This window comes from Quercus lobata, chromosome 6 (assembly GCF_001633185.2).
Source record: "Quercus lobata isolate SW786 chromosome 6, ValleyOak3.0 Primary Assembly, whole genome shotgun sequence".
Lineage (NCBI taxonomy): Eukaryota > Viridiplantae > Streptophyta > Magnoliopsida > Fagales > Fagaceae > Quercus > Quercus lobata.
In genome coordinates this window covers 10,132,417-10,195,374 of record NC_044909.1, presented here as the reverse complement: position 1 = coordinate 10,195,374, position 62,958 = coordinate 10,132,417, and the positions used below count along the sequence as shown (strand labels likewise).

The 62,958-nt window shown below is 34.2% G+C and overlaps 5 protein-coding genes across 7 annotated transcripts; 2 read left to right on the top strand and 3 right to left on the bottom strand.

The window, feature by feature from the left end:
* Window positions 1-5,348: 5,348 nt before the first annotated feature.
* LOC115994113 (epoxide hydrolase A-like) lies at window positions 5,349-9,013 on the top strand. Its single transcript, XM_031118144.1, has 3 exons — window positions 5,349-5,846; window positions 7,563-7,804; window positions 8,484-9,013. Exons 1-3 carry the CDS (start codon window positions 5,376-5,378, stop codon window positions 8,728-8,730), a joined length of 960 nt encoding a protein of 319 aa, XP_030974004.1. The 5' UTR covers window positions 5,349-5,375; the 3' UTR covers window positions 8,731-9,013.
* Window positions 9,014-12,935: 3,922 nt separating this feature from the next.
* Window positions 12,936-18,124, bottom strand: LOC115951015 (probable acylpyruvase FAHD1, mitochondrial). Its single transcript, XM_031068324.1, has 6 exons — window positions 17,748-18,124; window positions 16,513-16,565; window positions 15,648-15,710; window positions 15,088-15,138; window positions 14,865-14,982; window positions 12,936-13,392 (listed from the first exon to the last, which is right to left on the bottom strand). The coding sequence occupies exons 1-6, from the start codon at window positions 18,019-18,021 to the stop codon at window positions 13,277-13,279; spliced, it is 675 nt and encodes a 224-aa protein (XP_030924184.1). The 5' UTR covers window positions 18,022-18,124; the 3' UTR covers window positions 12,936-13,276.
* A 4,931-nt stretch (window positions 18,125-23,055) lies between these two features.
* LOC115994153 (protein GAMETE EXPRESSED 2) lies at window positions 23,056-32,707 on the bottom strand. Of its 3 annotated transcripts, XM_031118211.1 has the most exons (17): window positions 32,551-32,707; window positions 32,153-32,473; window positions 31,493-31,831; window positions 30,658-30,984; window positions 30,191-30,397; window positions 30,008-30,093; window positions 29,791-29,932; window positions 29,182-29,490; window positions 28,789-28,913; window positions 28,041-28,258; window positions 27,712-27,939; window positions 27,228-27,457; window positions 26,156-26,394; window positions 25,083-25,239; window positions 24,305-24,468; window positions 23,902-23,996; window positions 23,056-23,352 (listed from the first exon to the last, which is right to left on the bottom strand). In XM_031118211.1, exons 1-17 carry the CDS (start codon window positions 32,636-32,638, stop codon window positions 23,220-23,222), a joined length of 3,408 nt encoding a protein of 1,135 aa, XP_030974071.1. In that variant the 5' UTR covers window positions 32,639-32,707; the 3' UTR covers window positions 23,056-23,219. The 3 variants fall into 3 exon arrangements, with proteins under 3 accessions (XP_030974071.1, XP_030974073.1, XP_030974072.1); XM_031118213.1 differs by lacking the exons at window positions 32,153-32,473; window positions 32,551-32,707 and having other exon boundaries at window positions 31,503-31,551; XM_031118212.1 differs by lacking the exons at window positions 23,056-23,352; window positions 23,902-23,996; window positions 24,305-24,468 and having other exon boundaries at window positions 25,118-25,239; window positions 26,259-26,394.
* A 3,697-nt stretch (window positions 32,708-36,404) lies between these two features.
* LOC115949807 lies at window positions 36,405-37,433 on the top strand. Its single transcript, XM_031067083.1, has one exon. It carries the CDS (start codon window positions 36,405-36,407, stop codon window positions 37,431-37,433), a length of 1,029 nt encoding a protein of 342 aa, XP_030922943.1.
* Window positions 37,434-41,079: 3,646 nt separating this feature from the next.
* Window positions 41,080-47,965, bottom strand: LOC115995302 (lipoamide acyltransferase component of branched-chain alpha-keto acid dehydrogenase complex, mitochondrial). Its single transcript, XM_031119817.1, has 8 exons — window positions 47,573-47,965; window positions 46,864-47,013; window positions 46,125-46,250; window positions 45,410-45,807; window positions 44,717-44,964; window positions 43,757-43,845; window positions 42,729-42,956; window positions 41,080-41,712 (listed from the first exon to the last, which is right to left on the bottom strand). The coding sequence occupies exons 1-8, from the start codon at window positions 47,732-47,734 to the stop codon at window positions 41,599-41,601; spliced, it is 1,515 nt and encodes a 504-aa protein (XP_030975677.1). The 5' UTR covers window positions 47,735-47,965; the 3' UTR covers window positions 41,080-41,598.
* Between the last annotated feature and the right edge of the window lie 14,993 nt (window positions 47,966-62,958).

The following is a 62,958-nucleotide window of genomic DNA, read 5'->3' as shown; positions in this document are numbered from 1 at the left end:
TATTGTGGACATAGCACTTCAGTAATTATCCTCCTCTATTATATAACCACATGTGTGGTTAAAATCCTTACTACAAAAGCAAGTGTATAGCGGTGTAGGCTAATCCCACTTTACCGTGTACTTTTATCTTATTTTCATTTTATTTGATTTGACTTTTCTCATATGTTTATTTGTTCTTAAAATATTAAAATAATCAATATATCATAACATTATAAATGTATATGATTTATATATATATATATATATTATCATTTAAATTATATATAAAATAATATAACACATATTTGGTTGTAGTTATTAGATTTTTTTTTATATATTGAAATTTGAATGATTTTTATCTTTTATTTAGCAATCTTTAAATTATTAGTATTTTTTTAATTTCAGTTATTATATTTAATGGGTAATAATTTGATTTGAAAATTTTAGGTTCATGGACAAGTTTAGAAGACGGTAATTCAAAAATAATACACCTTTGGCTTTTGATTAATAAATTATATGTACATTACTATTAGTATGGATATAATTACTACATACATAGAGAAAAAAAAGTAATTGTCTAATTTTATGTTTAGCTAGCTCCACCACTACGTATGTGCTTCATCATGAAGTTGTAATTTGTTGATATTTCCCAAGCCCTCATTGTAGCTATCTTCCGACATTCATTTTTCATCATTGACCACTACTATAGTTGGAACTTTCTCCATTGAACTCAATCCATCATTCATCCAATCTAGTCATTTATAGTCACTATAAATGTATCATTCAAGACATCTTCACAAGTTTATATTCATTCATCCAATCTAGTCATTTATAGTCACTATAAATGTATCATACAAGACATCTTCACAAGTTTATATTATTCCAAAATCAAGTTCGTATCAAGCCTTCTATCTTAAGTTAAAAGGAAGATTGTCTAAGATATTAGCTTTGTGTGTTAGTGTAACTAGTATGTAACCCATGTGAATGATGAATTGTAATGGTACTATTGTTGTTAGTTTGGGTTATCAAACATATAGGACATAGTTCGACCAGTCCTTGCAATTTTTATGATATTAGTTATGTCAAGTTTCTCATTACATTGCCATTACATATATAAAATCACTATTGGATATTATATATACAATATCAACTCACAATTATTGTATGTGAAATTGTACTAAATATAACACAAAATAAAATAATAAATTGGTCAAATAGTATCTCCTAAATTGAATGGAAATAGGTGCATGATATTGTTCAGCTTAATTATAATTTGTTACGTTCAATATCTTCACATATAAAATATCTTAATGGAAACATTATAAAAAATATGCTCATTAATTCAAAGAAAGAATAACAAAAAAAAATCTAAACAATTTAATTAGTATGGAAAGTTAACAAAAGCAAAATCCAACTTTGATTCTAATTTAATTTTCTCTAAACTTGGGTTTAAAAAAAGCAATATATATATATATATATATATTACCTAATTAATAATTGATAGTACATTGTCATGGTATATTTCTTAAATGACTTATAAATTTACAAATATATATATATATATATTTATATATTTATATATAAAATCATTCAAACTCTCTCTTCCTTTAATTTTATATATAAAGTTAGATATATGATTATATTTTTTTATGGTTTATTTATATTGGATTCCTCGTTTTTTACACTAAATTAACTCATTTGGCACAAAAATTAAAATATTTAGATGAGATTAGATATGTGGCGCAAAATTAAATCCTAATTGAAATCCAATTTTTGTAATAAATTTACTCACTTAACACAAAAATTTAAAAACTTAGATAAAATAGGACATGTGGCGTAAAATTAGACTCTAATTTAATTCTTATTTAAAATCTAATTGAATTTTCTCTTAGTTTTACCTATTAATATATACTGGTATATAACTCCGTGCTTACGCACAAGAATTGTCAATTGTAATAGTACTATTGATATTAGTTTGGGTTATTAAACATATAGAACATTAGTTTGACCAGAACTTTTAAAAGTACTAAAATGATTTTCCTTGGAATTTTCATGATATTGGTTACGTTAAGTTTCTTACTACACTGCACAGTTACATTTATGAATAATCACAATTAAATATAAAATTTTGATAGAATATACACATTGATTTCAAATTTTCATTAGAGAATAAACTTTAATTATCATAGAAAGAGCCAAATTATGTGCCCTTTTGTTTTTTATAATACATAAAAAGATAAAGTAGGTTTTTGATGTGTTAAAATGACATATTTTTACAACACCTGATGCTGATCTCTAAGAGGAATCCCTTAATGGCAATGCTTCATTCATGATATTTAAAGCCATATTGTTCAAACTATAAAAGAAATATGCAATAAAAACAATTTTTTTTTTTTTTTTAAGGTTTCTCTTTAAAAAAAAAAACTCATTTTTCCCAGTTGCCAAGGGGCCTTGATAAGTCAAAATAGCATTGGGGCTGAAGCCTTAAAAGATTAAATTTTATAAGAATGTGATTGATAACATTATATTTTTATACACTATCTTTAACAATCAAAGAAGAGAAAAAAGATAACAAACACACAACCAAATTGCATCAACCCAAAGTTGAGTTCTAAAGAACACAAAAATTCATTAACCTAATAAAGTAGAGATACAAAAAAATAAAAAATCCACCCCAAAAAAAAATGTAAAAATGTGAGAGAGAGAGAGAGAGTAATAACTTTTTTTGTGTGGGTAAATATGTATAGAATCATGGATGGAGCCATGGTTGGACTTGGGGGGGCAATGGCCCCCCAATTTTTTTAAAAAAAAATATTATAATATATATGGGTACTAATTTTAGCAATTTTGTTTTAGAAAATTACACTTTTGATCCCTTAAAAATATTATTGATTCTTTTAAGAGTATTGTTATAGTCATAAATTTTTCTATAAAATTTTTACAAACGGTTAAGATAGCAAATTCTTATTGGTTCGCATTTGAACTCACCACTTACATTATTAGCAATTTGTAAAAAAGTTTGTAGTTCAAACATTTTCCACATTTTAAAGACCATTAAAAAATGCTTAGAAGTCTAAAATCTAAAAAAGTAATATACAAGCCCAAAAAAATTAATACAACAACAAAAATTATCAACAATAAACTAAAAAAAAAATTAAGCCTTGTCAACCAATTTTACTTAAAACAAACAATTTGACCCTTTAAAAAATTTTAAACAACTATCAGCTAAGCGACTAAGTAGCAACAAAGTTGAAGACCGAAGTCACTGCACACAACCAACAGCAAAGCTGCCCCCCCTAACTTTAAGTTCTACCTCTGTCCCTGTATAGAATAAAAGTGTATAGCAAATTTATATTAAGAAGATGGAGACAAGAAGAGCTCAAATAAAAGGAAGAGAAAGGGGTAAAAGAATAGTGAAATTGTTGGAAATAGGTGAATAACATGGCCGCTAACATGACTCAATTGACAATAACTTCGCCATTTTTTCTATCTTTTTTTTATGATTGTCATTTTAAAAAAAAACTTTAGGATAGTTGGTTGATGCATATTAGAAATTATATTAGTAATGAGTACACATGAAATTGATGTTATTCTAATCATAACTTATATATTTAATTAATTCATTCATTATCATTTTTAACCAAAAGCCGTGTAGCTCAATAGACATTTTTTTTAATATTTTCAATTGAAACATTTAGGATTTAAGCCCCCTCAATTGTAATTATTAAATTTATAAATAATTAAATAAACTTATCATATTTTCAAGTTATGAGAAAAATCATAAATATATATATATATATATTTATTTATTGTGTCCATATCTTTTTCAATAAATTATTATACTCTCCCTTGGTCCTTTCTCCCCTAGTGCCCTCTCTTATTGGACTCCCTAAAATTAGTACATTACTTATTGCTCTCTCCAGAGTATTCGATATTTGCAATTGTCATTTTCTGTGACCACAGCTTCCAAAGGATTTGGCATCAGTCATTATCTTTGATAGTAAACCATATATATATGGTTTGAAGAAGAAAATGTTTAAAATATTCTGTTTTGCCCTTATTTTTTGTTTATTTTAAATATAATATGTACATTGTATATGGCAACAAGGTCTTATAACTCAAATAATATAAAATTTAAATTGATGAAAAAAAATTTAAGATCATAATAAAAACATGATGAAAAAAAAAAAAAAAACCGGTTTAATTTTGATTTTGTTTTTTTATTTATGGGATTTAGTTTTATTTTTTGGTTTAGCATATATCAGAATTGAACCAATTTTGTAGATTTCCAAACACCCTTTAATTTAAAAATAATATGTATAAATTTCTATCTAGTATCTAAATGTTATTTTCCTTATAAAAAAAATATCTACATGTTATTATGTTATTGGAATTATTCACACTGTTTCAACTTTTTAACTGGTGTTATTCATACAATTTCTACAAACAAATGGGTTTTAAAATTTCTTAATTCGATGAATGACAAATTCTTCAATTTAAAACTATTCATTTTATTGTTATAATTGTCTTATCTCTGGTTATATTTCAAGACATTTTAAATTTTTTTTTAATCCTCTATGATTTTTCTCCCTTAAATATGGATTGAGTATACTTTTCTTCTTCAATGATGGGTAAGTTTTTTTTTTTTTTTAATCAATACTTTCCAAATTTTGCAAGAGGAAATTAAATTATTTCACGTAACAAACAAACGGTACTTTCTCTATTCTCTTTTTGGAGAAAATGGGCTTTTCCCTTATATTTTAAAATATCTAGCACAATATCCTTGTTTTGAAACTATATAACGATATGTCTTTGTTTTAAAACTCGATTTTCTTAAAATCAAGTTTCAATATAGAACTCGAGTTCCTTAAATGCTATGAACTCGAGTACTATTCAAGGAACTCGAGTTCCATAATTTTTTTTTTTTTTTTTAAATTTGATTGCCTATAACTCGATTTGTAGAAAATCGAGTTTTACATTGAAACTTGATTTTGAGAAAAATCGAGTTTCAAAATAGGGACTTACTTCTATATAGTTTCAAAACAGGAACATATCGCTAGATATTTTTAGATATTTTAAATATCACTAGATATTTTTAGAAATTTTAAAAAATATGGCAAGATATTTTAAAAAATATCACTAAATATTTTTAGATATTTTAAAAATAAGGACATATCGCTAAATATTTTTATATATTTAAAAAAATAAGGACAAAGCCCATTTTCTTCCCTATATGAGCTGGTATATCCTATAGGCGGCACCTCATAAGGAGGCGGGACCAACACACTGTGGGGCCCACCTCTTTGTGAGGTACCCGGCATATACAAAATCTATATATAGGCTTTACAGTCAGGTAATTACAATCACAAACAAAGCAGAGAGAGAGAGAGAGAGAGATGGAGGGCATACAGCATAGAACAGTGAATGTGAATGGCATATATATGCACATAGCTGAGAAAGGCCAAGGCCCAGTGATTCTTTTCCTTCATGGTTTCCCTCAGCTTTGGTACACATGGAGGCACCAGATCATAGCCTTAGCCTCACAAGGCTATCGAGCAGTGGCTCCTGACCTCCGTGGCTTTGGTGACACGGATGCACCACCTTCTATCACTAGCTACACCTGCTTTCATGTGGTGGGAGACCTTATTGCCCTACTAGATGCTGTGGCACCTGATCAAGATAAGGTCTTTGTGGTTGGCCATGACTGGGGTGCTCGCATTGCTTGGTTTCTATGCCTGTTTAGACCCGACCGTGTCAAGGCTTTGTTTAACATAAGCGTGGTTTTCGAACCCAGGAACCCTAAAAGCAAACCCCTTGACTACTTGAGAGCTATTTATGGAAATGACTATTACAAGTGCAGATTTCAGGTTCTTATTTCTTTCCAGTCATCTTTGTTAGTTTTATCTCTGTGTGGGTTCTTGGTAATTTTCTTAATTGCCCATAGTGGAAATGTTATCTGGGTTTGACTATAGTAACTTAGGCCCCATTTAGTAAAGCATCTTATCAACATATTTTTAGTTTTTAAACAATATTACACTTATTTTTACAAATTTTTTTACTCACACTAATTTCAAAATAATGCAAACAACGTTACTCAAACTCTAAATGGCCATTCTCTAATTAACTCGATCAATAATTATGTTATGCATTGGATGTATTATTTTTCTCATAATATATGATTGGTATGACATTATATCCATGACATATAGAGAGTGATACTTGTAATCTATATTTTTTTAGTTTATTTGGTTTTTGGTCGGTGGGTTTGCGTATTTTGCTTGAATTTAATGGTAAAAGAAGAGCTTTCAAAGAAAAAAAAAATGGTAAAAGAAGAGAATTTTAGGTGGGTTTTTTGTTTTCTTTTTTCCTGCTACATGGTTCTTTTGGTTTATTAAATACTTTCTCTTCAGCATTCCTGTTGATTGTCATTTAGGCACAATGATGCTTCATTTATCTTGAATTGCACTTTTTCCCCAAAACTTGGTAGTAATTTTCTTTTATCCGTTTGAAAATGTATGTATGAAGAAAAGTAAATCTCGTTGGCTCTGTTTGTTTCCAGTGAAAGTACTGTACAAACTCCTTTACAGCTCTGTTTATTCTTCAGTAGATAATATAGTCTGAAGCTTACTCTTATCAGCTAGTTTCACGAATAAATCTAATTTTTCAGTTTTTGAATGTGCTTTGGTAACTGGTTATGCAGTTAGTCATGATCTTGTATATAGATCTTAAAATGTCCAAAGATCTTCAATCGCAGTTCTTTCCTTCCACCTCAAGATGTCACATGATCGAATTCCCAGTTATCTTGTACTTTTTGTCATATATTTTTACTCCCATTTTTATTTACAAGAGCTTCTATACAATAATAAGTTTGTTTAGCGAGTAAGATAATGTTGATCTGCATCAATTGGAAAACTTTCTAGGGAATGCTCATTCAACATTAAGTCTTGCGTGAAGGAGACCAAGCAATAGTAGACACTTTAGCTTTGGATATTTTAATAGTTCTTTGTCTTATGCCTGTTCAATGACTGAGGTCACTGGGGTTAATTAGTATTTTAATCAGGTTGATTATTAGTTCATATAAAACTATACCCTTATATACAGAGCACGTTTCTACAAATGACAAATGCTAATGACCATCTCCTAGAATCTTGATCCCATGAGGGTATCTCTTTGATGAAATTTTTAGTCAATTCTGATGTACTAATTGCATTTTGAAATGATGTTATAAAAATTGACCTAGCATACAAAACAAAAATATATGTAAATCTTCTTGTCCCATTGGAGACATCTTATATAAATCTCTTGTTGGATGTCTGAATCTTTATGCATAAATATTTTCTCTTTAAAATCATTGGTGGGACGCCCAATTTTACATCATACAGGAAAATTTGTGTTTTTCTAGCGACTTTGTTTGGTTTACCTTATTTTCATTAAAAAAGGGATTGGAAGCACAGCTTTTTAAAGCATCACTTTAAAAAAAATTCAAGATACAGGTGTACTTTTTTCAATAAACAAGTTAAACAAAATAAGCTGATGAAAATAAGCTAATCTAATGGACATGTTGTTTTATTATTATATTGCAGGAACCTGGAGATATAGAAGCTGAGTTTGCCCAGCTTGGTACTGCAACAGTTCTCAAGGAATTCCTAACATTGCGCAATCCAGGTCCACTCATTTTACCTAAAGGTAAAGGGTTTGGACATCCACCAGGTGCTCCAATTGTCTTGCCCTCTTGGTTGTCAGAGGAAGACATTAACTATTATGCCAGCAAATTTGAGAAGACAGGCTTCACTGGTGGTGTGAACTACTACCGAGATTTGGACCTGTATGCTATCTTCAAACTTTGGCTGAACTTTCTTTCTAAATCATGCTGATATATAAATAATTTGACAGTAGCTAGCCTGATAATCCTTTAAAGTTGGTGAGAATAGACTTCATACTCATCCTTAATGACCTTGTTTGTGTCAATTCCTATCACTCTCAAGTCTCAACCAATGTTTTTGTAGCCACAAGATGCTTTGGTTAAAACAATGAGCTTCAATTGTTTAGGTATTCAATTCGAATTTCTCATTGTTATCAACAAAAGCAATGTTAGCACATAAAATATTACATAATTTTTTTGACAACTTGTCGGCAAGCAGCGACTGTTTGGAATACGGGGTTATTATTACTATCATATTTTTTATTTACCAATCAACTCTTGTCACCTTTGCAAGTTTGTGAAATAGGTTGTGTACATAGATTTATTTTGTCAACAAAGACCCCTTGCACTCTCTACATCTAGTCCAGAAAAATCATGGGTTTTAAGCTTTTACTTAAAAAGAAAACATTTTTTTGCTTACAAGTTACAAATCTATACATATTGGCATATTGCACATTCAGGGTAGAGAAAAAGGAAAATGCAATGCATCTTATTGTTTTCTCTTATATGCTCATTATTAAAGGCTTTCACCATTGTTTGGTTTCACATGCTCATTACTGCTTCCTTGTTCTTTTCGTCGCAGAAATTGGGAACTCACTGCCCCCTGGACTGGGGCCCAAATAAAAGTGCCAGTTAAGTTCATTGCGGGTGACCTTGACCTGTCCTATAACACTGTAGGCACCAAGGATTACGTACATAAGGGTGGGTTCAAGAGAGATGTCCCACTCCTGGAGGAGGTAATTGAATTGGAAGGTGTTGGTCACTTTCTCCCTGAGGAAAAGGCTGATGTGATCAACAAACACATTTATGACTTCTTTCAGAAGTTCTGATTAGCGTTTTGACCCCCTTCATGTTGTGTCTATGAGCATCTTGTGTTTTTTCTCCTCCCCTGGCTGGAATTGTGTGGCTATGCGCCTGAGTGTCCTTATCTTGTGATCATTCGCTGCTAAGTGGAGTGTGACATGTCCTTCAATTTGCAATTTCTATATTTCAATGTAAACGTGTGTGTTTTGATGTTTTCCCTTGAACTATTTCAGCCCTACTTACATGCATATCAAAGCTTTGGTTTGCTTGATGTTGGAACAGTTAATAAACTATACCTCTTTTATTATTTACTAGTCACAAATCTACGCAAATGTGATAATTATTTTATAAGAATCTATTGTAAAATAGGTTAGATAGTGAATGTGTTATTTAAAAGTTGTGGGAGCATTTTTTGCCTTTGGAACAAGTGTTGCACTTGTAATCTCTGGCTTTTTTGCTGTCCCACATCGAAGTATTTAACATTTTTATAAGTTTTAATTATGTAATGGAATATATAATTTTTTTTTTTTTTTTTGCATTTAACAATAACACATAATGATATATATATATATATATATATATATATATGAAAAACGTAATTTACTAAAAAGATTTAAATTGCATAATTATAATATTATTTATATAAATGGAGAAGATGTTATTAAAAGGATTTTTTTTTTTTAAATACCATAACTAGTTAACTAATTTGAATATATCCAAGAATATTAAAAAAAAAAAAAAGTAAACTCCCATTTTATGAAACACATGTAACACATTACATTAAGTTTGAATTATTATATTATTTTAGAATTGTAGAATTTTTTTTCCAAATATAAGCATAGTGTCTATATTATTGAAACTTGAATTTCAAGGGAATCTTTTGAATATTTATCATTTTTATTGTTTTAGGGTTTACACTTCTAATTTCTAATACCTATTTTGTTTGTATTTTTTAGCGCAAAACTAAAGAATTTGGCACAAATAAAATAGAATTTCATAATTTTTAACTCAAAAATTAAGAAGAAAAAAAGAATTTTTGTACCCAAAACTGAAAAAATGAAATCTATAAAAAGAATTAATTTAAGGCCCATTAGTCCAAAATGGACCAAATGAATCTAAGTGGACTGAATGGAACGAATTGGACTAAAATGAATCTAATGTATCTAAGTGGATTGGAGTGGACCGAATTGGATTGAAATAGACCGAATGGATCGAAGTGAACCAAAATGCTACGCTTATATGGCTAAAAATGAATATAGCAACAATAAATATTATACTTCAACTTTTTTTAGACATTATACAAATGAATATAGAAAATTATCACAATCCTATTGGCAACTTATACAATATTCTGTGTAAAAAATTAGTAATGGTAAGCATCTTCCAACATTATTGATGCTTTCAAAATTATATTCCAATGTGTATTAATGGCAAGCTCTAAGAACTTTGACAAAGTTTAGATCTAAACATATTTAAAGCTATCTTTTCCAATCCATTAGAGCATCTCCAACAGTCTCTCCAAATTTTTGCCTGTTTGGAGAGTGAACAGTGCATTTTACCTTTTGTCTACTTACTTTTTCAAATACACTTTCCAACAGACTCTCTATCCTTTTTTCCATCTCATTTAAATATTACTTCATCATTCATTCTTTATTCTTTTTTTTATCATCATTTATTCTTCCTATATTCATTCCCAACAAATATTTTTCAAAGAAAAAAGTTATATCCACAATATTTTTTGCAATACTTTCACAAGAATCACATCAAAATCTTATGTGGAAAGTTGTTACTAGTTTTAATTTGAACCCACCACTGAAATTATTTTTTTACTCACAATATTAGCTAATAACTATTTATTACTACTTTATCAAAAAAAAAAATCTATTACTTAAAATTTATTGTGAAAATATTATGGTAACATTTCTTAATTGCCACTTTTTATTTTTTATATTATTTTTCCAAACTTAATTACATCCATACGTTTTTTTTTTTTTTTTTTTGGTTTTTTCTCCACCACACACCTATCCCACTCCCATCTCTATCTACCCTTCTTTTTCTTTTTCTAGTTCATTCCGGATAGGGGTGTGCAGAAAACCCACCGACCCGCCAAACCAGACCCGACCCATCGGGTTGGGTCGGTTTTTAAGGCTTGGTGGGTTGGGTTGGGTTATAAAAAAAAATTTATAGTGGGTCGGGTTGGGTTTGGGTCATAAAATTACAAACCTGCCAAACCCGACCCGACCCACCATATTTAAAATATATTTTATATTTAATAAATTTTAAAAAAAAATCAATTGTAGGGCACTTATATATATTTAATAATTTAAAAAAAAAAAAAAAAAAACCAGCTATAGAGCAACATTTCCTCAGTTTCTCCTACTAATACTAATTTAATATATATAAAAAAATATATTATATAATTAATAATTTTTTTTAAATATCCAATTCTTCTTATCCTATATAAAAGCCAATTAGTTCATATAAATCCTAATAAATTACTATTGTTATTTAGTCATTAGTGTTGAGCCTTTAAGGAGTTACATTGATACTAATCTTTAAGTTTTTTTAATATATTAATATTTATATTTTTTTTTACTCAATCTAATAATAATAATAAAAAAAATTTGTCAAACCCATGGGTTCAACCCGACCCAACCCGACCCACGTGGGTTGGGTTGGGTTGGGTTAAATTTTTTTTGACCCACCATGGTGGGTTGGGTCAAAAAATCCCCTCAACCCGACCCAACCCGACCCATGCACACCCCTAATTCCGGATCTCACTTTCACTCTCTCCAACTCTCTCATTCTTTCTCTAGCTCTCTCTCTTCTTCTTTTTTTTTTTTTTTTTTTTTTTCTACTTGATTCTAGAACACTCTCTACAGTGATAAGAAATAGAGAAATTAAGAATAAGTGATTGCTTGCTCCACCGTTGATCGAAGGACACAGGCAGGCGTTGTCTCTTTTTTGCTCCATCGTGGGTTGCTTGCTTGCTCCACCGTGGGTCAGATGGCTTCTTTCTTTTTTTTTTTTTTTTGCTTTTATTGTTATGATTTGATTAATTTTAAGATTGTGTTTTTGAGTTTGTATTTTGATTATGCTTGAGTTTAGAGATGTTTAAGAGAAAAATTATTTGGTTTATGAGATGTTTCAGATGGCTCCATCGTTGTCTCTTTTTTCTTTTTTCTTTTTCTTTTTTTTTTCTGATTTCATTTGGTTTATGAGAAAAATTATTTTCGTGTTTGGATTGTATTTTGCGTTTTGTAGCCATTGAGATAAAGAAGAGAGACGGAGTGAAGAAGAAAGAGAAAGGAAGGAAAGAGAAAAAAGTAATTTTTTTAATTCAACATTGTATAAGAGGAAAAAGTATTATCTTAAGGGGAAATATTCTTTGCATAAGCTACAGTAGCTCTTTAGGCCTGGAGAACTACTGTAGCAAATCTATAAAAAAAAATAGAGATAGAGAGGCTGTTGGAGGGCTTTTTTGGTGTGTTTGCTCTCCAAATTAGGCTTTAAAGAGCCTATTGGAGATGCTGTAGCAAATTATAAGACAAACCTTATACAACTATTCATGTCTATTATTTAAACAAGTCACATAACTTATTAAAAAATTCATGTTCCTAAAACCACACATGAATAGTCTCTTTAATTACCGTGTAACAAATTAGAATATGATACTAAGATAGTTCCAAACATGTATATAGCCAAACTTTTCCCATCTGCCAAGGTTGTTGATTTGGACCCAGGCCAAGGTACATATCAAAGCTAACAGTTTCGGCCGCATAGGCATAAGTGTTTGGAATAAATAATTTGCTTGTTTACTGAAAGTGGGCACAATATAATTCTACTAAAATAGAATTGAGGTTTTAAATATAGTTTTCAGAACCGTACCGGACCGGACTGGGAGGTCGGACTGTGAAAACCGAAAAGCGGGATGAAAACCGATTTTTTAAGCATAAAGAACTGGATTTTTTGTTAATTTCGTGAATTGCTGAAACCAGGATTGGACCGCACGAACCGGTAAGAACCAGACAGTCCAACCCCTTAGCAATTTTTTACATATTTGTTTATATATAGTTTTTAAAACTTTTAAAATCTATATATAAACAAATATGTTAAGTACCCATAAAAATAATTTCCCGACCATCCACTACGTCAATTGTAAGAGTGGGGTAATAGTCAGTATTCTATCTCATGAAAATGCTCTCCATAATAAATCTTCACTTTTTTTTTCTTATTTTATAATTGGATAGTTACAAATGGGAAAGTGGAGATTTAAACCCTCGACATCTCCGTTGAAAACACCAAAAGGTGCCAACTAAGTTACAAAGCTCTTAACCATTTATTCATTTAAACTTGTTTGTTCTTTTGAAACTGGAATAAAATTAGTGTTTCTTACATGGAATTCCCTGTGAACACCTCCTTTTAACACCTCCAAAAAGGAGGGGGGAAAGCCTTCATCTGAGCAGAAACCACACTAACTAATAGCTGCTGGGACTTGCAAAAGTTTTCATGCAAACGGAGACCATTCTAACAATTGAGTCCACCCTCACACCAAGTCTGGAGGGACTAAATTTAAGAACTCTTTGGCTTTGGCCGTTTTCCAACACTGAAGTAAACCTCCACAAGGTCAGTTATGCCAGCAGTAATCTTTTGACCTGCTTTCACAGGGCCAACACCTGGGGGAGTACCTGCACAAACAGTTTAAATAACACGGGGCGTCATTATCTTTATTCTTGTCTTACAAAGGTTGATAACTGTGGACGATTATAGCTACTAGGCTTTAAACATGATCAGTTGGTTTGTTTGTTTGCTGGCATTTGTTGGTGCTTTACTGAAAATTTTCATTCACATGAAAATAAAATATAAAAAGAGAAGATTAGCAACAATAATGTATGGCATCATTTTAGTAAACCAGCTATAATATTCTAATGCATTACTGGCTAACAAGTTACAAAAACAAACAGCTATCCCAAGGCAGGAGTTTGTTAACAAACAAATGCTGCTTTTTAAGGAATAAAACATTATGGACATGGGACCAACTCAATGAGAATTATTGCATTTTTTCCTTCATAAGTTAGAATAGAAACACCAAAAAGACAAGTTACTCTTTGAAAAATTTCAAAGGTGGTTGTCATCCAAATGAGAAACTAAAGATGAAATGCATTCTGTTTTAATGTAGAACTTGTATAAAATTGTCATACAGATGAGTCACTCACTAGTATTACTTCGCAAAGAACACACGCAAGAAGAAAAAAACCCAAAACAAAACAAAATCATTTCACATGGTTTCTAAATGGACTTCTCCAGTATCAATAAACTACAATGAGGTTACTCTGAATTTCAAAATTAAGCCCTTCCAAGAATGATACAATATAGAAGCCCTATTTCTTTGGTAGGCCATTTGACAAGAAACACAGTGATCACTTACTGAGCCAGCTTAAGCATCCCAACTAAAACTAATGATTGAACACATAGTATATGTACTACAGAAGTCAGCAATGGACCTCATGTGTAGAAAGTTAGAACCACAGGCATGACCTTTAGCATATAAAGATCTCCAAGTTCCCTTAGAAAGGGTTAAGAATCTTAGCAATAACTTACCTAATTGAGTAATCTAGTGTGGACTACTGCCCCACATATAGATGATATATTATGCCCATAGGCACACTTAAGGCTTTAGAAGAAATTAAAACTCCAGTATGAATGGGGACAAGCTGTCACTAATCTTGCTTATAAGACTTTTGTCTATCTGTCAATATCCCAATTACATTTAGGAAAACGAATTTTCACAATGCTTAATTATTTATATTTCAGAGGCGAGTCGCTTGAGATGGTTTGGTTGTGTTCAAAGGAGAGCGATGAAAGAATGGGTAAGAAAGAGTGAGTTGAATCAGTTAATCCAAGTTGAGGGAACGGAAAAAGGTAGTAGAAGGCCAAAAATAACCTTAGTAGAAGTAATAAAAAAGTACATGTTAATTTGGGAAGTAACAAAGAGTATGACTTCAGATAGAATCGAATTGAGAAAAGAATACATGTGTCTGATCCTAACTAATTTGTTGAGGATCCATAGACGATTCCAAAAAAATTTGGGACTAAGGCTTTGTTGTTGTTAAGTATTTACACTTCAGTAATTGTACCGGAAACAATAAATAGGCAGTACCTGTTAGAATGACATCTCCTTCCAGAAGTGTCATGATTGAACTTATGTGGCTAATGAGAAACGGGATCTTAAATATCATATCCTTGGTTGAGCCTTTCTGTCGCATTTCTCCATCCACCTGTGGTGAAGCAAATCCAGTCAACCTCACTCAATTTGGAATGACCATACTATGAACAAGCATTCTGTAAGTATATAGAAAACTTTAAGCACAGAGGTTTCGAACCTTTAACCACAGTTCTAAGTTGTCAGGATCTGGCACCGATTCCTTGGGAAGCTGCATAAATGTTTTGGAGAATCAAATAAGAACCACATAAAATTTCAGTGTGATTGATCAGACAAGTACCAAGAGCTTTCAAGTATGCCTCAAGACAAAGTTGAAAAGGAAAATAAATGCCTAAACTGATGAATTAACAGGTAAGTAGCTGCTATTATTTAAAGCTATTTCTTTCCTTTGATTTTTGATCTAGAAGAAATGGTGGAGATTATACATGGTAAAACCAAAACTACTATGAATACAGAGAAGCAGGGTTGATGGTAGAGATTTCTATTTGCCGACAGAAATGCCCCCTTATTCTTCCTCAACTACTTACAAAGAAATCATAAAATTTACGAAAAGTATTTCATAGATTTCCCCCTTCCACTCCCAATCCATATTTGTTAGTATCAGTAACTTCTCATATGTGTGTGCTGAGTGCACCTGTTTGATCTGAAATGAATTTATAATTCAATATAGACAATTTTAGCAGAATGAGAAGCATGGAAAAGGTACAGTTAATTTCTTACAACGGAACCAATTGGTGTGAAGGTGTCCTGCCCTTTAGCTACTGTCCATGGAAGACCTGCAGACTGGCATATATAGCACGAAAAAGAAACCACATTAACAAAAAACATACCAGTGACAAACTTGTATCTGAATGCAAGAGAGAATTGAATACATGGTAAAACTGTATGAGTTAACCCAGTAATAAAAATACAATGTTAGACATCAAATTCACCATATTCTCAATTTCTTAAGCACACACACTCCACCTATGACAAATTTACATTTTTAATCAGCAGAATCAGTAAATATATATATGGGAAATGTTAACAAGCACTGCTTGGTGCTTGTTAAATGCAAAAAAGACAAAAAAAATTTGTCAGAAAAAGTTAAAAAAGACACCAACTAGTACCTACAAAACTGAAAAAATGACACAAACTGCAAAAAAAGACAGAAATTTTTTCAGAAAAAAGTAAAAAAAATTGTGGTTAACGGGCACCTAACGGTGCCCATTAACACAACCCTATATATATATATATATATATATATGAAAACTTGCCAAAATTTCTTCAAAGTTTACATTCACAATACATTACTTCTTAAATAACATGCTTCAAGCAAAACATCACTCCAGCAATCATGGTCACTACATGCATATGAAAAATGAGACAACTTTCTTATTCTTAAACATACGAAAAGGGAGACAATGTAATAAGGCAGCATGGATTAGGAAATTACCAAGTTTTGTTACAAAAAACAACACATAAGAGAATTACTAACACTAAAAACAACACAGAAGAATGTTAAAAAATGTAAAGGGATAAAGACATTTTCAATTAAATATCTCATTGTACATGAAAAATTAAGATTTAAAAGAGAGAAACATACCTTCGCAGAAGTTTGAATTTCCCTGGCAGTCATATCCAGTGCCAGAGCATAACCTAAGACACCAAAACACATTTCAATAAATATCATAGTAAATATATAAAGTATAATGGTTCATCAAGAAGGCTACTTTGAAGAACTTTTGAAAAAATCGGGATCTAACAACTCAATTTAATGAGTACTTAAAGGTCATCGGAAATCAGATGTCTTTGTTGCCTCTTAATTCATCATCTAGTAGGGGATCATTGAAGGATATGGAAGACATCACCCCGGTTTATCATAAAAAGTATCCAAATTTTATGAGCTCTTGAAACACTCTAGTTCAAATGTTTGTTCCAAATTAAGCACCCCATGACAGTGGCAATTTTGACCAAAAGCTAGAAGTGAAACAATTTCTAAGGGAAATATACACACAGTCTAAAGGGACACCCACATCGTATTATATTGATTACGAATGGAAGAAACAGGCTAATTTGCTCTGAATTAAATGACACTTCCGTAGCCCACACAGGAATGAGTAGATGGCAACGCCATGACACTTCCACAGGACCACATCTTATATATATTGAATTAGATATAATTTGCACACAATCTCTTTATAGTAAAGAAGTGTAAAGAAGTAGACACTAATGAACTTCCGCTATCGACGTAGGTCATTAGACATAACTATGTTAAATTCGCTGCATTCTCTCTCTCTCTCTCTCTCCCCCATTAACAGTTCTAACACAGTATCAGACTTATGTCTCAGCAATTCTAAAACACACATATAGAAGAACGTTAATATATGTAAGGGAATTTCATGAAAATGTATAGAAAATGAAAGACTTAAATGCAATGTTGGTCCTAAAGTTTAGTCCACAAGCAATTTTAATCCCTGAAGTTTAAAGCGATCATTTTTAGTCCTGTAAATGATGTGATCAAACTATAAACCGATATGTCATCACACCTATAGGTACAAAAAACAATCACTTTTAAGTTTGTTAGGGAATAAAATCAATCATTTAAAGGAAAATTGATAATTTAAGTTTGTTACAGGGACTAAAAAGTGTTAGACCGTGAGCTGTGCCACTCCACCTCAACACCAATTGGTAACGAGAAAGACAATAATCAGACACACTCAATTCTTTTAGGCTAAACGAAACAAATCAAGGGAAAAAATAGAAAGAGAAATTATAGAATGAAAAACCCAATTCGAAAAATGAAGTTTAATGAGAGTTTGTTGATGAAATTATACGAACCGGCAACGTAGTCCATGGCAGAGGCTTCGGGAACATCGCGAGCTTTCTTGCCAATAACAACAGCGAGCTCCACCTCATGATGCAGAGACTCCAAAGGGTGTGGGATTTCGATTGTTCCTCCAACACCCAAGTAAGAGGAGGTGGGTTTGAGAAACAAGACAGGCTCTTTTGGGACAGCGTTGCCCAGTTCTTTTGCATGAGCAACGTAGTTTCTTCCGACAGCTACGATCTTAGTCCCTGCGCTAAATAGCTTCTGAAGTGCCATTGATCCCATTGTTCCTTTTTTTTGTCCTTTGTTTTGTTCAGAAATCTCCTTTCTTTAGACTTTAGTTTAGCGTTAGATACCAACGGACGCACTCTGATCCGATCCCCTTATGTAGACTAATGGGCACACCAATTTTTGTTTTTAACTCACACAGTATTTTTTTAACAAATTATATATTATTAGCAATTATTAATGGATAAAAAAGTAACGTCAATGTTGACAAATTAAGATTTTTCCCAATAACTGCTTGCCACCGAAAGATTTTTATTATACATTTATCACAACACTTTTTTTAAGTAATGCGATGGATATAGTAGTATTTTTTTTGGGAGTAATATTACATGCACAAACTATTTTACAATATTTTTACAAAATATTGATGTAGCCAACCTTTTATTGATTTTCATTTAAGCCCACCATTAATATCATTTTTTCATTTACCAATAATCACTTACCACATCAATAGTTTGTAAAAAATTTTATAAAATAATTTGTATATCTAGCATTATTCTTCTTTTAGTAGGAAGTTATTAATAATGGAATCATGAGTCAACCCTCCATCACATTCACAACTTATCAATAAAATCTCTAAGAGTGCAATATGTTGTGAACATATTTGTATCATGTAATTATGTATGAGAATTTCTATCGGGTTTTGATTCTCAAAAAAAAAAAAAAATTATTATTATTATTATTATTATTATGTGTGAGAACTTTTGCAAATAGGTACTCCCAAAGAGTGCTCCCTTTTGCTTATAGACATCCCTCTTTTACCAAAAAAAAAAGTATATATTGTGTGCATAGATCTTATCTTGGCTACTCCATTGGCCTCCGGAGTTAGGGATTTATTTTAAGGTAATTTTGTTGTTCAAATCTTAAAATAACCTTCCTATTTTATATCAAAAAATAATAATAATAACCTTCCTATTTTAAGGTAATTAGTGACAAACTTATTCTTGAAAAAATGTAATATCAGTTGACTAATTTGAATATATTTAAATTTTTTTTTTTAAGTGCACTCTAATTTCATGAAATAAATTATTATATAAACTAGCATGTAACTCAGGCAAACGTATAAGTACATTTAAAATCAAACAAAATTTTTATTATAAAAATATAAACAATTAGTCAATTTTTTTTTTTTTAAATAGCATGTAACACACGAATACGTATGAATACATTTAAAGTTAAGCATAATTTTTTTCATAAAAATATAAATTATTAGTTAAATTATTTTTTTTTAAAGTAAACATAATTAGTCAAATTTAAAATTCTTTCATAAATTTAATACTATTTTTGATAAATTTTTCTCTAATTTTTAATAAGATAGAACGTGCAGTGATCTTTGTTGTGTGGTGATTTTATTGAGTATATGTGATTTTTTTTTTTTTTTTTAGTTCATTAATATTAGATTCTTAGTATTTTGCACTCATTAACTCACTTGACACAAAGATTAAAAAACTTAAATAGACACATAGCACAAACTTAAGTGGATAACTATAATATGGTCCTTATATAAATTTAGACACATGGTGCGAAATTAGATTCTTTTTTTGAGAGAGTTTCAACCTATAGCGTCCACTCCTGATGATAGCTCTTTATCATTAGACCAAGTTTTTGGTGTAGGCGGGGATTGAATCACAGTTCTCTTATACAACCATCAGAGACTTTACCAGTTGAGCTTACTAGAACCCACGGTGCGAAATTAGATTCTAGTTTCAAATTCTAATTGATCTTTCTCTGAACTTTGTCTGTTAATATATATATATATATATATATATAGATTTAGAATTGTACCTTTTTTTATCTTCCTTTCCAAATATAAGTATATGCATATATTATTAAAACTTGAATTTTAAGATAATCTTTTGAATATTTATCATTTTATCTCTAATTTCTAATACTTATTTTTGGTATTTTTTTAGACCAAAAATTAAGGAAGAATGAGCTTTGGAACTCAAAATTGAAAAGGCAACATACAGAAATAATCAACTTAAGGTCCAATTAGACCAAAGTGGACCGAGTAGGCCAAATTGGACCAAATGGAAGGAGGTGGACCGAATTTGGCCTAATTGGACCAAAATGGAGCATAGTAAATAGTAACAATAAATGTTAAGCTTAGTTTTTAGATATTATATATAGATTTGTAAAAATTATATGTACTAAAATTTGTACTAACTATAGTATCACTGAAAAAAAAATTAAGAATTTGTTTATTGTGTTATTGATGTGAAACTAACCAATTATGTCACTTTGTAAATTTTTTATTTAATAACAAAAATGTTCTTTTTACTATTAAAAATTTAAATGAAAACATTCATAAGATGCATCATTTAAAATAACTTATTGTTTGATTAATATTAATTTAAAAAAATTCTTAAATAACTTAAATAATTATTTAATTATTAGTATTATTTTTATTATTATTATTATTTGGACGCAAACACAACCCATTCTTAGTCCTAAAATTCCTTATTTTCTTAAAAGCATTTTGGTTTGCAAGAATGGAAAATAATTAAGAGGGTTTGCAAAGTACAGAGGATGCAAGCTGGAACTGCCACAATCAACATTTGGGTATAGCTTGTGTGAGAACTTTTGTAAATAGGTACTCCCAAAGAGTGCTCCCTTTTGCTTATAGACATCCCTCTTTTACCAAAAAAAAGAATATATTGTGTGCATAGATCTTATCTTGGCTACTCCATTGGCCTCCGGAGTTAGGGATTTATTTTAAGGTAATTTTGTTGTTCAAATCTTAAAATAACCTTCCTATTTTAAGGTAATTAGTGAAAAACTTACCCGTGAAAAAATGTAATATCAGTTAACTAATTTGAATATATTTAAAAATATTTTTTTAAAGTACACTCTAATTCCATGAAATAAATTATTATATAAACTAGTATGTAACTCAAGCAAACGTATAAGTACATTTAAAATCAAACAAAATTTTTATTATAAAAATATAAACAATTAGTTAAATTATTTTAAAACACACAAATACGTATGAATACATTTAAAGTTAAGCATAATTTTATCATAAAAATATAAATTATTAGTTAAATTATTTTTTTTTTTTAAAAGTAAACGTAATTAGTCAAATTTTAAATTCTTACCTAAATTTAATACTACTTTTGATAATTTTTTTTCTCTAATTTTTAATAAGATAAAACATGTGGTGATCTTTGTTGTGTGGTGATTTTATTAAGTATATATGATTGGTTTTTTTTTTTTTTTTTTTTATATAGTTCATTAATATTAGATTCTTAGTATTTTGCACTCATTAACTCACTTGGTACAAAGATTAAAAAACTTAAATAGACACATAGCACAAACTTAAGTAGATAACTATAATGTGATCCTTACATAAATTTAGACACATAGTCAAAATTAGATTCTAGTTTCAAATTCTAATTGAACTTTCTTTGAACTTTGTCTATTAATATATATATATATATATATATATATATATATACACATAGATTTAGAATTGTACCCTTTTTTTTCTTCCTTTCCAAATATAAGTATAATGCATATATTATTAAAAATTTTAAACTTGAATTTTAAGATAATCTTTTGAATATTTATCATTTTATCTCTAATTTCTAATGCTTATTTTTGGTATTTTTTAGACCAAAAATTAAGGAAGAATGAACTATCGAACTCAAAATTGAAAAGGCAACGTACAGAAATAATCAACTTAAGGTCCAATTAGACCAAAGTGGACCGAGTGGGCTAAATTGGACCAAATGGAAGGAGGTGGACTGAATTTGGCCTAATTGGACCAAAATGGAGCATAGTAAATGGTAACAATAAATGTTAAGCTTAGTTTTTAGATATTATATATAGATTTGTAAAAATTATACGTAGTAAAATTTGTACTAACTATAGTATCACTGAAAAAAAAAATTAAGAATTTATTTATTGTGTTATTGATGTGAAACTAACCAATTATGTCACTTTGTAAATTTTTTAGTTAATAACGAAAATGTTCTGTAGTTGCACGATTTTCCTGGCCCAAATTCTATTGATCAGGCCTTGGCCCAAAACGCAACCCACAATGAATATTTGTAGAGGATGGGTTAAAGAACTTAGCCTCAGTGAGCCTATTCGGTCTGATACATGGACAATATTGTTGCAGAAAAATAAGAACACAAGAATGGATCTCTCACGTTTGATTCTATTTCTTTTAGTTTCTGATACAGTTTTTCCGTCCTCTTCTTTGAGGGACTCCACTACATTATATAGTTCTCCTCCTCTCATCTCAACCTTACACTTGTTGATCATCTAAGCATTTACTTGAGCACCTGTCCCATCAGCCGCCCTCATCACTCTCTTTGTGAGTTGCGGAGGCCAAGGTGGTACTGTTCAGGGGTCCTTTCCTCATTAATGCGGCCAAGTGGGTGGTTGGGGCGCATTTAATGTGGTGGTAGCTTCCCATGAGAGATTTTGGATTTTATTCATTTTATATGTTGGGAGGATGAACTGAGTTGGCTGGGGAGAGTTCCTCGTCTGGACTTCATGACGTCCGAGGAGGAGTTACTCCTCGGACAGGTTACCTTGCCGTTATTGGGATTGAATAATGCTTCACATGTGGCTTCTCTTCGGACAGGACGCTCCTCGATCGGGCCTGAATTTGGAATAGCCCATTATTTTTGGGCCGGGCCCCACATGTTCTTTTTACTATCAAAAATTTAAATGAAAACATTCATAAGATGCATCAAAATAACTTATTGTTTGATTAATATTAATTTTAAAAAATTCTTAAATAACTTAAATAATTATTTAATTATTAGTATTATTTTTATTATTATTATTATTTTTTGGACGCAAACACAACCCATTCTTAGTCCTAAAATTCCTTATTTTCTTAAAAGCATTATCGTTTGCAAGAATGGAAAATAATTGAGAGGGTTTGCAAAGTACAGAGGATGCAAGCTGGAACTGCCACAATCAACATTTGGGTATAGCTTGTGTCATAGGCATATGACATAAATCAAAGCTGTTTGAAACTTTGAAACACATTCATTACAACATTTTCTTTCCATTTTAAGAACTTCCAGGGACTTGACACAATCGGTAAGTAAGCTTAATCTAGCAATATAGAAACAAAGAGCAGATAAATGAGAATTGAAAAGTACATTAAAAACAAGAAATATACAAAGTCATTTGAAAAGGTTATACAAAGTCATAGTTTAAATTTTTACAACATATCAAGCTGTTTCACTTTGTCCCTTTTCAATGGCAAGTGGCATGAAAGAAGTCTGCTGACTTTGATCCCCAAACGATTTAGAAGAGCCAAATGCTTCGTTGCTAGATTCTCCTTTCCCAAATAGACGGCTGGAGCTGAAAAGTTGCACACAGCAATAATGTTTTTTTAATAAAGCTGAAATAAAGAAAAAGAAGAAACTCACAGACATTCATCTAAAACTATCCATAATTTGCACACAGATATTACCACCAAAGCTGAATAAAAGAATAAACTCAGAAACATCCTTCAATCCAATCCATTCATCCTAAGTTCCTAACATCTCATTCAGTTGGTTATTTTGGACAATACTTAATCTCAGCCAAAAGGCTGAGAAAGGACAACATAGTAGAAAAGGAAATCTATTCAAAGTTCCAGTGTAGGACTTGGAAGTAATATGTTTCGTAATCTTTACAATTCCTTTCACAATATTCATTTTTACAAAAGGATTAAATACTGTTGAAAACACTTATAAAAAAAAATTAAATACTGTTGAAAATGAAATATAACCAGTTTCCCTGCTCAGAAAGTTCATATAATGAATTTGAAGAGTTTATCAAATTTTGCCTAGCCTTTCTGTTCCCCCTATTTCCAAAATATCAATCATATGGGTATGGCAATCACATTTTTAAACTTGAAATAGTTACCGCTTGCGAAAGTTGGACAATTGGCTGCCAAGCAAGAAGGGACTTGAACACCACCCAGTGTAGTAAACTGCATCCTCAGATAGAGTTGTACTTGGCTGCACATAAATAAGCAAAATATGACAAATATAATTGACTTTCGGTACAAGTTATGACCCAATGATATGAGATATTTAATTTATCATAAATATTATTTTGTAGCAACTAGCAAGTCTGTCATAACATTACTTCTGTGTGAGTGAGTGTGTGTGTGTGTTTTCCCATTTAAACTTTTGATATGATCCTATCAAAAGATACTCTCATAAGAAGCATTCATAATATTCCGCAACAAAAAATAACAATTTATGAAACAAAATGTGCTCTATTATGAAAAAAAAAACTAGGAAAAAAAATAAAGCATACTTACAGTTTGTTCATGGGAACTTTGAACAATAGATAGCTCAGAAGTCTTCATCTGTCGGCTGCTTCTTTCATTTACAAGAAGAATTGCACATTTGCATGTAAAAAATAGAAGCAACACCCCAAGAGAGAACACCATGAAAGATTCCACAACTATAGCTGATCCTAGGGCTGTACCCCACAGAGACAGATATGGGATTATCAACCAGTTAGATATATATAGATATGACTCAGCTGCTTTCATACTAATGACTAAGGTGACAATGAATGATCTGAAAGACCATGCACTTGTCCTGTTTTATTTGGTGCTGCCCTCATAAATTACAAGGGTAACTGAATCTTTGTATATCCAAACGTAAATGCTTGCTTGGTAATGATAATTTGGAAGATATTAAAAGCTAGTCTTGCATCAATCAAATTTCAAAAAGAATCTCTAAGAGTCTAATGTAATAAAGTTTTTCTAGCTGATTTGGTCAAAATAGTAACTGTCATTCAAAGAGTTGGAAATGCCTTTCCCAATACATTAATTCATTAAAGACACTAGGAAATAAGAATCAAAGGAAATAAAATCAACATAACTTAAAAGGAAAGACAGATGCTGAGCAATGTAAAGACACAAAAACAAGCAGAGGTAACAAAGCCGTGACTTTAAACTCAGACAGGTCAGCTCTACCACATTCTATCTCTGAAGCAACTACCCAAAAAGATAATAAAGACAAGGCCTAAGAGAATAATATCTTAAAGAAACAACGATGATAACTCGGGATAAGTTGATTGTAACTTACAATGAGCTACCAATGAACTCATTGGCCTTCTTCTTATTAGATTTACAGCAGCCTCAGTATATAATGGCAATGATACCCTTTCAGAACAATCTGGATAACACCCATAGTTTCCCATATCATTTAATGTCAGTGTTAAAACAGCACCATGTCCTCCACCCTATACAAGAGAGACTCAATTACAGATCATTATGGTGCAGTATATTATTCCTACATACGATACAACTATTCTCAAAAAATTTTAAAAGCTACTTGTACTTTGAACCTACATGGAAAGATATACATTGAATTTGAAGGGTTACAACACAACTTGATGCTTTTATGATGCTAATCATTTTCAAAACCTTATAGCTGGGCTTCATTATACTAACAAATACTATGTGAATAATTGACTTGTAAAGATGACTACTTTCTATCCAACACATCAGCATGTTCCCCTAAAGCTTAATTCTAATCGATTATAACATGCCTAAGCGGTCTTATTGACATGCAAATAAGCAATAGCTTTCCCTCCTTTTGAGCTAGCACTATGAAACATAAGGAAACAGAGGGTCTCTTGAAGTGTCAAAGAAATATGTTTTACTTCATGGTTATGGTTTGAAAATAAGCTAATTCCTCGTGTAAATTATGTTTGGTTATTTCAAGCACTTTTACAAGCGAAGGGAAAAGGCAGCACCCACATCACTGATCCAGAGGGTTGAAATTAAAATATACTCTCTTTGAGGGTGTGATTATTATAGTAGTAGTAGTTGTTTTTATTGATATTGGAATTTCCATAAGGGAAAAACCTGTTAAACACGTGTGGACCCACACACTGCCAAAATGAACTGAACTCATGACTTTAAGTCACAATTTAGTTCATTTTGGGCAATGCGTGGATGCACACATGTTGTGTAATAAACACTGCCCGTTCCAGAAGGGGGTGTTTGTTGAGGCTAAAATGCTTATTTGATCAAATAAAAAGGAAAATTGGATAAACTTCTGCTTTATCTTCCAGTAACATTTACTACTAGAAGGAGCACAATACTAGAAGGAGCACAATACTTCCAACTCCCAAGAACAAGAAGCTCACTCACGTGATAAAACAGCTGTTTCAAAATATTGTTGCAGTCATTCACTGTGCCCCGGAATCTAATTCCATTAGCTTTGACTGTAAAATGTTTTGAGATAGTGACATACGTCTGAAGAGGTTGCCAAAGATAAATGTTCTTTAGCTTCAGTTCAGTTGTATCGATGAGCTCAGCTGGTAAACTAGTGACCAAAAATCCATCACTAACTTCCACAGAAAATGTGACAATAAAGTTCATCTCACCACCTGAAACATAAACCGTCAGCACAATGTCAAGCTATTAGAAGTCCACAGTCCACTAAAAATTTATGGCAAAAAATTCCATTAAAAAAATAACGGATAAGTTCAAAGTTTTACATAATGAAAAAACTTACTTCCAAACCGGTTTAGAAACCCAATGTGTGGCAGTTAAAAAGACCATCAATGTGTACTTTTAGTCACATAACTTTTTAATGAGTCATGTGATTATATTAAATAATACACGTAAATAGTCTTATAAATCACCACATAGTGGCTGGAGGAGATTCCTCCAAATTGGTTTGAAGGAAAACATTGTCGTTTACATAATTCACACCTATCTTGAACATGACAGAAGAAGAAAAAAATCTAAGACTTAGGTTGTGTGTTGTTTAGGTTATGGGAGAAAGCCCCTAAAGAAACTTTCTATTAATGCCCTAGACAAATTTATCAATAGCCAAAATATGCAACCATATTTAATGATCTGCCATCTTATTCATGCAAATTCCTCATGTTAAGGCAAGAATTATATGTTAGATTATTCATCTAAAATGAAGAGATTTAAGCTTGAATTAGCTCCTTTAAGAGCTCTTTTTTTCACTCAATATCTTTTAATTTGAATTCTATGAAAATTATCTTTCCAAACGCACCAATATATAATAAGATGACCATCTGAAACCAATATCTCATAACTAAACATCTAAAATGAAAACTATTATGCTAGCACTACAATCACTGTGGCATATAGTAATAATATTCTGACTTTTGTAGTACGACGCTTTTAGATATGGTACAAGTTTGATATCTCATATCATACTTAACAATCACAATTTAAACCATACCAGGGAAGTTAAGAAGATCTGGATCCCCAATATAGAACTCAAACTTGTCATGTTCTCTGTTATAAATCAGTGTCTCATCTTCATTACCCTTCAGGATAATAATTTCAGGAACATGAATAAATGGAGGATCGTTAATAGGCTCCACAAAAACTGGAACATCCAAATCATTTTTTCCATTCTTGTTCCTAGTAGACACTCGAATCGTATCATTTCCACTGAAGTTCTGATTTCTGATTAGAGATAAATGAGAAAAAATATTCAGGTTACTAATGCGATTGTTGAGCACACACAGAAGAAAGAGATTCTGCAAGTGGTAATGTATTCATGAATTTGCATATCCAAACAACCTGAATTTCTACAAAGGTCAAATATGCAAAATAAATAAATAAATAAGTGCATCATGAATACCCAAAAAAAACTATGAAAAGCTGAAAGAAAAATTTTCAACTAACCAAAAGAATATTAAAGTGAAAAATAAAAATACCCAAGATACTGAATTGCCTGAAGTGCAGAATTGATTACTTCCAAAGAACCTTCTAAAATCAAGTCCTTCGCTTCTTCACCCCCTCTATTTACAGAGAGTCCACTCCACATTGGCTGCCAAAATTGCATCAGCATTGGAGATAAAAAGATAATCCCAGATTGTGCACTGAGATTAACAGAGATGTTCTCCATCTGATCTGAATATCTTATCTCAAACCCAGAGAAACCCCTACAAAGAGCAAGAAAAAAAATGTGGGACATAATTGACCAAAATAAATTTTACAATAACAAACATATCAATAAAAGTATACAGGACAAAAAGCTCCTTACCCAAACCTGGGACTTAATACATCTTCAGTTGCTTGTAGTAGGCTTGGAGAGGAAACAAACTGGGGTGGGATACTAAGAACAGAAATGTTTACAGCAGCAATAGCAAGATTTCCATTTATATCAGACATAGTATAAGAAAAAGAATCATTCCCATAATAATCTTTGTAAGGAGTGTATCTAAGAAGCCTTCCATACTGTAGGAGTGAACCATGAGCTGGCTGACCAAATATATCATACAGAAGTAGATCAGCTTTCCAAAAAAATTCTTCTATAGAATATATATATATATGCTTGATCATTATAATCAACTATCAACATAACATTGAATAAGGGATATTGAACTCATAGCATTGATGCCATCAACTATCAACATACAGGATTCATCATCACACATATGTCTGCACTATGCACAAAGCCCTCTTAGAATAATAAGTTCCATATACAGTCAGAGGATTCTGCTTTTTTATAATGCAACTGAAGTATTAACTATGCCACTATAAAGTGATCAATTTCTGCTTTTTTATAATGCAACTGAAGTATTAACTATGCCACTATAAAGTGATCAAAAGATTCTGTTGATGAAGAAGAAAGACCAAAGAAAATTCAAGTCCAGGAAGGCAGGTGAGTCTGTTTGGTACCCTAATAGGCTTGCTACCATTAAGATCATTATAAATACCCTTCAGAGAATTGAGAGGTGGTGAGGAGGTTGTAACTAAAAGGAAAAAACTGCTTCAGCTCCTTATCTTACTTTTGTGTATTGAACAATACTTGCATTGTGGCCAGCAAAGTAGTCATTTGCTAAGGCATCAAAAGCAATGGACTCATCCTCCCAAACAGGTATTGTATCATTGTAGGCCATGGGAAAATATTCACCTGCAAAAGACATGATCTTAAAAGTAGAAAAGAAAGAACTGTATCTGTGTATTTATCAATTGCAAAGGTGCAAATGTGTATCTCTATTAACTATTAAACTAAAGACTCAAATTAAGTACACAGAGCATAAATCCCATTCTCATTTATATACCCCAGATACCACTAGAACATAAATCATAATATGTGTGTGTTTGCATGCGTGTGTTCACATTAAGGGGATATATTGAATTTACTGTTAAGATATGTTCTGTACTACTATTTCGCTTACTACTGTATATATTGACCCCAAAGGGACAGGGTAGAAAACGATTTCCATCAAAAGAAGCACACATCTCATAAGTTCCAACATCCTTAGCCAGATAATTTACAGTGTATGTTCCATCATTGTTATCCACAAACATCCCAGTTGAGAAACCAGAATTGTTGACAGAAGCAATCTCTAATTTCAGCCTTGATTGTTCTGACAAAACAGGGTTATGAAATGAATCCATGAGCTGCACTACCACTTCATTCTTTATTTGCTTTGGCACCTTGGGAGCGTATCTCAGAACTCCTGAGAGCGACACATTAACTTCCCCTGCAGATGAGGAGCCCATTAATCAAAAATGAACTGGAAAACTAAAAGATTACACAAGTACATGCATTGATCATTTGCAACAAGAGAAATAATAAGTTATGTAACAAACCTTTTTTATCCTTCTCAGGTTAAAGAAAGTAGTTGCTTCAAACACTTAACACTGTATGATTTTAATGTGTTGGTACAAATAGAAATACTTGGGATTTAATGAGACACTAATAATGAGATACATTTTGGATTTAATGAGAGAGAGAGAGAGAGCACAACTGGGAAAATATTATATTATCTGAATAATGGTACCTGGTATTACTTCCTTGGTGATTGAATGACCACCATTCAGTAGAACATTTCCACAAAATACACGAATTTCATAAATCCCACTCTTATCAGGTGTATAAGCCACATTAAAGGAACTGGCCTGAACTTTTGAGCTCCCAACAGACTAAATCCAGAAACAGTACATATCAGAATATTTAAGTACAACTGCTTAAAAGAAATATAAGATTATAATTCTTACAGTGTTATTCAGGTCCACAGATGGTGAAGGAGCAATTTCTATCTGGCTGGTGGCACCATATCTTAATGTTCTAGTGGGTTCACTGCCTAACTCAATGATGCGCAAATATTTGTAAAATTAATAGAATATCATTTAAAAAAAAAAAAGAAGCAAACAACTAAGAAGTTTCTGAATAGCATATACCATTGATGATATGCAGAGGGGATATGCTTGGCAATACATAATAGGAATCAATTTGCCTTACAATCTGTACTTGAAGCCTTTCGACTTCAACTGGAGAGGGATATTGATAAAAATCGTTCAAATAAACTGAGAACTCTGCCATTTTCCCAGCAATCGAATTGTTTAAACCAGAACCATTGACAACACTTTTTAACCCATCGCTGTAACCTATTCATTTTCCAACATACAATGGCAACAGCACTTGATTAACAAAAGAATGACATTTATAGACATAGGAAAGCATAACAAACATCTCCACCAGGACCACCACTATGATTCAAGGCCCCACCAAAGAAAAAGAGGAAGCAAGAATGGAGAGGGCCAAAACAACTCACAAGATCATATCATGGTAATAAAATAAAAGTAGTGACAATCACTGACGCCTAAATATTTTCAATGAAAAAATTTAACAAGTAGATAACACACACCTACAAAGACAGTATAAGCATGTGGCATATTGGAAATGCTTTTGTTATGCTTGCTATCATATACTGTGAGCGAAAAGTTCCCTGGTTCAGAATTGCTAAAAGAAAACAACTGAATTCCTGCCATGACTTCTTCAAAGTGCAAATCTGCAACAGGTGTAGACAAATTTGTCTCTTTTTCAACAACTTCAGCATCAAATTCATACAATCCTGGAACAAGGTTTCCATATTGATCCATCTGGTGTATAAATATTTCCATCTTAGAGTATAATTGCCACCCATTTGGCTCAAAGTTCCATTTAGCCATGCAATTGGAAATCTCTAGAGGTCCTGGTAAAAGCCAGTGCAAAATATATTAGAAGAATGAAAAATAATGACACGAAAAATAAATCTTAAAATTTAGAGTCAAATTTCTTGGTAAATTTATATGAATTAACAAGACTTGCATTATTGGTCTTAGACTATTTTTGGTTTCTTACATCAGGAACACACTGATATAAGCCACCAATATCAATAAGGGACATTTTCTTCAGGTTATGGAATGTATCCATATCTTCGAAAACCTTACTCCCTGCTAAAAGAGTATTCCATTTGACAAGTATCTCAAAATTTATGAAAGTAGCATTTCTATTGAACAGAGAAGAAGAATGGGAATCCAAAATTCTCATAACAATTAACCTTGAAATGAAGAATACATGGTTTCATCAGCACCATGCACTTGAAATGCAAAGAACTACAAGAATAATGAGTAACGAAGGAAAAATCCGAAGTCCTACATGTACAATTGGTGCCTCCCAACAAAACTTACAAGCTTATAACTAAAGCAACAATACTTCACCTGGGTTCACCTTAAATGGAAGTGGAGAGCCATTTAGAGTTTCGTTGTCACCTTCTACACGCAATAATAGGTCTCCAGCTTGCACTGCAACAAACTCAATGACGATATAACCAAATCCATTCCAACCCATGAAGGTGATGTTGGGGACACTTGCAATGGAACCATTTGCATAAAGTGCTGACATAGTAAAATTATGTGAATTTGGCTCTTCACTGGTGGAAGAGATATTATTCCCAAATGCATCTTTTGGAAGTATTAGAACTATTGCTTTTGTCCCTGCTTCAAACTCATTAACGAGATTCATCCATGAAGCGACGCATACAGATAAGTGCATTTGGCCTTCAATTAGACAAGAGAAAATTGGTTTAGGCACTTGGACACCACCCGGAATAACATGAGTTTACTAATTAATACATAGCAATACTGATAAACATTTATATGAATAGTGCACCAGGCACTGGGTGATCCTCATTGCCCTACATTACAACATTTCTGAAAGAACTATCTATGCTATGTATTTCATACAGGATTAAGTATTTAGCATCAAGCAATTCAAGAAAAGGAACACACACAGACTCAGAGACAGTAGAATTAACATTAACAAATAACAATTCAACTCTCAAGACTGACTACAAATAATAATAATAAATAAATAAAAACCTGGTTCAACTTGGAAATGCATGGATGAATCCAGCACTTCATAATGGACCTCTTCAATAAACACATTGAATAAACCAGCAGTGATAGGAGTGAAGTAGATTCTCCAATCATTAAAATCACCCCTGAAATCCGAAACAACCCCAGATACAAAAGAACTATTCCCCGTCTTTCCATTCACAGTGAGAGTGGGATTAAAAGCATTTTTGTCAATCTTGTCAGCATGTTCCAGTACTTTGATCTTTATTGTTGCGGTATCACCAGCCCTGAAAGCGTCTTTATCATCCAACCAACTGAAAGCAAATTTAGGCAGTGATGCTTTATCTGCAGGCCACAAATGAAACCAAAACGGTTACAAGAAAAGAAAGGAAGAAAGGAAAAAAAAAGTTATGAATAAGTACCTGAAGTTGCAAGGTGAGAACCAGAGACTGTGATAAAAAATAAAGCCAGAACTGAAATGACAAAACGTAAGTACATTTGGAAAGCCATAATTGAGAGACAAAGTGAGAGTTCAAAGAATGACTAAATTTTGTAACGTGCAGTTCCATGAAGCGCATTGTTGTTGGGTTCTCTAGGCGGTTAGTTGCAGTTAGGAGCGGTTATTTCTAACTTTGCGATTGCGACACACGACCAAAAAAAAAAAAAAAAAAAAACCTATAATCTACAAGTGGATGAATATTAAACCGTGTTACAACAGTAGAAGGAACCCGTGCGCGAGATAAAAAGATTGTGCAGACAACGTGTGTGACCAGTGTTGTACAAATAGATAGAATGGTTCTTCACTTTCTTCTGGGTCAGTAACGTACGGTTAGATGCCTAAAGATCATGAATTGAATTCTTTGATTTTTCATGCTTCCGTGTAGGATATTATTTCCTGTTACTTATTTTACTTGTAGACTATATTAAATATATATATATACACACTAATTAGGATTTAGGGTGAGAGGGAAAAAAAAAAAAAAACGATTATTTAAGGGGCTTTCCCGGTCCAAACATGAGAAGTCTCTTAAATAATAGTATAAATTAGCCTCTAAGCACGTACTCATATGTATGATTAGAGGCTCTTTTATTTTGTAGGAGGATTATATTCTTTATTGATTCCACGGGAAAAATTAATTAGAATAGATAAAGCTTGTGCTAATTTTATTATTTTATTCTTTTCTAAGAAGCAAAACTGATAACGAAAAGGGAATAATATTTCAAAACTAATAAAATCAAATATGTGTGACAAATTAACAATTAATATTAAGAAGAGCATCTTAATTATGCCAAAATAAATACATAGTTTCAAAAAAATTTAAAGCAATCCTTATTACAAAACAAAACAAAAAAACAAAAATTAAAGTTTTTCCACTAAATACAAAGCAAATAAAAATAAGAAAATAGATGAATAAACAAATGTAAAATAAAGCCAATGGTACTTGTTAGTTGGTAAAAATGAGTTTAAGATGATCACGTGCTTGCTCAAATGGAGTACAAAAGTAAGGCAAAATAAGAATTAATCGAGAGTTAAATGTGATGAGTAATAGACATATAGGCTGCGTTTGAATTGGGTGAAAACCAATTTCAGAAATCATTTTCCGGAAAATCCATGTGTTTGGCTGTCACGGAAAACACTATTTTTCGGAAAATGATTTCCGGTTGACCACGAATTTCACCTTTGACCCGGAAATCATTTACTCCCCTCATTTTCACTTCAAATTACTTCCGGAGAGAGAGAGAGAGAGAGGGTCGATCGCACCTCGCCGCTCATCCGACGATCGCACCGCGCCAACGAGCGGCGCGGTGCACGATCGCGATCGTCGATCAAGCGGCGCGATCACGATCGTCGATCGCGCCGCTCGTCGGACGAGCGTTTTGCCGGATTTGATGCATTTTCTGGTAAAATGATAAATGAACCAAACACCAAAATTAATTTTCCGTAAAATGAATTTTGTGACAGCCAAACACATGAAAACGTTTTCCTTTCTGGAAAATAGCATTTCCGGAAAATAGAATATTTTCTGGAAATGGTTTTACGCAAACCAAACACAGCCATAGTAACAAAACTAGCGATAGTTGAAGTAATTAATTATTGTATATGAAAAATATAATATGAAGAGTGGAGATTTTATTTATGATATGAAAAAAAAAATAACTAAAAAATTTATTGTATAGTATAGATCTTGTTCTTCAAAATTTCCCATAAAGAAATTGAGAAAGGAAGAAATGTGAAGATACGCATTTGTGCCCTAACTTTGATTTTTTGAATCTGAAGCTTGTATTAGAAACAAATAAAAATTGAAGAAGAGTGGGGGGTTATTCTTTGCTTTCTATTTACAAAGTAAGCACTTTTGGTTCTTAAAATTTCAAATGCACTTTAATTAACTATCGTTAGTCTCATTGCCTATGTACCAATTGAGCAATGACATCACATGGCATATGGTATCAATGGAAAGACTAAGAGTTTAGGGGAAGAGATTGAAGAGTTGATTGAGCAATGAAATCACATGGCATATGGTATCAATGGAAAAACTGAGAGTATAAGGGAAGAGCTTGAAGAGTTGAAAGCCCAATTAGAAAAGCTCCGTACATACGGTGCATAATTATTACCACTCATTATTCAAATTATGAAATTTGCAAGTTTTAAAGGTTATAATGTAAAAGTGACCTAAACCAAGTGCTAATATCCTCTCTCCCAGTGTAGGAGCTTTTCTCTCTCGTTTCAGAACGAGCTCCTTTCCCTCGTCTTTCGCGAGTCTTTCCTCCCTTCTTGTTTTGGGATCCTGCTGGATATGGTTTAGCCCATAATCTCACATCTACATCTCACTATTATGGACCAAGCAGTTATAGAGGGATTACAACATCTCCAACTCACCACAGAAGAAGAAGAAGATATTTCCATTTCAACTACAAGCAAAACAGAGCTTTTAGAAGAATGCGCACTGAGCTTGTTTGGCCATCTTCTTGCAGATCGAAACCAGAATTCGAGAGCTCTAAAAAGCACTCTCAGATCAGCTTGGAAGTTGGGTTCAGATCTAAGAATCGTGGATGTTGGAAAAAATATTTTTCAGTTCAAATTCAACTCCAAATATCAGATGGAATGGGTTGAAAGGAACGGACCGTGAAACTTTGACAACAATCTCTTGCTCATGTGCAGATGGAGAAAGGGATTATCAGTCACAAATATTACTTTCACCCACTCTCCATTTTGGGTCCAAGTTTGGGGACTTCCCTTTGAGAATATGTCTGAAGAAGTTAGAAGGGATTTAGGTAGCAGTTTGGGAAAATACATTGAGGTCGATAAGCGGTCCTGGATGTCGGAACAGGCTAAATTCATGAGGGTACTTGTGGATTTACCCATTAATAGGCCGCTGCAAAGGGGTGGCAACATTGTTAACCCAGAAGGTGAGAAGTTCTGGGTATCATTTAAATATGAAAGGCTTCTCACCTTTTGTTTTCTTTGTGGAATCCTGGGACATGATGAACGACACTGCTCAGGAAACTCCAACAATTCTGAAGCTCATAGGCAGTACAGTGACTGGTTACGGGCAAATGGGGGTCTGAAAAGTGGAAGTGAGAAGCCAAAAGTCTCAAGTAGCGATGGTTATGAGGCACGAAAGAAGGGTGGCTCTGTTGACCGGCAAACACCTTCGGCCACTGATTCAATGGACATGGAAGCAGAGCAGGTAGAACTCCCAAGGACCATTCAAAGTCAAAATCAAAATCCCACACATCCCAAGAACACGCAACCAGGACATGGTGGTGTTTCTGCCAAGCCATCAGTCAAGTCACCAGCTAGAAATCCGGCAAAAGTTGACAAGGTGAGTCTCTTGAGTCCAACGCCTCTCTTTGGAAAATGCTCAAATGAATCTCAAAAAATCTTAGTAACTGGTAAGGAGGTCTGTGATGAGTCTTCTACTGTGGGCCTCCCTAAGCAAACCACATTTGAGGCCCATGAAGTTACCAGCCCATTAAAACAAATAAATAAGCCCCCTATTAGTAATGAAACCACCACCGTCCCTCTAAGCCCAAGAAAAGGAAATTGGAAGAGAATAGCTAGAGCCCAAGGAAAACAAACCTAAACCTCAACTTCTAGTCCAGATTCTCAAAATCTGATGGGGCTCACGGGTTCTAAAAGAGTTGGCAAGTTAGTCTTCTCAGAAGAAGAAAACAAATGCAAACCTCCAAAGAAACTTTGTGACTCACACCACTCCAACACTCATGATACCACTGAGAGATCGGCGGTGGCTGCCAAGCAGCACCGCCGGGAGCCATGAATTCCTTGTGTTGGAACTGCCAGGGAATTGGGAACCCCCGAACAGTTTTTGCGCTCCGCGACTATATGCGGCGTTGGAATCCCAGAATAGTTTTCCTCTCGGAAACTAAATCAAAGAACAGACGTATGGAAAAAGTAAAATTCAATCTTGATTTCACAAACGGTTTATATGTTCCAAGCAGGGGCCGGAGTGGAGGCCTTGCTCTACTATGGTCCAGTGATACAAATTTGGAGATTAAGAGTTACTCCAATCATCACATCGATGCTATAATCACAGAAGCTGACAATGGCCTTTCCTGGAGATTTACCAGTTTTTATGGATATCTGGAAACACATTTAAGGGAAGAATCCTGGAAACTCCTCCTCCATCTTAATAGTCAATTTAATTTGCCTTGGTTTTGCTTTGGTGATTTTAATGAAATTCTTTCAATGACTGAAAAAGCAGGTGGTGCCCAGCGTTCCCAATCTCAAATGGATGGTTTCCGTCGAATGGTAAATCAGTGTGGTTTCAAGGACTTGGGGTACTGTGGCCCAGATTATACGTGGTGTAATATGAAGGAAGGGAGCAACAGAATTTCGCTCCGTCTGGACAGAGCTTTTGCCAATACTGAATGGCTTGAACATTTCCAGGTGCCAATTGTTCACCACCTGGACAATTCCACCTCTGATCACTGCCTCCTTGCTATCACTGACTCACTCCCTCCAACCCGTAAAGGTATTCGCCGTTTCCATTTTAAGGCTATGTGGATCAAAAGGGAGGATTGTCATGAGGTGATTGAAGCTGCATGGCAATCGGGCTCTCTCTCTGCCACCCCTGAAGGGGTTGCTTCTAATCTCCAACGTTGTGCAAGTGCTTTGACAAGTTGGAATCAGACTGTTGTAGGCAGTATACCAAAGAAAATTGCGGAGAAAAGAAGAATTCTTAATTCCATTACCACTGCTGATCAGCAAGGTGACAGAGGGGCAGAGATTAATCAGCTTAGGGAGGAAATAAATGATCTTTTGGACAGTGAGGAGACCATTTGACGACAACGCAGCAAGGTTCATTGGTATAGGGATGGAGATAGAAACACTAAGTTTTTTCATGCCCGTGCTTCGGAAAGGAAGAGAAAGAATACCATTTTGGGGCTTTGGAATGATGATGGGATTTGGTTTGAAAGCAAAGAAAGTATCACTGCCACTGCTATTTCTTACTTTAAGAAAATTTATACCACCTCTTCCCCCACTGGGATCAATGAAGTCATAAGTGCAATCCCTAGGCGTGTCACAGAAGAAATGAACATAGAGCTCACCAAAACTTTCACAAGTGAGTAAGTCTTGAAAGCACTGCAGCAAATCCACCCCAACAAAGCACTCGGGCCAGATGGTATGTCCGCAATCTTTTTTCATAATTATTGGGACATTGTAGGATCTAATATCATTAATATGGTCTTAAGTGTGCTGAACTCTAATCTGCCTATGACTGATATAAATAAGACTAACATTTCCCTCATCCCAAAAACCAATCAACCCACCAAAATGACTGAATTCCGTCCTATCAGCCTTTGCAACACTACCTACAAAATCATTTCAAAGGTCCTAGCCAATAGACTCAAAGCCATTCTTCCAAACATCATATCTGAGAACCAAAGTGCTTTTACCCCTGACCGCCTAATCACGGACAATGTCCTTGTAGCCTTCGAGTTCATGCATTATCTAAATCATAAAAGTGAAGGAAAAGAAAACCATATGTCTATTAAACTAGATATGAGCAAGGCATTTGATAGGGTAGAATGGAATTTTATTAAAGGTGTGATGGTAAAGTTGGGCTTTGTGGATAAATGGATTGACCTTGTTATGAATTGTGTCTCCTCTGTTTCTTACTCAGTGCTTATAAATGGAGAGGCTTGTGGGAACATTTCTCCTTCAAGGGGCATCAGGCAGGGAGACCCGCTCTCCCCTTGCCTTTTTCTCCTTTGTGCTGAGGGGTTTTCAGCCCTCATTCATGAAGCTGCCAGGAATCAACAAATAAATGGAATTTCCATTTGTAGAGGCTGCCCTTTGATCACCCATCTCTTCTTTGCTGATGACAGCCTTTTGTTTTGCAAAGCAAAGGTTCAAGAATGTCACGCACTCGTAAGTATTCTCAACAAATATGAAGAGGCTTCGGGGCAGAAAATCAACACTGATAAATCTTCAGTTTTCTTTAGCCCAAACACCCCTCAAGACTTAAAGGAAAGCATTCTTGACATTCTTGGTCCTATGCAAGATTCTCGGCATAATAAATATCTGGGGCTGCCCTCCATCATTGGGAAATCAAAAACACAAGTGTTTGCCGAAGTTAAGGATAGAGTAGCTAAAAAACTTGTTGGCTGGAAGGGTAAACTCCTTTCAATTGGTGGGAGGGAGATCCTTATCAAAGCGGTGGCTCAAGCGGTGCCTACATACACTATGAGTTGTTTTCAACTTCCTAAGACACTTTGCCATGATTTGGAAAGTATGATGCGGAGTTTTTGGTGGGGGCAAAAGGATAAGGAGAACAAAATTGCGTGGGTCAGTTGGAAGAGAATGTGTCGGTCCAAATTTCATGGTGGTATGGGCTTTCGAAACATACAAGCCTTCAACCTTGCCATGTTAGCTAAGCAAGGTTGGAGAATTCTCACCAACCCGGACTCCCTAGTGGCTCAAGTCTTCAAAGCAAAATACTTTCCTTACAACGATATTCTCAATTCCAAAAAAGGGAGCAACCCCTCATATGCTTGGCGAAGCATTCACAATAGTCTTGAGGTAATCAGAAGGGGCACAAGGTGGAGAGTGGGCAATGGACGTCGTATCCATATTTGGGAAGATAGATGGCTACCTACGCCATCAACCCACAAGGTGTTTTCCCCCCAAGTAGCCTTTGAAGACTATCCCATGGTTTCTTCCCTCATAGACATTGACACTAAATGATGGAAAATTGATGTGATTAGAGCCACCTTTTTGCCTCACGAAGCCAGCACCATTCTAAAAATCCCCATAAGCTACAACCTACCCGAGGATAGACTTATTTGGATAGGCAACAAAGGAGGAACATTTTCTGTCAAGAGTGCATACCACATTGCTATGGGTTTGGTGGATTCAAGTGAGGATGGAGAAAGTACCTCAAGCTGCTCAAGGACTTTACTGTGGAAACAGATTTGGCAGCAAAAAATTCCTCCAAAACTCAAAATCTTTGCTTGGAGGACATGTGTTAATGGTCTTCCAACTATGCAAAATCTAAACCACAGGGGAATTCATTGTTCTAGCTTCTGCCCATTATGTGATAAAGTCTTTGAAACCAATGTCCACGCACTCCTCCACTGTGATCATGCAAAAATGACTTGGGGTTTTTGGCACAACTGTCCAATTGATCTCTCTTATCCTTATTGTGACTTGGTGGATGTGGCTCTTGACTTCATTGCAAAAGGCTCTCCAAGTGATCTAGAACTTTTCTTTGCTGTTGCTTGGTCAGTTTCGTGGAATCGCAATCAAGCAATCCATGAGGATTCTGGTTCTCCTCCTCTTCAAGCTTGGGAAATGGCTTGCAAAGTTATAGCTGAATACAAGGCAGCCTGCTCCTTTCCGATTTTTGCTCAAGCCCCTCCTTTGACCATTTGGAAAGCTCCCCCCTTAGGCTTCTACAAAGTCAATACAGATGCAGCTGCATCTGATGATGAGAGAAATTCCTGCATTGGTGTGGTCATCCGTGGCTGCAAGGGTGAAATTGTGGCAGCTTCTTCCAAGGTCCTCCCAGCATGTTTTTCTGCTGAGATTTCAGAGGCTATTGCTGTTCTGGAAGGTGTGCTTCTTGCAGTGAAAATGGAGGTTTCTCATGCTATTATTGAGTCTGATGCCTTGTCCATTATTCAAGCTATCAATGATGGGGTCTTTGGTGGTGAGATTGGTCACATTGTTCAGAATATTTGGGAAGTCTCTTATTGTTTTAACTGGTGTTCCTTTCATCATCTGAAAAGGGAAGGCAACAGAGTTGCCCATGAACTTGCAAAAGCTGCTAGGATCACTGATAAGTCACAGGTCTGGGAAAGAGCTATTCCAAGTCCTGTTGAGCATATTGTTATTGAGGAATTCTGCTTGTAATGCTTTTGCTCTCTCTGTTGTCTTACAATTTCAGTTGATTGAAATTCAATTGTTTCCTATCAAAAAAAAAAAAAAAAGAAGTGACCTAAACCTGTAGAATGCATTAAATTTAAAACAATTTCTTTTTAAATGTCTTAGAATGACAATTAAGATCATGCATGCCCTTTGGCCCCACAAAGGACTTGTTGATTGGATCGAAAAATATTAAACGGCTAGTCGTACAAAACGACATTGAAGCAGATGTGGTCTTGCGTCTTGGCCTACTACAATGCCTCACATAAAACCTTCAAAATTTAAAAGCTGCCTAAACAGCAAAACAACAAAATGGCGAACTCGTTTTTGCTAGAGATGCTGAAAATTCAGCTCACTAACATACCAAGCAATATTTTGCTAGAGATGCTGAAAATTTCGATCTTGGATTAGTGCGATGATCAGTACCCTCCTTCCAAGCAATATTTCGCAGGTTTGAGTTTAGAAATCTAAAATCCAAACCCCACATACCCCAAAAAAATTTCACATTCTCACTTTGGGTTTGATGAGACTGTTGTGGACGGTACAAGAAGAAATTAAAACAAGGTTTCTGAACTTTATTAAATTAATTTTGAGAAAGAGATACCAATTCATATCGTGGCTTGAAATGAAGATATGATTCAGATCTATTTGGTAATGTAACACATTTAACTACCAGAGAAACTATAACCCTAGTCCTATATTATCATTATTTATTTTTGCTAGCAATAGCCAGTATTATGTCACAAGCTCTTCACTTAGACACAGTAACATGCATATGAGAGCTAAAGATAAAGGCATGGTCAAAATCTGGAATCTCATCACCTAAATGATCAAGCATTATTGATGCAATAGGACTGAAACAGTGTATGTTGAACAAATTGCTTGGCTGCTTTCTTCGTTTCAGATACAAACATCAGCTAGAACCAGCAACAATGTTAGCACAGCCGAATCCCAGCTTACCTCCTTTAGCAACAAATGCCATAGCAATAGATTTGTGCAGATCACTGTACATTTTGCCCTTATCCTCTCGACAAACAATCAAGACGGATCATCTTCTATTCTGGACATTTTTAAAGATCTCTCATTTCATATGCAACATCAACAGTTCCGGCTTTTCAATAAATTGTTTCCATTCACCACAGAATCTTGCAACAGTTGCCCCATCCAAAACTCTATGATCGGCGCCTATATTAACCTAAGAAGGAAAATACCATGTCAGATTTGATAGATTAATTTCATCTAATCACCAGATGGCTCATTAGTCATTGCATATGAAGAACCAAGTAACAGTCGCTAAACCTGAGAAGGAAAAGGATGCATATTATATCAAATCTCTCTTTTGGTTATTTGTATCATCAATATATACATACTAGATATTGAATTACATATTATTTAGCATTCTGGTAGGTTCAAAAACTGAATAATATCGGTCTTGTCTTTCTTTTTAGGAAAGTAATAGCACGTTTTTTTCAAATCACACAGCTTATCTAAATAATCATGACAAATTTTTGTCAGTGAATGTTGAGTGCTGCCCTTGTATTCTATCAAAAACTCATATTTACAATGCCAGTGCCCACATTCAACGACCAAAATTCATTATAATAATCAACTCAAATTCACAAAACAAAGTCATAACATACGACAAGAAGGTATCACGATCCCCTACGTACTATCATATAGCTAAATCTTCTTCTATCATTAAGCAGATGGTTTAAAGTATTTAGGAATAGGTGTGTCACATATGTATCTGCTGACACAAAATCACACATGAGAGAGAGAGAGAGAGAGAGAGAGAGGTCTCTATTCCGATGCCTGACCACTAGCAAGACTGACAGTTAAGAAAGTACACTAGCTTAATTTGCAGCAGCATCCTAGTTAGGGTAAGGATCCTTAAAGCAACTTCTTCCAAAAACATCAAATCAAACACTTAAAACATCACTGCAAGAACAAACTAGCATTTTAGTCATTCTGCTGAAAAAGTATAAGTGGGGACATATTGACTGCCATGGCCCCTCCCTATCAAAGACTATTCCTTCCCTTTCAGCAAAATGACCAAAGCATTCAATTGAACCATGAGGTATATATGTTGTGTTTTATAATTAGATGTGTTTGGAGAAAAGTTTCTGCTTTTTTCTTTGGTGTGGTTTCTATTCTCATCGTATTATGATAACATTAGAGATATGATACCAAGATAAATATATCATTGCTTACGGTCATGATTGATGCAGGATAAATATTTCCATCATCTGTAAATTGAGGAACTTTCTGAATTCGTCCAATTGCAATAATGGAAACTTCAGGCAAGTTGAGGAGGGGTGAACCAAACTTTCCACCAATTGCTCCAATATTGCTTAATGTTATTGTTCCACCACATATATCCACAGGATTAAGCTTGTTATCCAATGCCAATTTTTGTAACCTTGACAGTTCCTTTGTTATCTAAATGCAAAAACAAACTTTATCACTAAAAAGAACATTTGGAAATATGCACATCAAGAAGTTATCAAGCATGAGAAAACGATTTGTTGTGAAAAGATAAAGATTGTGGGCACTAAGTCATTGTCATCTACACTTATATTCATAGGGCTGAAGCACTACATTTACAGATCAAATACAACCTATTGCAATGTTCTAGTATATTATAATATTCAAAGTTTCAAACTAGAAAATCATTTAGTCAAAGCAAGTAACTGTCCTAGCAGCAGTAGAACGGCAGTGCTTGACATGGCAGCCAAAGCAACTGCGAAGCAAATTGCCTTTGTTGCCTTTTGCAACACATCATGTAAGTTAAAGCCCTAGATGCGGCACATCATCAATTGATTGGTTGCCCATGAATTCAAGCAATGAGGCAAATTACTATGAGTACAGGGTGGGAAGGCAAAGAGATTATATGTTCAAACAAGAGGCAGGTGTACAACCCAGCCCCATATAGCTGGGAAAGCAATCAATTGATCCAACTGGTAAATACAAAATGATCAAAATTTCTATCATATATGAATATATATATATATAGAGGAAAACTGAAAAGATATGATCGTGGAAGAAATAGAAAAAATGCAAGATAAAGAGGTTATATTGAAAAGGGAATTTGATAAATGCCTCTTCCCAAAAAAAAAAAAACCTTTTTTTTTGTGCATCTTGGAGAAACAGACGAGTGCTGGAAGAAATCAACTTCACACTTCCATGATGTAGAATAGTATGCATATGTATGTATCAAATTAAGAATCCATATAACTGACCTCCAAGATCGAAAGTGACTGAACATTCTTTATGTTTGGTACAACTAGACCAGATGAAGTAGCCATTGCAATTCCAATATTGTGAGAACCTATAATAATCAATAAGTCCAAAAATTGTATTAAACATGAAAAAGGCCAATATGATAGACAAAAACTTATGAGATCATGGCAGCCTGACAATAATTAACACAGCCCCAGAAACCAATTAGTTGCTTACAACTATAAAAACTACACTTCCACAAAGATCCTAACCTGCCAAATCAACTAATTTTTTGAATGAAACTCATTTGCATAACCTCTAGACATGTTCATATATACCCTTTGAAACTAAATCATTTCAATTTGCTTTTTAGCAATCAAGGAGAGTCCCTATAAATATTAACTATAAATGTAGTACTCTTGTTCATGAATGGCATTCTGAACACATTTTCACTTTCCCATGGCCATGTCAGTCACCAATTTAGACATTCAAATAGGTTTGGAAAATTTGCTAATAAGTTAGAGAATTATAACATCTCTAATTTATTGCCTAATCTGACACCCCTACTTTATTATATATTCTACATCCACAGTTTTAGCCACAAAGTTAAACAAACTTAATTACACATAAATGTCTCAATTCACAAAACACATATATCATGTCAAAGAATAAAACAATGAAAATAGATGACAAGTGCCTAATCAAATTGATCGGGTCACGTAGGAACAAGGTTCAAGTCTACCGGTTTGTTAGGATATCCTACATCCACAAAATCTTGTGACATAACACTCTAATCAAATACCATAATGACCGAGAATATGAAGAGACAAATAAAATGGCATTTACTCACTGATAAAAACGGATCAAATCAGCACAAATGGCAGATGATGTGAATCATGTGATGCATATAGAAGTCCATTTTTATTAACTTAATAGGCATATTAGCTTATCAAAAACAGTTAAAATAGGAAGTCTACTACCTTTAAGGATGACTTCAAGTAACTCATCATTGAAGCAACTATTCATTAAGGGATACTTGCTCAATGCCATTGAAAGCGACTTTATCAGTGTTGGAAGGAAAGTGTGCTTAACATCTGGATCGGAATTAGTACTTTGAAATGATGATTTAAGTTCCACCAATGCATCACAATTTATCTCGTCTACATAATGAAAATGTGGGACTTTTGCAGCCATGGACATTGATTTTACCATTGTTCGCTGGAAACCCCTGAAAGACCAAAAATGTAAGTAACTTCCCTAAAACTCTAACTCTGTCATATTTAGACCACTTATTAAATATTTTACATGAATTCATTACATTACATAAATAAATAAAGAACGTATCATCAAAAAACAAGCTAGAAGGATTTGTGGGCACAATAATATTGCTACTGAGTCAAATCTTATATTAGATAAGTCACTTTAATCTTGCATTTGCATGGAAATAATTTTTACGAAGCCAATGAAACCACGGGCACAGGCCACACCATCCAAAGTATTGGCTTAATGGAAAAAGCTCAGCAACATCATGGTCAATGGCAACTCTATAGTATTGAAACTGTCAAGTTCATCTTGGTTTTGTCCATCTCATGAATTATATGGCAGAGAATTCCATTAAAAAAAGATAAAAAATAGAAGAGGGCGTCTAGGTTCATCTTTTTATCCAAGTTTACCTCAGCGGAACTGTCTTATCTTCATAGCTCCATGGAACTTCACCTGAAGGATGTGGATGATCCTCTTCTCCTCCAAGAAACTGCCTTCTTGAAGCAGAAGTCAAGGAGGCAGATGGATCTTTAATGCTTCCTTTCTGGAAAGCATATTGGAGGACATCTTCTTTTAATATCCTGCCATCTTTACCAGTTCCCTTGACATCGTTTAGATCTACACCATGTTGCTTTGCAAGGTTCCGGACAGCAGGTGTGGATAGGACTTCGCATATGTCATTTTTAGTTAGCTCTGAATCGCAAGGCTTTATATTTTTTAGACCCTCTTGTGTTGGAGTTGGGTTTTCTGAAACATGGGTCAAAACCTGTGCTTCCTCAACAACAATCTTTAAAAGAGTTTCTCCAACCTGCAATTTGCGTAGCATAAAAGCTTAAATTGTATTTTAGTATGAAATCAAAGTAGATGAAAGACAAAGCTGATCCAGGTTCTGATAAATCCTATACTTTTTTAGCCCTTGATGTTTCTAAAACTTAAGTAGGCCTACTTAATATTCTTAAAAGAAACCAAAAATAAAAACCATAGTTTTTGAATGATGCCAACTTCCCTATGCTGTCTCTAACAGCCACTCAGTACATACTTGACAATCATAATTGTGAATCATAAGTCACGTATAGTTGAGAATAAAACATGCTCACTTTTCTAAAGTGATTTCAGTATTCTCACCTTTACAATGTCACCAGGAACGTAGAGGATTTGAGCAACTTTCCCTTTGTAACGACTTGTTATTTCTATGGTTGCTTTGTCACTTTGAACTTCACAAATTGGTTGAAACTCTTCAATTTGATCCCCCTGTCAGAGTAATCAGATTAACAATTATTTCCACCGGCTTAATCAAAACAAAAGTCAGGGTATAATGGAATATGTATAGATAAACAGCCCGAAAACAGTTGATTTGCATTGGTCTACGAGTCTATCCCATTTCGTTAACAGTGCAGAACATGAGGAACTTCATAATTCAGGAGAAAGAAGCCATAAATTATCCAGGAAACCATGGTAAAAAAAAGTTCAAACCAAAGCATATCAAAATCAACGCTAAAGCTTAAGCCAAAACCAATATCTGATAATAGATAGTATTCTCGATAATACATGTTTGATAGACCAAAGAAAAATCTTGGCAAACAAAACTCAAACCAAAAACAACAAAGAACTTTACATCTATAAGCATCCTGAAATACACAAATATACTACTGAGAATTTGAAAATGAGGGAAAAGAGCATCAATAATTTTGAACAAGGAATACAATGAAAAAGCCATCAGCTATTGACAATTACAACCAATCATTGAGCTGACATCAAGAAATAAATATAAAGACTTAGCAAAAAAAAAAAAGAAAGGTGAAGAAGAGGTAGAAGCTAATAAATGTAAAGACATAAACACAAACAATTAGCTTCGTTCACTCACCTCCTGCACAAACCATTTAAGAAGTTCACATTCAGCAATGCCTTCACCAGTTTGTGCTAACGGTACATCAACTATCCCACCCACTGGAAGATCTGCTACAGCATGACTTGAAAAGAAACTTCTATTCACAGCAATATATGGAACATTGAACTACAAAATGGAAAAAGATCTGTATTTACAAGCAAGTTCTACATTATTATGCTTTTAAAACAAAAAATTCGTATTGACAAGATCAATAGAATTGATGACAACAAATGAACACATGCCCACTACAAAACACCAAGTAAACCAGACCAATCATAGGACTGACCCATAGATTGGTCATCAGTCATTTGGATGGTAATCGACTCAACAAATTAGAATGCTTAGCCCATTTGTACTTATGGAGCTATTCAATTATAATTCATCAAAGAAATGTTGTGCCAATCATAAAATGGTCATGATCACTTTATGGTATTGATAAAGGGTCCAATAAAGTCAATGAAGAACTAGTTCATCCTCAAATTTTCCTACATATACCAAGCTCAGTTAGGTGTGACAAACTAGATTTATTGATAAATGTTTCACGGTAATTATAGAAATGTTAATTTAACTCTATATGAAAACTATAATAAAAAATAAATCAATAAATAACGATGTGACTTGATCATTAAGCTAAAAACGACGACGCACCGAGATAAACAAAATACAAGAAGAACAGGGGACTCACATGAAGAATACTACTATGACTACCAGCGGACCGAAACGACGCCGAGGCTTGGGCCGGGGATAGATTCGGGTTCGGAGTTTGGGAGGTGTACGGACATAGGATCCGCCGAACGGAGCTGAAAGACCTCTTCTGCAAAATCAAAATCCTCCGACTAATCATCATTTTCTGAGACTTTGATGAGTGTTTAAACTCCTTACCAATTACTGTAATATAAGTAAACCTCTTTGTCTTTATCTCCCTCTAGTTTCTTGTTGAAACTAAACACTAATAACTACTAAGATAAAGATAGAATGGTCCTAAAAAAAAAAAAAAAAAAAAGAAGATAGATAGGTCCTAATCCTATGATCCTGTCCTAGTCTAATGAAGTCCAGCTCTACATTTTTCTTGTTTGTCTCTCGGCGTTTGCATTGGGAGGAGTAACAACTAACAATCAGTTATTTTATTTTAAAGATTAAAGAATAATATTAATCTTACCACGTGGGAATCGGTGCATTAATTGATCAAAAAATTTGTAAGAATGTCTAGTCCGATTAATGTATGTCCTTGAGACATATATTAAGGATAAATTATATATTTGATCCTTATTCTTCACATCATATTTTAATTTGGTCATTAATCTTTCAATTGTATCAATTTAGTCCTTAATTTTTTAGCAATGTATCAATTTAGTCCCTACAGTTATTTTTTGGATGAAAAAGTCTAACGTGTCAAACGGAATAATAAATAATTAATTTACCTGCCAGATCAATTGCCAACTTTATAGCCACATCATATTAAAATATTTAAAAATAAATAAATAAATAAATTGTTGTTCTCACTGAGACTGGGCTTGGGGAAAAAATTAAAATCCCTCTGACTCCCACGTATGCTCATCCTAACCCCTGAACCCTAACTTTCTCGGCTAAAATAGAAGTTTCATATGTTTTAGATGATGATTTCATATAATAGTTTTGTATGGAGCTTAGATTGGTTATGGCTGTTCTTTTATGCTTATGTTTGTTCTTTTGGGTTTTTTTATGGCTGTTCATTTGAAACAAAATTGTACTCAATCATACGTTCTCACGTACGCTCATATGAAGGCTTGCTAAATAGTGATGTTAAGGTGTTTTTGGGGTATTAATGTATCGCCCCACGTTTGAGGACATCTTTGATTATTTATTTATTTGTTATTATTATTTTTATTTTGTAACAATGTAAAAGGAGATTAGTGCCAAAAGGTGTGCACACAAGTCTGGGTTGCCAATTCCTAGACTTCTTGGAATATTGGCTCAAGGGCAACATTGAATTGTATGCTTCGGAACGTTCTCTTTTGGATTCGAAGGACAGCTTTGATTGATGCAAATCTTGGTATACTAATGTATGCTTTGGAACTATAACAGTTTACATGGTTTTGTGTTGGATAGCTGATCAACTAATGTACTAGTTTCAAATGATGTACTAGTGTCGTGTTATAGCAACCCCCTCATATTCAATAGTTTCCATTCAGTTCAGTCCATACTCCGTACACATTTTTACTAATTAAGAGAGAGAGAGAGAGAGAGAGAAACTTGGTGCTGGTGGAAGAGAAAGGTGTAGCTAGAACCAGAAAGAAGGCGCCGCCGGAAGGAAGAGGAAGGCACTGCTGTCCTCACATTAGGGAATTTGGATTTCAGGGAGGTGTGTTTTAGATTGGGTTTGCCCCTTTTTAATGAGATAAGCAAATTTTATTATCAAACTAAAAAAGATTTGATTTGGGTTTTTTTTCAAAACATTGACTTGGGGTTTAAGCAGTTTTTTTTTTTTTTTTAAATAAAAAATTTGATGTAGCGGTACATCTGTTTGTTGATGTGGCAATTTTTTTTTAATTTATTTCGTTTGACACATCAAATTTTTTTATCCAAGAGATTATGGTAGGGATTAAATTGACACGGCAATAAAAGGTTAGAGACCAAATTGATACAATTGAAATGTTAGAGACCAAATTGAAATATAATGTAAAGGATTTGAACCATTTATGTAGTTTACCCCATATATTAATAATCTATTTTAGAAAAAAAAAAATTATCTGGAATTACAAAGCTGTCAAAAATTTAACAGTTTTTTCAATTCCCGATAAAAATATTTCTTAAAATTATTTACTATTGATGATAATAAAAATTATTATAAAATCGTAAAATCAAATCTTAATGTGTTTATATTTTTTTTACAAACAAAAAAAATGTTAAATTGTATAGTTGATGCTAATATTTGTAATTTATTTCCAAATTATTTTTATACTTTAAAATTTTTTATAGAATTCTTCCTGTTATTTGATAGATGAAAAAGATTGAATAAAAAAAATTTATGCAAAGCACTTGTCTAAACTAACAGTTTTTCTTCTATTAAGCCGTCTTATTTTTGTGTTAACCATTGCTTATGAAAAAAAAACCAATTCATGTATTTGAGATTTTATTTTTTTAAATAATGCAATTTGTAACAACTACTTTGCTTGTAGGGGGGAGGGGGCAAGGATTGGAATTCAAGTTTCTAGAGATGAGCTCATACATATATACTTAGATTAAGTTAGAATAGAATTCTATCTTAGAGCAAATATATATATATATATATATATATATATTGTAAAGGCACGATTCGTAACGAACCGTAGCGGTGCTGGGTTCGCACGTAAAAAGACCCAAACAATATCATTTGTAGAGCGTGGGTTTGAAAGGCTAGGCCTTGGTCCCCAGGCGATGGGTTTTTCGTGATGTTCATGCGTGGTTAAGTTTTCTTCATCCCTAGAGTCTTTCTCCTGGAGGTGGGCTGGGAGGCTCTGGTTTTTGGCCATTTTTCCCAGCCCCTTCTCTAGATTACTTACTTTTCCTTTTATACCAGCCTGCGTTCACTGTCCTTCGTCCACGTGTAGGGTCAAACTTTCCAAGACTGATACTTGTCCCATCAGCTCATACCCAAAGTCGTTGGGGGTGGTTGTAAAAGCCGAAGAATACGGCTCTGTCGGGTACAGAGTATTGAATAGCAGTAAGGGCAGCTTTCCCTGGATATTTTAGATTTTCTTTCAAATTTAGTCCTATACCGTTTTTGCCCCTCTTTCTGGTGGGACTTTGGGTCTGCCGAGGATTGAACTGTCCTCGGCTGTATCCCAAGACTATCTTTGTGTTTTATATTATCGAGCTTGGACCATAACTCTCCTCGGCTTGGGCCTATGGATTCCCCACAGGTAAACGGGCCTGGCCCATAAATTTTTGGGCCCCACAATAGCCCCTCAAAACCCTGCTATCCGACCTCTTGGTTGGAAAGGGGGGTTTTGGTAATACCGAGCTTTCATTATGGCTCATTTAATTCGGCCTTTCATTAATACTGGCGGTTCCCCATCTGCCCAGGAAATGTACCGGTCTACGAGACATTCTTTTGATTTTACTCCTGACGCGTTCTCGCCGTTTGGTTATCCAAAACGCTCCTTTAATGACTTCTATTTACGAGACTTATTTAAATTCGACGGTTTGTTTGGTGAGGTGGGGAAGTGGAACGGATTCATCTTTGTTTACGGATTCTTTTGGAAACCTGAACGAATTTAATACCTTCCGTTCTCCCCTTCCTATAAGAAGACAAGTAGGAGGCTATCGCTCTCATACAGAGACCCTTTTTATCTTTCTGAGATCTGAAATCCTTAGCCTCCCTTAGCGTTTATTTTACCCACTAGCTGTACACTAAATCATAATACGTTTATCATAACAACGAGTAATGAAGGAACCACACCCCCCCCCCCCCCCCGGTAAACACCACGCTCCAACAAAGTCCGTAATGGCTCGGTCAGGGCAGGGATGGCGAAGACTCAAAATCTATCTCATCTTCCTTTCAGCCAAAATCCGAAGCAAGGACTCGTCACGTCAAACTTTCGGCGTGATTGAGTCGAGGACACTTATCATCAGTACCAACCGCTCTCTCATGAGCATACCTAACATGGCACCAGTGTGTTAGGAGTCAGGACTGAGGCAGGGACCAAGTGCCTCTGCTTCTTCCTCTCTTCGTTCACTGGTGTCTCCTTTTGCCTCTCTATCTTCTTCTTTCCACCACCAAATCCATCCTGGTGTTTTTCCTTCTCCCTCTTTTACTCTTTTTTCTTTCTTTTCATCTCTTCTCTCTTCTTCTCCTCCTTCTTTTCATTCATCTCCTCCATCTTCTTCTGAAGAAGGTCCTTCTCTCAATATGGGCGTTACTGAGGCAGAGTTTGGAAGGACTTCGGAGACGAGTTTAAAAAGAGACCTGACTGTTTACTTAATGTATTGTTTTGTTTTTTTTTTTTTTTTATTGTTTTGACAGTCCACCTTTTGTATAGGCTTGTTTAAGCCCCTCTTTGTACGTTGTAATACATCTTTATATTAATGAAAATTGTTATCACTTTATTTCACATACTCTATCTATATATTTCCGAAATGATAACGCAATGAATAGACATACAATCTTGTGAAACTTTTTTTTTTATTTTTAAACTGTGGCTGACGTCTAGGACCAAAGTCCCAGTTGATAGAAAGATCTTGCTCTCTGCTTATAAAAACAATCTGGCTTAATAATATTGAATCAAACAAATGATACTTAGGGCTGAAACTCCCATTAGGCAGGAAAAGAAGGGACATTGTGATGGGTCTACTGAGTCGGCCTGGCACCATACCGCCGACCTTAGAGTACAGTACTTGGGGCCATAATCCCTTATCTAAGAGAAATGCGCTATTATGTATTTACAAGTGTTGTTCGGCATAGTAATATAGCATTTGAATCAATGACACTTAGGGCCAAAATGCTTGCTAAGAAAAAGATATCACCATAACCTTAATAGAGTTGTTTGGCACAACAATGCCGACCTGTGAAAAACGATACTTACCCCAAAACTAACCGAGATGATAGCTCAATGCTCGATGCGGTGTAGGAAGTAACCATCCAAGGACATATCACCCACAAAAAGAACAGCCCCCCTAGGCTACTGAATAGAGACGCGTTTCAACATCTTCTTAACACTCCTATTGGCATTAACCTTTTACAGTTTTTGAGCCGAGGATTGAGTAACTTAGAATTGTTATTTAAGTAGCCAATCTTACAAAACTCAATCTTTTTCTCATCCAAGTAGTTGGTTTCCCCATAGGCTTGAGTCCGAGGACCATACAATGTCTTGGTTCTGTCCAAAACTCAGTTTTCTCATCCAAGTAGTTGGTTTCCCCATAGGCTTGAGTCCGAGAACCATCCAATGCCTTAATTCTGTCCAAAACCCAGTTTTCCTCATCCAAGTAGTTGGTTTCCCCCTAGACTTGAGTCCGAGGACCATGCAATGCCTTGGTTCTGTCCAAAACCCAGTTTTCCTCATCCAAGTAGTTGGTTTCCCCATAGGCTTGAGTCCGAGGACCATGCAATGCCTTGGTTCTGTCCAAAACCTAGTTTTCCTCATCCAAGTAGTTGGTTTCCCCATAGGCTTGATCCGAGGACCATGCAATGCCTTGGTTCTGTCCAAAACTCAGTTTTCCTCATCCAAGTAGTTGTTTCCCCATAGGCTTGAGTCCCATGCAATCTGGCTCATGTAGTCCGAGGACCATGCAATGCCTTGTTCTGTCCAAAACCCAGTTTTCCTCATCCAAGTAGTTTTTCCCATAGGCTTGAGTCCGAGGACCATGCAATGCCTTGGTTCTGTCCAAAACCCAGTTTTCCTCATCCAAGTAGTTGGTTTCCCCATAGGCTTGAGTCCGAGGACCATGCAATGCCTTGGTTCTGTCCAAAACCCAGTTTTCCTCATCCAAGTAGTTGGTTTCCCCATAGGCTTGAGTCCGAGGACCATGCAATGCCTTGATTCTGTCCAAAACCCAGTTTTCCTCATCCAAGTAGTTGGTTTCCCCATAGGCTTGAGTCCGAGGACCATGCAATGCCTTGGTTCTGTCCAAAACCCAGTTTTCCTCATCCAAGTAGTTGGTTTCCCCATAGGCTTGAGTCCGAGGACCATGCAATGCCTTGGTTCTGTCCAAAACCCAGTTTTCCTCATCCAAGTAGTTGGTTTCCCCATAGGCTTGAGTCCGAGGACCATGCAATGCCTTGGTTCTGTCCAAAACCCAGTTTTCCTCATCCAAGTAGTTGGTTTCCCCATAGGCTTGAGTCCGAGGACCATGCAATGCCTTGGTTCTGTCCAAAACCCAGTTTTCCTCATCCAAGTAGTTGGTTTCCCCATAGGCTTGAGTCCGAAGACCATGCAATGCCTTGGTTCTGTCCAAAACCCAGTTTTCCTCATCCAAGTAGTTGGTTTCCCCATAGGCTTGAGTCCGAGGACCATGCAATGCCTTGATTCTGTCCAAAACCCAGTTTTCCTCATCCAAGTAGTTGGTTTCCCCATAGGCTTGAGTCCGAGGACCATGCAATGCCTTGATTCTGTCCAAAACTCAGTTTTCTCATCCAAGTAGTTGGTTTCCCCATAAGCTTGAATCCGAGGACCATGCAATGCCTTGGTTCTGTCCAAAACCCAGTTTTCTCATTGCGTGGGACCTTGGCTTTAGGGGAGTTAGCTCCTCGACCGAGCTCCTAGAGTTATCCATGCGACTAACGCTACCTGGCGTAGCCCCTAGTCAAGAAACGTGGCCCCTAGCGGAACTTTACACTAAAACTCTATAACCAGTTGTTAGAAATGACGAAGGAACTCTCTCAACCTACCGCCTATACCAACACACAAGCCTTCCCACAGACGGCGCCAATTGTAAGGGCACGATTCGTAACGAACCGTAGCGGTGCTGGGTTCGCACATAAAAAGGTCCAAACAATATCATTTGTAGAGCGTGGATTTGAAAGGCTAGGCCTTGGTCCCCAGGCGGTGGGTTTTTCGTGATGTTCATGCGTGGTTAAGTTTTCTTCACCCCTAGAGTCTTTCTCCTGGAAGTGGGCTGGGAGGCTCTGGTTTTTGGCCATTTTTCCCAGCCCCTTCTCTAGATTACTTACTTTTCCTTTTATACCAGCCTGCGTTCACTGTCCTTCGTCCACGTGTAGGGTCAAACTTTCCAAGACTGATACTTGTCCCATCAGCCCATACCCAAAGTCGTTGGGGGTGGTTGTAAAAGCCGAAAAATACAGCTCTGTCGGGTACAGAGTATTGAATGGCAGTAAGGGCAGCTTTCCCTGGATATTTTAGATTTTCTTTCAAACTTAGTCCTATACCGTTTTTGCCCCTCTTTCTGGTAGGACTTTGGGTCTGTCGAGGATTGAACTGTCCTCGGCTGTATCCCAAGACTATCTTTGTGTTTTATATTATCGGGCTTGGACCATAACTCTCCTCGGCTTGGGCCTATGGATTCCCCATAGGTAAACGGGCCTGGCCCATAAATTTTTGGGCATATATATATATATATATATATATATATATATTAAGCAATCACTTTTTCTTAACAAACAAAATTGGCAAAAAAAACATTTTTTGACCAACATCCTATTAATTCTAATTTTTCATTTCATATACACCTACTAATAACAATCAAGACAAATGTTTAGGTTCCATAACAAAAATAAAAAAGATAAATGTTTAGGTACCATAGAAAACTTTTTTTTTTTTTTTGAGAGAGTTTCAACCTATAGCGTCTGCTCCTAATTATAGCTTTTTATCATCAGATAAAGACACCAATCAATTTTTGGTGTAGGTGGGGATTGAACCCCAGATCTCTTATACAACCATCAGAGACTTTACCAGTTGAACTAACTGGAACCCACAGGTACCACACAAAACTTAACCAAGTTTTTTTTCACCCTTTAACTTTACTTATTTAGATTATGTAAAACTTTTTAATACTTTAATTTTTTTTTTCCATAAACAATTTTTTTTTTAAATCTCAATAAACCAATGAAAATAATTTCTCTCAAACACAAATTACTTAGAGAATTCCATAATATTACTTTTTGACCTATTTTCTTGTAGAACAAAATTTAAGTTTAGTTTCTTAAAAGGCTTTGAATTTAATTGAATATATATATATAAAATACCTAAATAACTATACCTAGTTTCCTATCAATCATGATTCGTGTTAATCTATGTGGGCTTTTTCCTCCATTGGATTGGTCCCTCGCCTCTGGGCTGTCAGTAGACCAGCCCAGTTTATGATCCCGGCCCGTGTTAAAGTTACTCCATATATGGATCAAACTTTTTTAGAAAGAAATTGGTCCATTTTGTCCTGGTAAAGTTTCAAACCTGATAAATCAAATTAAAAAGCCCATCTTTGATGTAAATAAGCAAGCGTGTTCCATCAAATCATGACCACCAAATGATTCAAGACCAAAAGTACAATTGTGAGAGGAAGAGAGAAGGGTCTACCCTTCGGAAATGGTTCATGGTAGCCCTTTTTTCTTTTTTTCTTTTTTTGTGTAATAGAGGGTGAAGTTTCTTTAAAAAATCTTCTCCCCTTTTCCCGCGTGTATGTTAAAAATATTTAGTATTCTAAAAAAAAAGAAAAAAAAAAAAAAAAGGGTAAAGTGTTGAATTCATTGAACAATCCCATTGACACTCTCACTCAGACCATTAGTTGTATTATTCTTTTTTTTTCTTCCCCTTCTTTTTTGGCAATAAGTAGATAGTGAGAGCAAAAAAAAAAAAAAAAACGTAGTTTGAATTACAAACATGTGATACAAAAAATGATATCATTATCACATTACTATCACTTGAATAATTGAACCTCAGTGTTTTTTTTTTTTTTTAATAAATAAGTTTTGGTATCAAGAGGAGAGGGAACAAGAGATTCGAATTGGTGATTTTTGCATCATTAAACATGGTTCTCATATGAAAATGCTACTCTCCATACTTTTTGACATTATGTTTGTGGGGACCGTTCGATCAATAGGCCCATAAAGTTCAGGATTGATTCAAGAATGTTGGGCCCGTGGCCCATCCGAGGATGCATATCCGTCCGAGGAGGCCAAGTCAGGTCATAAGGTAGTTACTGAAGGGGATGGTAGTCAACATCACAAGGGTAGGGTTCTGTATCCGTTCGAGGACACCATACGCCTCGGCAGTATGCGTCCGAGGACGATCAGGACGTGGTCTTATTGCAACCAAACCTCAGAATTAGGTCACCGTAAAAGATAGAATAACCGACCAAGGATGAAAGAGATAAGGCAAACAAATATCTATAACTACAGTTGCCTTCGCATTAATGACCTCTCAACCAACTCTCTGACCGCATCAATGTGGAGGTGATACCTGAACAGTAAGGAAGCAGCCTTACAGCTGCCCATAGGAAGTTCCAGGAGGTGCTAGATGGGACAGAAAGAAATCCTCCGGACCTAACCTATACGTGTGCGGTGAGGATGGAACACAAAGGGGGGTATATAAACTAAAAGAAGAGCATGAAGAAGGGGGATCGGAACAGAAAAAGCAAAGAGAGAAAAACACAGACAAAAAGGAAGAGAGCAAAAGTAGAGAAAAAGAATTGTATTGATCATTAAAGAAAACGATCGTTGTACCAACTTTTGACCTTCAATATACGTGAGAGTGAATCTTTTTAAGATACCACAGTTAACCTAGTTCTTTACACCCACGCTCTACAAATCATATTGTCTGGGTCTTTTTACGTGCGAACCCAACACTGTTAAGGTTCGTTGCAAATCGCGTCCTTACAATGTTGTTACTTGGCAATTTATAGTGTTAATTTTAATTATAGAGCAATTAATTCCTCTTTCTACTATAAGATAGTTCGTAGGGTTGTAAACAAGTTAAGATAAGAATTAAAAGTTCATGATTAGTTAATTTAATTTTTTTTCAAACATGAGCCAAGTTTGAACTCATCACCACACTATATTACATGCTTAAACTTGGTAAATTTTCTTGTCGAACAAGGTCTAACTTGTTCACAAATTATTTGATATTCCCATATATAGTAAATACTACAACTAAAAGTTTTTACGCCTTCACAAGTCTATGCTATTATATATTTAATAACTAAATTTAGTTGAAATTATATTATTTAAATTAATAGATAGAATTAATTTTGTTTATAAACTTAAAAAAATTAGATTCATCAACCTTATTTTGTTAAAAATTATATCTAACTTTTAATACCGAATGAACAGTATTATATATTAACTAATTTTTAAATTGGCACAATTCAATTGAGTCTATTTAAGTATATCTTATACATGTACACATAAAACATAGTATATATATTTAAATCAACCCTCATACTCATGAGTAGGGGTGTCCAGAACCGACCGCGACCCGCCGGACCGACTAACCCGCCCGATCTCCACCTGATTTCAGCCCGAATTGATGCTACTATCAGTTGGTTTCGGGTTTCTGCGCCCAAGGCTCGACGCCGGCGAGTCGAGTGGCGGGTTATCTTCTCCAAAACCTGAGCCACCCAAACCGATGGAGGTTATATACAAATCCAGCGAAATCGAGCTCAAATCTGAGGAGATCCAGCAAGTTCTCAACCATATTTGGTGAGATTTAGCCAGATCTGGCCATTCCCAGCAAATTTCAGCGATTTTGAGAAGAGGCTCTGCGATTTTGATGCAGATCCGGTGAGTTTTTACATTTTTCGGTGACGATTTTGCAAATTCCAGCACTTTTTTTCAAATGTCGGTGACTTTTAAAACTCCAATGACGACCTGAAACCGACCGACAAACCCGATCTCCACCCGAGCCCAAAACCGAACCAACCGATTGACACCGGCGGTTGGTTTTGGGTCATCGTTCTTTCCACCCGACGATCGCCAGGTCAGGTTCGAGCTGGGTCGAAAACCAACCCAGCCCGACCCGTGGATAGCCCTACTCACGAGTCACGAGATAGTAACTCCTACTACTACAAATGCGCCACCTTGTTCACAAATACATTTTTACATATGAGTTTAACTAGTTTAATAATCGAGTTTAAATCTAGGTTTAAAGCCTAATTTTGAGCAGCATTAGGGATTGGTTATTCTCTTTTAGATTTATATGGATATAGTAGGCTAGTAGCTACTAAGGTGCATGCCACCAAAAAAAAAAAAAAAAAGATGCACCACCTTATTCACGAATATGTTATTACGTATGAGTTTAGCTTGTTTAATAATCGAATTTAAATCTAGGTTTAGAACCTAATTTTGAGCAGCATTAAGGTTGATTATTTTCTTTTAGATTTATAGGGATATAGTAGTCGAGTAGCTACTAAAGTGCCACCCAAAAAAAACAAGACACATTAGATAGTAGGGTCACCAATGCCAACGAGGAGAGATGTGCACGTTTGTGGTGATCAATGGATCCATCAATGCTTGTGATTTGTAACTTCATATTATTAATTTATTGTTACCTCTCAACGTACAAAAGTTCCTGACGTATTGGTTTGTGTTTCTGCACTAATGGTTAATGCAAGGAGATTTAAGCAACCCCTTTTTCATTCCTCTTTAATCCTTCTTGTCCTCTTATGGAAAATTAGTGTTTTTCAGGCTTTTCCCATGAGATATATGGCTTGGAGCAATTTGTTCTTATCATCTTTCTACAAAGTGGTGAAAGTTTAGGTTAATGTCAAGTCACTCACATGTTTATGCTTCCTGAAAATCACTTCTTCACATGATAATCTTACCCACTTTTTATAATCAGGCAGATATCAAAATTTGGTTTACTCACTTTTTAAAAATAAACTTTTTTTTAATATATCATACTTTTATCTACTTTTGGCAAATAACCCAATTCAATGCACATCAATAAACTTGAATTAGCTTGGATTTTCGATTCTTGGAATTTTTAACTTATTTGTTTATTTGTAACTTTTCATAGGCTCCCTTTTTTAGATCAATTATAATTTTGTCAACTTTTAACGAAAAAGTTTATCCAAACACACTAATCATCATTTTCATGCATTTTCAGAGGGTTTCTAATCAAATGTGAACCCTTCTATCACCTAACATTGGATGCACTTATAAGACAAAACCAAGATAGTCTTCTTTTCTTAATCACTAAATTACATAGAACAATAAGATCATAAGATTTTGACCTAAAAAAAAAATAGAAAAAATCAAATCAAAACAAAACAAAACAAAAAATCACGAAATGATGATGATGATGATAAAGGTTTTACCCTTTTTTTTCAATCTCATTATGAAGATTGATTCTTGCTTTTTCCTTTATCATTTTCATTTCTTCATTATTATTTTTCCTAATTCAGATGAACCTTACAACTGTTGGGTCAATCTAATGATGGAAAAATAGGATTTCCAAAGATTATGCATCGTGGGTACGTAGGATTAATCTTAGTTCATTTCCACAACTGAGTTTTCAAATGATAATAACCGAAATCTATTAAAGATGCTTAATGGAGGGGCTGTCTGATATGTTCTTGTTATGTTAGGTATTTGAAAAGACTAAACGGAAGTAGGTGTATAGATCACTCAATTATGAGAATGAAAATCCAAAGGGATCGTAATATTTGTCTATCCAATTTTATCAATGTATGTGGTTGCTTATAGTGATATATACATACTCAGTTTGACTGATTATCAACAACAACAACAAAAAATACATACTCAGTTTGCCTAAATCCCGACCAAAAATAAACAAAAATAAATAAATTGACAGTGTATTGAAGGTTATATATATACATACATATATATATATATATATAAAGAACTGTTTATCAAAATATATATATATATATATATATATATGAAGAACCATTGAGCACTCAAACAGACATTTAAAAGCAAGTTTTCTCGAACTTAACTTAAAAAATATAGATGGGTCTAACTAGGAGTGACATATGGACACGGAATTACTTGGCACAAAATTTAGTATAAATGGCAATGTACAGCTTAATACAATTTGAGACCTAAGGTTTTTTTTTTTTTTTTTTTTAAGTTTCAACATATAGTGTCCACTCCTAATAATAGTTCTTTATCATTAGACCAAGTCACCAATTTTTTTTTTTGATGTAGGTAGAAATTAAATTTCAGATCTCTTATTCAATCATCAAAGACTTTATTAGTTGAGAAAACTGAAACCCGCCTTAACATAATAATTTTAAATGACGCGTTTTTTTAAATATTTGAATGTAACTTTAAATAAATACTTTTAAAAATTGAAGTTTAAAAGTTGTACTTTGAAAAGATAGATCTCAATCCTCTCCATTTCAAGGCCAGGATTTAGATTTTGCCACCTCATTTAACTTTAGTTTAATTTAACTATATAGTTAAAAAGTTTAAGGCTAAAATACAAAAATCATTTTCTAAGTTTTACTAGAATTCATTTCAGTTCTCTAAGCTTACTTTCATTTATTTCGGTCATCTAAGTTTCAAGTTTATTCAATTAAGAAATTTCCGTTGATCAACTTCCGTTAAATTTTTTTTTTTTAAATTCTAGAAATATTTTTTAATCATTAATTGGATTGTTTAATTTAAAAATTGTGAACAATTAACCGCAATATTTAACAAAAGTTAATGAAGAGACCTTAATTGAATAAACTTGAAACTTAGAGAACTGAAACAAACAAAAGCAAATTAGTTAAATGACTCAAATAATTGACAAAATATAGAAGATAAGTTTTGCATTTTAGCCAAAATTAAATGAGTTGGCAAAATCTAGGCTTTTGATTTATATTCAATTTCAAATGATTGCTATTGAAATTGATTCTTTCCATTTCAAAGTGTAATGTAGAGGATTCAAATCGTGAAAAGATATGGTTTGACAAAGTTTTACCAAACAGCAATTAGTCCCTCTTTATTTATTTATTTCAATAAATGACAGATTTATTTGTATGCTTTTTGTGTTATCTAATATTAAAAAACGGTTTAGATTTTGTGAGTGCAGCTTAAAAAAATAAAAGGAAGTGATTATGTGGAATGATCCTTCAAATAAACATATATAGATTATTATTGAGACAGAACTTGTGGGGAATTAGCTCTGGAAAGTGTTGAAAGCTTCCATTGTTGTCATGTTTGCAACAAATACTTTACAGGACATCTCTAGTGGTACATTCTTTTCCAACTTGTTTCCCATTAAAATAAAGGGAGTCAAAGAGATTAGATAAAGCATCGATCCCACATTTTGAAAAAACGTTCCATGTTCAATCTTAGAATTTTTTTATATATTTCCGTAGGAAGGAGATGAGTGCAGGTCAAAAGGCCTATAGTTCACTAGTAATCTTCTTCTTTTGACTCAAAGATCCACCTCTAGCAATATTTTGGCACTTGATAAGGCCAAGAGACCAAATAATGTGGACAATATCGGAGAGAGATTTTCTCCACTGAGATTTCCCATTATAGGTGTGCTATCATCATATTTAGGGTTTAATACAAATGAAACCATTTTTACTAAATCAAACAAAGAGAAATTAGTACCATATCAAGAAAAATCAAACCTATGGGCTCCTACCAAGGATTATTACCCTAAGATACACAAAATCTCTTTATTTAGCTCTAGCTAAGTGTTTAATTTCACTTAAGTCGATCTCAGTAAAGTATATTTGTCTCAACTTTAAGCAAATAAACTAGTCAAACGCACACAGAACTGTTCCTTTTTTGTTATTTTTTAGTTTCTACGATTCATATCTTTTTCAACCAAAGAACACGGTATGCAAGCAACCAACACATTAATGTGGGCGCATAGATGAAGGCATCATATCAACTATAGTGCAAGATGTGGATTAGTATTTGCTTATTAAGCTTTTGGACTGAGATAATGGATCTCTACAATGTGATTGGTTATTGGTGATATCCTTCTCTATCAAATATTGAGGGGATTCTACGTCAGACTTCTCCACGAAATGATGGAAGATATGAGTGCTCTTTGTCACTTGTAAGGGGGGAAGTGGGAAAGGCGTTGATATATTGTTGTAGTTCTTCCACACAAATGCCTGAGACTGTGGTCTCTCTGTGGGACTGATGAAACTTTAACTACACAGCCTCATCAACACCCTGAAAGATGTGACTGCTTGAAACACTATCATTTCCTCCCTAACAACCATTTGATTATTATATGTGTTGAAATGGTATTGGCTCGGAAGGTATGAAATCCCATCTAATTTTAGTTTAGAAATTATAGAAAAGGTGATTGAAATGCAAAATTGTCAACAAGATTATCAAAAGTTGGGTGTAATAACTTTTTTATAAGGATTGATTCCTTTAAGTATTTGGTGTAACTAGATGCACATGCATGGTCCCATGTAAGTGTGACAAGAAGATAATTTCTATAGGTAGTGATGATGATTCTAAATATCATTTGTATAAGCATGCAACTAAAAAGAGAGAGTATTAATGGGAGCATATGTTGCTGAGTTTTGTGTAGAGCGAGTGTGGGACATTTGTACACATATATATACTTAATAACTGTGTATGGGAGAGGCTTAGATATTTCAAAGCAGTGAGTTGAATAATTTCAAGATGATTATCTATTAAAACATTGATTCTAATAGTCTCAAAGGGTTTGTACATTC

Excerpts from the sequence above, each read along its gene's own strand:
- LOC115994153 (XM_031118211.1), bottom strand. The coding sequence starts at position 32,638 with ATGGCTTTCCAAATGTACTTACGTTTTGTCATTTCAGTTCTGGCTTTA. Across the intron at positions 31,832-32,152 it reads GCATTTCCAAGTTGAACCAG|GCCAAATGCACTTATCTGTA; the intron begins GTTTTTATTTAT and ends GTCTAATTGAAG. Across the intron at positions 30,094-30,190 it reads CCCTCTGCATATCATCAATG|GCAGTGAACCCACTAGAACA; the intron begins GTATATGCTATT and ends TCATTGAGTTAG.
- LOC115994113 (XM_031118144.1), top strand. The coding sequence starts at position 5,376 with ATGGAGGGCATACAGCATAGAACAGTGAATGTGAATGGCATATATATG. Across the intron at positions 5,847-7,562 it reads ATTACAAGTGCAGATTTCAG|GAACCTGGAGATATAGAAGC; the intron begins GTTCTTATTTCT and ends ATTATATTGCAG. Across the intron at positions 7,805-8,483 it reads TACTACCGAGATTTGGACCT|AAATTGGGAACTCACTGCCC; the intron begins GTATGCTATCTT and ends TTTTCGTCGCAG.
- LOC115995302 (XM_031119817.1), bottom strand. The coding sequence starts at position 47,734 with ATGATGATTAGTCGGAGGATTTTGATTTTGCAGAAGAGGTCTTTCAGC. Across the intron at positions 45,808-46,124 it reads TTCCTGGTGACATTGTAAAG|GTTGGAGAAACTCTTTTAAA; the intron begins GTGAGAATACTG and ends CGCAAATTGCAG. Across the intron at positions 43,846-44,716 it reads ACTTGAAGTCATCCTTAAAG|GTTCTCACAATATTGGAATT; the intron begins GTAGTAGACTTC and ends TGATTATTATAG.
- LOC115951015 (XM_031068324.1), bottom strand. The coding sequence starts at position 18,021 with ATGGGATCAATGGCACTTCAGAAGCTATTTAGCGCAGGGACTAAGATC. Across the intron at positions 15,139-15,647 it reads TCACACCAATTGGTTCCGTT|CTTCCCAAGGAATCGGTGCC; the intron begins GTAAGAAATTAA and ends ACATTTATGCAG. Across the intron at positions 14,983-15,087 it reads ACTTAGAACTGTGGTTAAAG|GTGGATGGAGAAATGCGACA; the intron begins GTTCGAAACCTC and ends GCTTCACCACAG.
- LOC115949807 (XM_031067083.1), top strand. The coding sequence starts at position 36,405 with ATGAATTCCTTGTGTTGGAACTGCCAGGGAATTGGGAACCCCCGAACA.